Source organism: Erpetoichthys calabaricus, chromosome 2 (assembly GCF_900747795.2).
Source record: "Erpetoichthys calabaricus chromosome 2, fErpCal1.3, whole genome shotgun sequence".
NCBI lineage: Eukaryota > Metazoa > Chordata > Cladistia > Polypteriformes > Polypteridae > Erpetoichthys > Erpetoichthys calabaricus.
The window spans coordinates 131,125,011-131,197,099 of NC_041395.2; the positions used below are offsets into that span (position 1 = coordinate 131,125,011).

General features: G+C 35.0%; 4 protein-coding genes and 1 pseudogene across 4 annotated transcripts in view; all 5 read left to right on the plus strand.

The window, feature by feature from the left end:
• The first annotated feature begins 1,994 nt into the window (after positions 1-1,994).
• LOC114669604 (extracellular calcium-sensing receptor-like) lies at positions 1,995-10,265 on the plus strand. Its single transcript, XM_028825786.2, has 6 exons — positions 1,995-2,213; positions 2,568-2,859; positions 3,573-4,379; positions 4,463-4,687; positions 6,874-6,997; positions 9,055-10,265. Exons 1-6 carry the CDS (start codon positions 2,008-2,010, stop codon positions 9,966-9,968), a joined length of 2,568 nt encoding a protein of 855 aa, XP_028681619.2. The 5' UTR covers positions 1,995-2,007; the 3' UTR covers positions 9,969-10,265.
• Positions 10,266-14,511: 4,246 nt separating this feature from the next.
• Positions 14,512-18,862, plus strand: LOC114669573 (extracellular calcium-sensing receptor-like; annotated as a pseudogene).
• Positions 18,863-26,920: 8,058 nt separating this feature from the next.
• On the plus strand, positions 26,921-35,857 carry LOC114669574 (extracellular calcium-sensing receptor-like). Its single transcript, XM_028825760.2, has 6 exons — positions 26,921-27,114; positions 27,291-27,582; positions 28,464-29,279; positions 29,360-29,587; positions 31,483-31,606; positions 34,874-35,857. Exons 1-6 carry the CDS (start codon positions 26,921-26,923, stop codon positions 35,779-35,781), a joined length of 2,562 nt encoding a protein of 853 aa, XP_028681593.1. The 3' UTR covers positions 35,782-35,857.
• A 6,243-nt stretch (positions 35,858-42,100) lies between these two features.
• LOC114669575 (extracellular calcium-sensing receptor-like) lies at positions 42,101-50,818 on the plus strand. The gene is given in 7 exon segments (XM_028825761.2): positions 42,101-42,218; positions 44,059-44,350; positions 45,527-46,342; positions 46,415-46,642; positions 47,088-47,211; positions 49,870-50,336; positions 50,338-50,818. Coding segments are annotated over 7 exon segments (2,400 nt in total). The 5' UTR covers positions 42,101-42,192; the 3' UTR covers positions 50,785-50,818.
• A 15,301-nt stretch (positions 50,819-66,119) lies between these two features.
• The window catches only part of LOC114669576 (extracellular calcium-sensing receptor-like), a 7,289-nt gene continuing 1,319 nt past the window's right edge, over positions 66,120-72,089 (plus strand). The window contains exons 1-5 of the mRNA XM_028825762.2: positions 66,120-66,335; positions 66,868-67,156; positions 68,665-69,468; positions 69,552-69,779; positions 71,328-71,451. Of these exons, the coding sequence (XP_028681595.2) occupies positions 66,139-66,335; positions 66,868-67,156; positions 68,665-69,468; positions 69,552-69,779; positions 71,328-71,451 (1,642 nt within the window). The 5' untranslated portion in view covers positions 66,120-66,138. The remainder of the gene's footprint in view (positions 66,336-66,867; positions 67,157-68,664; positions 69,469-69,551; positions 69,780-71,327; positions 71,452-72,089) is intronic.

Consider the following 72,089-nt stretch of genomic DNA (forward strand, 5'->3'; position numbering starts at 1 on the left):
ACTCTTCTTCTTTATCCCAGAAGACATCATTGTCTCTGTCCCCTCGACTCGGAAGTACTTCCAGGTTATAAGGCAAATAGAAGTCCCTGGTCCTCCCTGCAGCGTCTTCTGACGGCCCCCATGGTATTCAACAGGGCTGTGCATTAAAACTCCAATGTCCATGAGGCCCTGCTGGAATTCGGGGTACCTCCAGGTTTCAGGGAGGGCTCCATCTGGCGGCCTTGAGGGTATTGGCCGGGACAAGCTGCCGGCCATATATCACAACACACATACTTGTAATAAATTGTAAGATTATTATGCAGGGTGAGTCAAAATTATGTTAACATTTGAATAGCGGAAATAATTTATTCACAAAACATATATCATATGTAAATGATGATTTACAGGAATATCTCAACCTGTTTGCCATCATGTTCAACTCACAAAAACCAACGAGCAACAGTACCATTTAAAGCCTGGACACACATTTTGTGTGGAATAGATAATACCACAGTCTGTATTCTGTCCTTTAGGTCATTGATATCATGAACTTTCCAGCTATACATGTGCTCCTTCACCATACAACATAACCAGAAATCACAGGGTGTTAAATCAGGGGAGTGTGGAGGCCATTGCAATGGTCCACCACTACCTATCCATCGACCTGGAAAGGTGTGGTCGATATAAAAATAATCCATTAGTGTTAAAATTATTTTGACTCACCCTGCATAATAACTAAAAATTCCATACCATCTGCAATCAGACTATTATGTTAACCATAAGGAAACAGTAGATTTTTCTATACTAGTAAGGCACCTTGATAAGCTGTTGGTTCTATATAAAATATCATATTAATACCTAACATTTTATTAAAAATACGATTCAATGTAATAAACATTTGTTACTAAGGACACCCTAGAAAGCCATGAATAAATAACAAATATGGAAGGCCATACCAAAAGTAGTACAACCAGTGCAGCAGTTATTTTGGTAAAATGAACCCTAGTAGTAATATGGTATTTTTCAGTCATTGTTTACCTGAAGTATGATTTGACATTTGTTGAAAGTGGGTAAATCTGATTCAAAAATTATCAATGACTGAGCATTGATGTATATGACAAAACAGAAACATGAAATGTTGAAAGACAATCTCTCTAATGAACATAAGTGAACAATGTACTCACTGTATTGTATAATGAAGATAAACATAAGCTATAGTAAAGGGGGTGCAAAGCATATCACGTATTTTGATGATAAGAAAGGAATCTAGTACCATGTTTCATTGAACAGGATAAATCATGTTCATGTTTTATTAAGAATTATCTTTTATATAGATCACCACTACAAGATGTTTTACAAAGAAAACATTACTTCAACACAGTACACATTTGATTACTTAAGCAATGTAAGCTCTCCATCACATTACTGTTTTTGCCTACCCTTTTTCTAAGTTAAAAGAAAATTTCTAACACGGCTAAGCAGAAAATGTTATATTTTAAAGCACTTTATATAAATCACATAATGTTTTTATTACATGCTGTGTCTGAATAGAAAACCCAACTATATGAGAAGCCATCCCACCTGAGGACTCACTTGTGCACATTCCCTAACACACTCCAATTGCTACAGGACTTATTCAGCTTTTTTTACTTGCTTTTAAGTTTTGGAAATTAAAGTAGACAGAGAAAATGTATGTGAATGTGAGAAGAACATTCAAACTCCATTTAAATAGACAAGGCTGTGAATAAAAAAAATATATTTATATCAAACTTCAGTAGACTTAATCTAATTGTTTATGTCAACTATAATTTACAACCTGGCTATCAACCTGTGTACTGGGGGTATTTTTAATTGTGTTTCTTTAACCTTCTCAGGATACGGCTGACTGGAGAAAATCCCTTTGAGAATAGTAGAGAAAATTCTAATATGATTTCACTGAGGAGTTCTTATAACTCTCTGCACTATTTATAGGCAATGTAATGCAATTAATGGAATCATATCAAAAAGAAATTGCATAAACACCTTAATATGCTTTCCATCTTCATATTACTAGTTCAGTCTGCATTTTTAAAAGGCACACTAGAGCCTGCTTGCAAGCTTTATGGGAGAACAGAATCTCCACACCTGTCAAAAGATGGAGATATCAATATTGGGGCACTGTTTTCAATCCACAGCAAGACTGTTGATAAAGTTGCTCTTTTTGAAACTAAACCACAACCTCCTGAATGCACAAGGTTCGTGATATTAAATAAAATCATAAACATTTTTTACATATTGTACTTAATTTAATCTGTCATGACAGTTTATCCTCACATTTGCATGCAATTCATACTAAGCACTAATAGCTAATGGAAATGTGCTAATTGTAATGTCTTTTTAAGTAGATTATAAATGATAAGTAAGACAAAGTTCATTGTATATTAACAACAATTTGTGCGCTAATGAACTTCTCTGAAATTATTGCATGTTAGGAATGTATAAATCTTAGTATTATAAATAGTCTTCTTCATTTATTTCTTTTTAGTATGAATAGATAATGTTTACAAAATAAAGCATTCTATTGTACTCTAATAATCATATTTGTATAGCTTAAATTTTAGAGAATTTAACTTTGCACAAACAATGATATTTGCTATTGAGGAAATTAACAATAGCACTAACATCTTGCCTGGTGTTACGTTGGGATATAAAATTTATGATGTCTGTGGCAGTATACCTTTGACTATAAGAGCAGCATTAGCTTTGGTGAACGGACAAGAAGAAACATTTTCTAACAAAACCTGTACAAAAAGTTCTACTGTTCATGCCATCATAGGAGAATCTGGATCATCACAAACTGTAGCAGTGTCAACAGTAATGGGACCTTTTCGCATCCCAGTGGTGAGGGCTACTTATGTGATTTTTTTACATAATAGTAATTAGTTTTTGTGTAAACATAAATACAATGTTGAGTGCATATGTCTAAAATTCTAAAGTCATATACTTACATATTTTGTTCTTAACACAATAGGAGTAAGTTCACCTAGCATCAAAGGACAATGCAGAGGCCTAATTTAGAGCACACAGTCTCACTGAGGGTCAATCCACATAAAATGTACGCAATATTGAAGAAAATTTAGAGGTTTAAATGAAGCAGCAGTAGCAGTGTCAGCACTGTTAACAATTGCAGCACTTTGGCACCCTTGTTTAACTGATTATTAATTTCTACAATAATACTGACTGAGCAAATATTCACAGCTATACTGTTTGTTACCTACAAGAGGGCAGAGGGTAAAGTTTGAATTTGAATTGCTCCATTTTATTATAAAATGATGAAGTATCTATTTTAAAATGTTGCCAAAGTTATTCTACATCATTACAAATATTATATATTTACAATTAATGCAATGAAGTGTTTACTCAATTCTTCAAAGCTCTTGACAGCACAGACTACCTCCTCCCAATTTTAATTCCTGAATACTAAGAAGGAAATGGCTCTATCTATCTATCTATCTATCTATCTATCTATCTATCTATCTATCTATCTATCTATCTATCTATCTATCTATCTATCTATCTATTTATCTGTCTGTCTGTCGTTATTATTTCCCCAGATAAGTCATTTTGCAACATGTGCTTGTCTGAGCAATAAGAAAGAGTTTCCCTCTTTTCTGAGAACCATTCCAAGTGATTACTATCAAAGCAGGGCACTGGCACAGCTTGTAAAGCAATTTGGCTGGACTTGGGTGGGGGCAATAAGAAGCGACAATGATTATGGAAACTTCGGAATGGCTACCTTTGTGCATACAGCTCAACAGGAAGGCATTTGTATTGAATACTCTGTGGCCATTTACAGAACTGATTCACGAGAAAAAATTTTGAAAGCCATTGATGTTATAAAATCAGGCACAGCAAAAGTTATTGTGGCTTTTCTGGCTCAAGGTGAAATGGCAGTATTATTAAAGGAAATGTTAGTTCAAAATGTTACAGGCCTGCAGTGGATTGGTAGTGAATCATGGATCACTGCTAGTAGTCTTGCAACAGAAGATAGTTACAAGATTTTAGGTGGTGCTGTTGGATTTGCAGTAAGTAAGTCTGTCATAGCAGGCTTGAAGCAATTTTTAGAAGATGTTCTGCCTTCTCAGCATCCTGGTAATAAACTATTGACAGAATTTTGGGAATCGACTTTTCATTGCACCTTTGCCACTGAAGCCAACCCGAATAATACGAAAGTTTGCACTGGATTTGAAAATCTGAAAGGAGTACAAAATCAGTATACTGATGTGTCAGAGTTGAGAATTTCTAATAATGTGTACAAAGCAACATATGCAATAGCCAATTCACTGCACAACTTTATAGGCAACATCAATGTGGAAGATCCTTTCATTAACAAGACATTTTCAAGTATTGAGCCATGGCAGGTACATACTTATCTATGAAGTTTGAAGAATATCACAGTTTTATGCTTAACAAAATTTATTTTAGTTATATCTCTTTTCTTAAGGTGCTTCATTATCTTAAAAAGGTGAATTTCACAATGAAAAATGGAGAGCGAGTTTATTTTGATGAGAATGGTGATCCTTCCGCAAGATATGAATTAGTAAACTGGCAACGTAATGCAGGCAGCATTGCATTTTTAACAGTTGGGTACTATGATGCCTCTTTACCTACAGCAGAGCAGTTTTCTATTAACAAACTTGAAATTATGTGGGTTAATGGTAAGAATAAGGTATGGCAAAATAAACAATGACATTTTTAAAAAATGAGCACTTAAATGTACAGTATATACACAATGATCATTTCAAATTGAAGTTGCAACATTTTGTTTTGTGCAATGAGTTTTAGGCCTATTTAATTATAAAGCAGGATATTATTGAAAAGACTTACCATGTTTTAAGGAACTAAGGTGATTTGTGCTTTTCCTCCACTAATCAATTGAAACTGTTAATGCTAAGACTTCTAATATTTTAAGAACTTAAAATTAATTAGCATTTCTTCAATAGTACCTATTCCAAGGTCCTTATTAGTTAAATATGTTCCATTGTAGTGTGCAGATTTACAAATGTTTTAACTTAACTGACTAACCTGATCATAGTCTTATCTGTTCAGTAAGTTAGGGTTTCTTCAGAAGTGGTTCGGGTTTGGGGTGGATTATCATTGATGTCATCCACTCATGTGGCAGCAGTGTGATTAACAAGCATTCCCCATTCTTCCTACTGTTACTTGATTGAGCATGACATCTTTGGCATACTTGAAGAAATTATGTGCATATTATGTACTGTAAGTGTGAAGCTCTGTCATATTCCCATTCATGCATGGCCTTTCAGAGCACAAGGAAGAAGGACCCTCCTTTTAAATAAAGGCTTTACAAGTCTGACATTTGAATCTGTAAAAATTTTGAAAGGAGAAGAAATAGAACATCCCATTCAAGTGTGAGCTATGATGAAGTGATTGAGGGAGGCTATAAGAAATGCTTTTAGAAAATTTGGTTAATTTTAAAAACTATCCAACAGGTTTATGGATGTTATTGGCTATTGAAGCATATTATTTTGAAGTGCCATTTTCATGCTAATTATACAATTCATGTTATTGAGGTAACCACACCTGGGAAGGGTTAGGTAAACATGCCTTATTTGAGAAAAGTAACAGTAAAAGCAGTGAATTAAACTGTCACATATTATTTAATATATCATTGTCACACAATATTTACTCCCATAATGGTATTCATATCTAAGTACATATTAAGTAATATACCATGGTTTCATTGTCATCAGGTTATTAAGGCAAGGCAGGTGATGTTGCTGTTTATGTAGCTTGATTTGCAAGTTACAGATTTGCAGTATTTCCCATTAGGTAATATATATATATATATATATATATATATATATATATATATATATATACAGTAGGCGTCAAAGTCAGTTCATGGAGGATCATAGTGGTTGAAGACTTTTAATGAAACCACTTTCTTAATTGCTATTGGAATTTGAAGTTTAAAAGAACTCTGTCGCATCAGGCTTTTACAGATCAGCGTATGTTACTTTCTCAGACAATTAACAAAATGTTTTGTAAATCAAAAAATCTTAATACTCCTCAGTATGTCAACTTGTTTCTCTCACTTTATAAATTTTGATTTCAAAGGGATAGCTCATAATAATGTGGAAGGGCTGGAGATATAACCAAGATAGCTAATAAAGTTGTCTACTTTGTTATTAATATCTTTTTTAAGTAATGAAAAATGTAATTTATAATACTGTACTTGTAAAATTATTTTTATGTTTTTAATCTTTACAGGTTTTTAAATCAAAAATTTGAAATACAGCTATGATAAATTAAAAAATTCTATTGGTGAATATTTGATATTTTAATGTGTTGAGAATATTAATATGTAACATTTAGTTTTTCTATATACACATTACTTAAGAGTGGGTGGGAAAGTGGTTAGAGAAACTGCCTTATGCGTCCAGCATCCTTGGTTTGTTAATTGCACATTACTGCTGTCTGGTGGAGATTACATGCTCTGCCTGTGTCCAGATACTTTAATACAAGACAAAGATATGCAGGTTGAGTTAGCTAACAAATCTAAGGTGGCCCAATGACAGTATAGCTGTCGTTATGAGTGGGCTCTAAGATGGAATGGCACTTTATTCAGCATTAGTTCACTCCATGTGCCAGGTGCTTTCAAATTAGGATCTTCTATTCCTCAACCCAGGACTAGTTTAAGTGGGTTTGAAAATGTTATATTATTTTATGGTATTTTACCTAAAAAGAATCTCAAGGACTCCACAAACTTTAGCTTTGCCAGTTAAGAATAAATCAAAAATTTTAGTAGGTTCAAATATCTTTATTAAAGATGCCTTGCACTTAATAAAATAATAAATTGATCCCATTTAATTTTAATTTACTTATTTACAGATGCCCATTTCAGTATGTAGCCAAAGTTGCTTTCCAGGCACCCGTAAAGCTGTTAAAAAAGGCAAGCCAATCTGTTGCTTTGATTGTGTTCTCTGTGCTGATGGAGAAATTAGTAATGTTACAGGTAATCCTTTGTTGTTTGCTTTTATTTTTTAACTGTTCCATATTTGCTATAAATTTTACATAGGGTAGTTATATTATCTTTAGAAGTTTTTAAGGCTATTAATGTACTTGAAAAAATTAAAATACTTGTAGATTTTTTAATGAACTTTTATAATTAAAAATTTAGTAAAAGGTTGTACATAGATAGGGAATAGTTCATTAGTAAGAGGCTCAAGGCAGAATTTACAATGTATATACTGTGAGACAGCACTGCTGTGTTTCTCTGTTGCTAACACCTTCAAACTGTTTGCTTGTGATATTATTCTCAAGTTATTGTATAATAAAAAGAAGGAATGTAAAACCCAATGTCTTAGTATACACATTCAGTACATATTGTATATGTGAATCATAGTATATCTTTTTTTTTAAATTTGACTGATTTTATTGAAATCACACAACATTCCATACAAATAGATCAATTTTACAAGAATAGGATTGAAACAAATCAACCCCCACCCCTGAGAAAGAGAGCATGGGCAGCAGAATAAAACTTAAACCTAGTAAAAATAAGTGAATAGATAAATTAATTAGTGAATATAGATAAATGGAGAAGAAAAAGAAATGGAGAGAGAATCTGCTTCCTCAGTGCTTTAAAAGCTTATTCTAAAATGTTATTGATTAGATCCTGCCAAGTTTTGAAAAGTTTCTGCACAGATACTCTAAGTGAAAATGTGTTTTTTTCCAATTTCAAATAATATATAACATCAGTTACCCACTGACTTAAAAGGGGAGAGTTAGGATTCTTCCAGTTCAGCAATTTAAGTCTCCATGCCAATAGTGTAGTAAAGGCAATCACAGTTTGTTTGTCCTTCTCCACTTTAAGCCCATCTGGAAGTACACCAAAGATAGTTGTTAGTGGATTAGGAGGGATTGTGACTCCAAGGCTGTCTGAAAGGCCTTTAAAAATTTTGGTCCAGAATGATGTTAATTTGGTGCAGGCCGAACACATGTGACCCGGTGAGGCTGGAACTTGATTGCAGTGTTCGCCGGTTGGATCTTGACCTGGAAACAATTTGGACAATTTTAAACAAGACAAATGTGCTCGATATATAATTTTGAGTTGAATAATTGTATGCTTTGCGCAATATGGAGCTCGAATGAATTCTCTGCATTGCTACCATCTATTCCTTTTCTGAGATGTTGAGTGAGAGATCCTTTTCCCATTGTCCTCTTGGATCTTTGAAAGGGAGGGATGGTAAAATTGTTTTATATATTGCAGAGATGCTGTCTGAGTCCTTGAAACTGATCAATATTTTTTCCAGCATAGAGAGAGGTGTGAGGTTAGGAAAATTGGGCAGGTTCTGTTTAACAAAGTTTCTAATTTGAAGATAATGAAAGAAATATGTTGCTGAAAAGTTAAATTTAGAATGTAATTGTGTATATGATATGTACAGATCTCTAAGTGATTTAATCCCAAAGCATAGTATATCTGTACAAAGTATATGAACAATGGAGGGAGAAAATACTTCAAATTTTCATATAAGCCACGTTTAAAAATTTTGTTTTGAAATTAACCTTTAAAATGCAGGAGTTATCTAATGCTATCTTATATTCACATCATCCTTAAAAATCATTTGATACGGTAAACTGTAATATATACTTCATCTATGCAATATGTGTCTCCACTATCTTCAGCTAAGAGCCAGTATAGTTTCTTGTATTTCTCTGACATAAATTACTTTCACTGGGCTTCAATCATGCCTATACTTTTCTGTAAATCAAAGAAGGTTCTTTCTACAGCAGATGGTATCTGACCTACTTCCCTTTTGCCTTAAGCATCCTATCTACATGATATATACATTATACTAATATTTTGGATTTTGATCTGTACAGTTCACAACAGATGTTTTTAAAGATATAATTGTCAGAAATATCAGAATCATTCAAATATATTAATTCCCTAAATTCCTTTATGCTGTTTTTGAGCTAAGCACATTAAAAGTAAATGAAAGCAATGGTCATTTTTAAAAGCTGGCATCAGTAATTGAAAAGCTGAAACAGCACTTCTATTTCTTTCAGATTCTCCAGACTGTACAAGATGCCCAAAAGAATACTGGTCAAATGAGAAGAGAGACACATGTGTTGCAAAACATATTGAATTCCTGTCTTTTGAAGAAACTATGGGAATATTGTTAGCAGCATTTTCATTGTTTGGTGCATGTATCACTGCAGCTATTGCTCTTGTCTTCTTCATGAACAGAGACACACCCATTGTAAAAGCAAATAATTCCGAACTAAGCTTTCTTCTTCTATTCTCTTTGACTTTCTGTTTCCTTTGTTCACTGACTTTCATTGGTGAGCCCACTGATTGGTCATGCATGCTACGCCACACAGTTTTTGGGATCACTTTTGTTCTATGCATTTCTTGCATTTTAGGAAAGACAATAGTGGTCCTTATGGCATTCAGGGCTACACTTCCTGGCAGAAATGTGATGAAATGGTTTGGAACCACTCAACAGAGATTAAGTGTTTACACACTAACACTCATGCAAGTGTTGATATGTGTGCTCTGGTTAATAGTATCTCCTCCTTTTCCTTCTCGAAACACAAAATATTACAAAGAAAGAATTATTGTAGAATGTGACTTAGGATCTTCTGTTGCATTTTATTCTGTGTTAGCATATATAGGTTTCCTTTCTTCAATATGTTTTGTCCTTGCTTTTCTGGCACGAAAGCTACCTGATAACTTTAATGAAGCAAAAATGATTACATTCAGCATGCTAATATTCTGTGCAGTATGGATTACCTTTATTCCAGCTTACATCAGTTCCCCAGGAAAATATACAGTAGCTGTGGAAATATTTGCTATTTTGGCTTCAAGTTTTGGTCTGCTCTTTTGTATATTCTTTCCCAAGTGTTATATTATATTATTTAAACCAGAAGAAAACACAAAGAAACATATCATGGGTAAAATGCCATCCAAAGCATTGTAAAATATATGCAGCTTAAATCATAGGTTGTTATGTTTCCTTATTTTGCATTTCCCTACGGGTATCCATTTATATTTTAAGCATTGCTTCAAGGTTGATCTATTTTCTCTCATTTTCCTATCTGTAATAAACTAAAGTGAGAATCCCCAAAACAATGAATCTTAACAGATTTGCAAGAGACATTATGATTCATGTATGTAATGTGCAAGCTACTTTTTCACGAGTTTCCCAAAAACACACTTAAGCTGCTACTTTACGATTGAAAATAACATACTATTTTGTTAACCCTGCCCCTGAAGTTTCCTGCAAAAAACTCTACAATACTATGATATAAATATGTGTAAAGTAAAATGAATGAAGTAGACATGACATCATTTTTTAATAAGCAGTTTTGCCAAAATATGTAAGCATAAAATCTGCAACCAATTTTTTCAAGATGAATGCAAAAGAAAAGACAGACACATGATGTAAAGGAAAAGCACGCCTTTGGTCATCTTTTAGATGACACAAGTGTTGTTTAGTAAATTATGGCAGCCTTCCCAACAGCAAGAAAAAACACAATAAGTACCCATACATCACAACCTAACTTTACCCTCATTTCTCTCTACTCTCTTTACTTTCTTTTCAGACACACAAGCACCATTTCATTACAGCATAATCCAGGATAAAAGTTCTGAAATGATATATCCTTGATATATAAAGTAATGAGAATATGAAATAAATCAATTGCTCATGTAGTTAAAAGGGAGGTCCAGACATTTTTTATTAAACATCTAAATGACATATTGGGGCAACACACTTTAGCCTGACAGATGAATTCAACTGTTCTTGCTTTTAAAATATGTTTTTGTTTCATTACACAAGACAAGAACAACTTCTTCACTAGGGGCCATAGAATCTGAATTTGGCAGGAAAAATTTGTCACCTTGTTCTTGGGTAAAGGTAATCATCTCATTCATTTTTGATAGACTTGGAAACACTTTTTTTTTACTAGAATTTCCAATAAATCATTGGTTATGCTGAGATAGGGAGACTGAGAAGATCATGTTTTAATTAAATCTTATTCTTGTTTCTTTATGCTTTAAAAAAACTTTACATTGTTGCAATACAATATGCAAATATATTTTTGTTTTAATTAAATCTTACTTATATTATTATTATTATTATTATTATTGAGTATTTCCGAGGGCATCCATCTTGAATTTTTTATGGACACTATAATTTTGGAGTCAGCTGGAAGTGTACAGCATGTGACATCACCAGGTCAAAGGTAGAAAAGTCAGCATTGTACACTTCCTGGTTGTATAGGTTTACATTAAACTAAAGACTTGGTGTTCTATTTGTTTGTTCATTAAAGGCTCCTTGGATTCAAGTATTTTTGTGTCTCTGACAACTCTTATTTTGTCCATTTATGTATATTATTCTGGCTTTCAATACTCTTGTTTCAGCCTTTCAGTACCTGTGTTTTTCCTGGGCTTGGTTTCTGAGATTTCTGCATTCCTAGTTACAACTTTACTTTATTTTCCTTGATTTCTCACTATTTCCTGATTCCATTACTAAAACAATTTCTGCAGCCCTATGAGTCAGTACAGTTCACATGATTATTGATCACTGGGCAACCACTTGTAGTTTGGAAAGGAGTATTATTATACTGGAGGACATCTCATTGGCTGGAATTAAATGCCGAAGTATAGGTATAGTATTAAATGCTTTAGTATAGCTTCATTGGAACATTACCCTATGCCAAGAGTTGGGAGACCTTTTTGCTTCATTGTTAGGTGGTAAGCAATTCCCATACCTTGCCCTGAGACGTGCACACCAGCAGATAGCAGTGAATAATGAGAGTCAAAAGTATTTGACAGTAAACACACATAGAGGCATGTTTACATATTCATGGCTCCCTTTTGGGGTGGCCTCTGCACCTGCCATATTTTAGCGGGTAATGGAATGTCTGTTGCAGGGAATTCCAAAGATTGTTGTATTTTTAGATGACATACTTGTAATGGGAATTGACCTGGAAGAGGATCTTAAAGAAATTGTCTGATGCAGGCTTACGTTTTAAAAAACACAAGTGTGCCTTCTTGCAGGATGAAATAGAATACTTAGGGTACAAAGTAAATACCCTTGGATTTTACCCCTTGATAGGGCAGAGTGGTGGCTCTGAGGCTAGGGATCTGCACTAGCAATTGGAAGGTTGGCGGTTCGAATCCCGTAAGTGACTCTGATCTGTTGGGCCCTTCAGCAAGGCCCTTAACCTACAATTGCTTCTGCGATTGGTGGCAGAACTGGCACTCCAACCACCATAAAAAACCTCACACTGTTCCATTCCATCTGAACTAGTGTAGTGCTGAGGTGTCACCCATTGCATGGCTCCACTCGGGTCATAATCTGGGATCCTAGGTGGATCTGTCATGTGGTGGGTGTGGCAATGTGCTGTATCAGTGCATGCTCCTAACCTCCTCCTCCTCCATTAGCCCTTAGAAAGGAAAGTCAAATCTATCATGGGGGCCCCCTCACCTAAAAATGTGACAGAAACAAAAGGATTGTTTAGTACTGTTAAATTACTACAGGAAGTTTTGCCAAATTTGTCAACCTTGCTGACACCATTACATAACCTGTTAAGAAAGGAGGTGGGGAGTGGAAAAAGCAACAAGAAGAGGCATTCACAAAGCCAAATGAGTTACTACAGCCTGCTAGTGCACCATTCAGCAGACAAAGAACTCATACTTACTTCCATGTGATGCCTCACCTTATGGAGTGGGTGCAGTATCGTCGCATCATATGGAAGATGGAAGTGAAAACCCTTTGAGTTTGTGTCATGCACTCTCACACCTACAAAAAATGTTAAATAATATTAATCAATAGAAATAAACAAAGAAAATTTATGTTAAATAATGAATTTCTCAGGCAGTTAAAAATCACAGAATCATTCAATAAAGAGCAACATTTACCTTTTCTACTTGATAGGTGAACCAAAACTATGAGAATAATGCAGCCAAATGTTGAAAAATCACCAAAAGCCATTCTTTGTTGAGATCAAACTTTCATGCCCAAAGGATTCTTTTGCTTTGCACATTTCTCCATAGCTTGTCTATTTCCTAAGCTTTTTGTACCACTTTTCTGGAAAAAATACAATGTCAGGGACATATTCCATTTTTAAAGTTTTACATAAATGAAAGGTCAGCAAGTTGACATATTCATTTCACAAAGGCTCCTGTTAAACTTGTCTGGCAACCACTTCTTTTTCAAAGTTATTTATACCTTTTGTATTAGGCACCAAGACACTGACTAGTATTTTTATCGAATTCTGTTAAAACTATTAAGAAATTGCTGCATTATCTTTGAAGCCACAACTACAGAAGAACTTGGTTTAGTATACTGTGCAATATTTTGTGCCCCTCATTTTCTATGTATTGCTTATTTCATCAGTTTTGTTCACTGTATGTACACAATAGTATACTATACATATGGAAGAATGTTATTTGTGGGATCTCTACTAGATTGATGCTTCTATTCCTGACTCTGCCTCACTATGTGACCCTGAACAAGACCTACTTCAGCTGTATAAAGTATGTGTAATGTAAACAGTATCTCTAGTACCTTAGTCTGGTAAAACACTTTGAATCAAGGTGTCAGCCAGACATATATACTAAATAATTAATAAACATCACGAAATTATGCATGAATAAAAATATTTTTTTGTATTACTACTCCTGGGAGAACAGCTGAAAATGAATTAACCTTTGCGGAATTGATGAGTCCAAAGAATCAGTGTGTTAACATATGTGACTATTAGATTCTCCCTTCTATATAAGGCAGAAAATAGTAGAAAACATCTCAGACAGGTTACCAAGAACTTCATCCGCTGACAATGATAGTTTTAGCTGTTCTCTTATGTGCATTCTCAGCAAATACAGAGGAGCCTGTTTGCAGTCCTCAAGGACGAACTGAATTGTCACTATTTTCTAAAGATGCAGATGTTATAATTGGAAGAATCTTTTCACTTCATGACAAACTTGTGCATACAAAACCTACACTAAAAAATGAACCTGCACCATTTCAGTGTACAGGGTAAGCCATATATTTTTAAAAGCATACTAATATATTATTTTGTATTCATTCATTGTCAGTATTTTTGGCTCTGTTGTGAGTAAATCTTGACAAATAATAATCAAACTTGGACAACATAGTTTCCTGTCTTGTAATTTGTATTTGGCAGCAATTCCGAAAACTGATGGATAGATAATTTATACAGTTTCGCAGAGGCTTATTTCACTAATCTTTAATATGCCATAAAATATAATCTTTTACTATATTTGGCCATTTGGTGAATTATTCATTTCTTTTGATCATGCTTTCTGATCTCTTTATATATATTTCATGTCACTTAATTACCTTGAAATTAAATATTATACTCAATATCAATTGCACTTTGTAATAGTACTCACCTTCAGAGTTCCGCTTTTAGGTATACTGTGCAGGTTGTTAAACTTGAAAGCTATTTACAAAAAAAAAATACTAAAGTAAATGTATATTTTACAGTTTAAATTTTGAGGAATACCAGACAGCAATAGCTATGATATTTGCAATAGAAGAAATAAATAACAGCACAGATTTGCTGCCAGGTGTTTCTTTGGGTTATAAGATATATGATGCTTGTGGATCAGTGCAGCTGGCAATAAGAGCAGCATTGGCTCTCATAAACACATATGATGAAGATAAACAATGCAGCAAGCCATCCACGGTTCTCGCAATTATTGGACAATCTGGCTCTTCCCCAACCATTGGGATTGCAACAACTATTGGACCATTTCAGATACCTGTGGTAAAACATCATTTATTTTTTCAATATATTTCAAAGGCTTTTCAAAGACCCTAAAGGTTAAAGTCACAAAATATCATATTTAGCTATTAATGTGTAAAATGTTGCCACAAAAAAGCAGACATATCATCATACATGCACTGTAATAGTGTTTTCAAAAAGGCACAAAATAAATGGTACAGAACAATGTCTGCTTTACTCTTGTTATAGATGGAAAAGAGGTCAACTTTATTTTAATTTTCAAATTTGCCCATTTTGCAATTTGCCCATATGCTTCTGCAAAAAGCTTTTTTGCACTCAAAGTTAGCATCATGTTGGTAATGATAAAATAGATGCATACATTCTGTTAGCATAAATAACCGGCGATAAACATGAATGTCCCATGTATCTATCCATCCCTTGAACTTGGAGGCCATCTCAGCAGCTGCATTTTAAATACATATATAAATAAATGCCGTTGAGATTTATTAAAACAAATGCTCTCTGTAATAGTTAGCATGATACTTATGTTATACATTTTGTGGTAGTTTTAGAATGTATTTGGACTCCCCCTTCTTTCACATTTTGCTGTATTTTAGCCTTGTGCTAAATCGTTTAAATTAATTTTTCCCCATAATGAGCAACACTCAATACCCAAGAATGATAAAGTGAAAATAGGATTTTATATATATATATATATATATATATATATACAGTATATATATATATATATATATATATATATATATATATATATATAATAATAATAATAATAATAATCCATTGCATTATTATTACATTATTATCAATACTTCATTATTAATAATTCATTACTCGTATATATATATATATATATATATATATATATATATATATATATATATATATATATATCTTTATATCTCAGTGAGACAAGTATTCTGAAACTTTGCTATGACATCATTGTTGAGATGTTTCTATGCCTTGTTTGGGGTGAAGGGGTTCAAATGCTTTTTGAATCCACTGTCCCTTCAACTGAAGAAGATGCATAAAGCTTTAAATAAGTGCCACTTTTTACTATAATTCTTTATTCTTACCTGTTATTTACAGATTAGTCATTTTGCTACTTGTACATGTCTTAGCAACAAGAAGGAGTTTCCCACATTTTTCAGGACAATACCCAGTGATTATTATCAAAGCAGAGCTCTAGCACAGCTTGTAAAACATTTTGGTTGGACTTGGGTGGGGACAATTAGAAGTGACAATGACTATGGCAATTTCGGAATGGCTACATTTGTACAGCTAGCTCAGCAGGAAGGTGTCTGTATTGAATACTCTGAGGTGATATACAGAACTTATCCAAAAGAAAAATTTCAGAAAACTGTGAACGTGCTAAAGGCTTCTTCTTCCAAAGTCATAGTAGCTTTCACATCTCCAACAGATTTAGAATTTTTGATAAAGGAGCTGTTACTTCAGAACGTAACAGGGTTCCAGTGGGTAGGCAGTGAATCATGGATTACAGACAAATACCTTTCCTCCTTAGAAAGTGCTATGGTTCTCAGTGGGGCAATTGGATTTGCAATCAGTGATGCAGAAATACCGGGACTGAAGGACTTTTTGTTAAATGTACATCCATATGACACACCTGGTAATGCTGGCTTGAAGGAGTTTTGGGAGACTATTTTCAGATGTAATCTGAATGAAAAAAGCACCAGTGGATCAGCTGTGCCATGTACTGGGTTTGAGACTTTAAATTCAATCAACAATGTATACACTGATGTGTCAGAATTAAGGATTGTCAATAATGTGTATAAAGCCATATACGCTGTAGCTCATTCTCTCCATAATCTGTTTTCATGCAAAAGCAGCCAAGGACCATTTGAGAAGAGCACATGTGCCAATAAAAGTAACGTGAAACCTTGGCAGGTAGGATTTTTCAGTACTGGAAAAATGTGATACTTATATAATATAGACAATAAATAATCATATGTCTTTTGTAGATTCTACATTACTTGAAAAATGTCAACTTTACAAGTAAAAATGGTGAGACTATTTACTTTGATGAAAACGGGGATCCAGCTGCCAGGTACTCCTTAGTGAACTGACAAACCACAGGAGGAATCACAAAATTTGTTTCAGTTGGATTCTATGATGCATCTATATCGAATGGAAAAAAGTTTTCAATGAAAAATATAAGTATTATATGGTCAAATAGTAATAATAAGGTAAGACTTAATCTTACCAGTTCATTTTATTTGTTACAAAAAGAGTTTAACTGTCACTGAAATAGTAGCTCTCCATTTTTTCCATTGTTATATATCCGATGTTAATATTCATGTTTTCTAGGTGCCTGCATCTCTGTGCAGTGACAGCTGTCTACCAGGGACTCGCAAAGCTATAAAGAAAGGAAAGCCTGTCTGCTGCTTTGATTGCATTCCATGTGCTGAAGGAGAATTTAGCAACACCACAGGTAGAGAAAATACAAAAAAACTGTCAAACAAATAATCATCAATAATTTCTAGAATAAATGTGACTGTCTTTTCTTAGAGAAGAAAATATTTACAATGTTAACATTTGAAACAAATACATAGCACTAACTCTATTGATTAATGCACACATGATATATTTTAGATGATTAATATTGTCGTTAGAAAGATGTTTAATAATCTCAGTGCTGACAGATCAGTTGGTTCTTTGATAAGAAATTTAGAGGTATCTGTTTGGCTGATCAGCATCCAGTTGTTGTGGATTTTCAAACTAGAGAATCCCTCTGCTGTCTGGAATCACGTAATATTTGGGTCCTACCTTTCATTTAATGCTACCTAGGTAGGCTCTGCATCTCTTTAACTCTGTAATAGAAAAAGGAGGTTCAGAAAATCAACAGAATTGTAAGGAGCTAATCAAGCAATTATTCACATAGTATAACAAGCATAGAATAAATGATAATAATAAAGTCTAAATTGTGACCTTTATATATTCACAAATAAACACACCTACTGAACATTATACCTGTATATCTTTCTTGTTTTTTTTTTTAGATTCTACAGATTGTGTGAAATGTCCATTGGAATACTTCTCTAATGAAAAAAGAGATCAATGTGAATTAAAGACCATTGAATTTCTATCATTTGGGGAAACCATGGGGATTTTACTGGTTTTGCTTTCAGTACTTGGAGTGTGTGCATGCTTTGCCATAGCTGTTGTATTTTTCTGGAAAAGAAACACCCCACTTATCAGAGCTAATAATTCTGAGATCAGTTTTCTTCTCCTGTTTTCGCTCTCTTTGTGTTTTCTGTGTTCACTCACATTTATTGGTGAGCCTTCAGACTGGTCCTGCATGCTGCGTCACACAGCTTTTGGAATTACATTTGTTTTGTGTATATCTTGTTTACTGGCAAAAACAATAGTGGTCTTGATGGCCTTTAGGTCCACTCTTCCAGGTGGAAATGTTATGAAATGGTTCGGACCCACCCAGCAAAGGATACATATTTACACTCTTACACTCATACAGAGTTTTATATGTGTTCTGTGGCTAACAATATCACCTCCATTCCCATATAGAAATATAACATATTACAAAGACAAAATTATTTTGGAATGTAATTTAGGTTCACCATTAGCTTTTTATGCAGTTTTAGGATATATTGGGTTTTTATCTGCTATGTGCTTCATTCTTGCTTTCTTAGCTAGGAAATTACCAGATAATTTTAATGAAGCTAAATTTATCACCTTCAGCATGCTGATATTCTGTGCTGTCTGGATCACTTTCATCCCAGCTTATATCAGTTCACCTGGGAAATATACAGTGGCTGTGGAAATATTTGCAATATTAGCCTCCAGTTATGGTTTACTTTTTTGTATTTTTGCTCCTAAATATTACATTGTTATATTAAGACCTGAGAAGAATACCAAAAAATACTTAATGAATAAAGTTCCTTGAATATCTTTATGGAAAATATTTCTAATTCATAATTGAATTAATCTTGTCAGTTGGTGGTATAAAATGTGTTAGGTGAATTAAAAGAACACCATACTATATATGACTGATACTTGATAATACCACATTCAATTGTTCATTTTCCAACCCATTTGTCATTTACATCAGTAACGGTTTGCAAAAAACATCACCAGTAGTGTTATGTATTCATTAACAGTGTGCTACCAAAAACAGTAAAAAAAATCCAATTATGTATTTAACTTTAAACTCAAAAATGTGATCACAAAAGCTCACTATGAACTTTAAAAAACTGATAAAATGAATACTGTAATTCTTGTGTCGTGTTTATTTTGTAATTAAATGAATGGACAATGTTCAATTAATTCAGCCTTTCTTCCATCTTCCATCAAAAAGTTATGCATTGGAGCAAGAACACTGTCTATTTAGTTAAACCCAAGTATATATTATCATTAAGTTGCCTTAATGTAACTACTTTTTAATATGGAAACTTCACCCTCTGCCTTACTGCTGTACAGTAGACCAGGTTTTGTTATGGTTTAGGTTTAGGTTTCTTTATTTAGGTTTAGGTTTCTTTATTTAGTCATGTTTACACAAGAAAACATGAAATGTTTTTACCTGAGGGAGATACAATGTCTTCATTCTGCATTTGCTATGTGAATTTAGCTTCTATAATGTAGTGGTATATTTCTCTTCTCTGTAAAAAAGAGTCGAATATTGGGCATCATCCACCTGCCACCACTCCCATACTTAATTCCTTCCTAATTGTAACAAACCAATGTGTAACAATGCAATTCCAATTTTATACATAAATGTTTTTGAAACATTATGGCTAAAATATTTATCACTTTTTTGTATATATTTCTTTGTTGTTAAGATATACTGTACCCCCTCCACATCCATTGTTGATGGCTCTTTGATGCATTATTATTATTTACAACATATGATGCAAGCCATATTTAAAATTTTAGAGCATAAAATAATTTAACAGCTCTTTTACATAATTACATATATGAATTTTTCTCTTTAATTTTGTTTTCATCTATCTATTTTATTGTTTGTTGAAATTAATAAATAAAAATTGTGAGGGGTCATTGAAAAAAAATTTAAAAACATGTTATACCATTATAAATTTAAATTACCCAGTGACCATTACTGAGTTTAGGAGAATATATTGTAGCAGATTGCACAGAGATCTTCACATACAGAACCATCCGCATCACATGCTGAATGGGGCAAGATTAGTGTGTGCAAACATGCTGGTTGGAGCTGGATGTTTGACTGATAGATGTCTGGCAGCAAGGAAAAGAGTGCATTCTTTAAATCGTTAGCAGTATTGAACAGCGAAATTTGGCAAAGGTTGACCTTGTTTGCTGAATATTTTTCCATTCACCCCATCATGTTTTCATCATGTGAAGCCAGCATGACATCCCTATAGTAGCCATGCAAAAAACTTTCATGCATGGTTACCATAAGGTTGTTTCCCAATCTCTTTCATGCATGCCTCATGTCAGGACCCTATCCAGCCAGATTTGCAGCCCCATTCATAAAAAAAAAAAAAAAAAAAAAATGTGCAGTATTTTCATTTGAGGAGGTACATTAGCTGACTGTAATGAAAATATTATGAGTACTGTCATTGGATATATAACACTGATTCCTGTGCGTGGGCAGAGTAGCACCACATGGATAATTTGCATGTATAACTAGTCATGTGCTGCCCAAATGATCAAAATCAAGCTTTTAAGGAGCCATCCTCCTCCCCCTGCTCAAGGCAGAATGAAACCCTGTGTGTTACGGTCCATATTAGCTCTACGGTCCCTTCTAGCTTGAACCTAGGAGCGTTGATAAGGTACTTGAGGATGACCTGGGTAAATGAGGACACTCCCACTCAAGAAGAAATAGGTGCTTAGTGCTTTTATTTAAAACAGCTTCCAAAATGCAGTGCTTCAATGAATTAATAAGGAAATCATGAGAACAATGTGCAATGTGGAAGTTAAAATCCCATAAACAATCATTTAAAATGAGGTTAAAACACAGGCAGGTCTTCTTTATAAATCAGCAGGACTGACCCTCTTCAGCCCCATTGAGCACTGGTGACATGCTCTCCTCGCTGGGACTCACACCAAACCACCTGCCCCCATCTCAAACAGTATGGTTGTCGATCCTACTCTCACTCTTGTTCTTTCCTTTAACCTCCATTCCTTTTCTCTCTTCTTTTGTCTCTCCATTGTTTTTGCTTTCATAAGGCTGTCTTTTATGCACTGATTGATTACAGATGTTGCAGTCAATTGCTCTAAGGTGTGAATGAAGCACTTGACCAATCTGCCCGTATTTACACATGAATGTATGATCAGCCAAGCACCCCAATGAGCTTCAGAAAAGTGCATGCATGTTTCCACATGCACCTGCACATACTGTACCTCAAGCCTGCATGCTCTAGGACTCCAAATATTTATTTAAACCACGGACTCCACTTATCACACTGTGAAATATGTAATAATTACAAAAGATTTCTTGCTATTTGATGGAAGAAAAAAGTATCTACACAAAAAAATTAGAAACAGAGAAGAACTGCACCTAGATCCTTGTCTTTAAACAACGGAATAAGCCAGTCTCATGCTCTGCTCCATGGCACGGTCAATGTGTGTTGTAAGACTGGAACTCTGTGCTTGTGACCATTTGTTGTACTTTGTTGTTATCTTTCCATCAGCATCGTGGATTCTTAAGGCATGGAGACACAGTTTTTAGCACTGCTGCCTCACAACATACATCACATTTGTGGCCACATATTCGGTCCACCATGGTTGGCAGATGCTTCCCTAGCTCTCTGTGACACTCTAAAGACCACTGCACCATTATACTCCACTCAAAAGTAGTTCAGTTCATCCTTCTCTGTGGACATCAGTGAATTTTATTGAGTTCTCAAACATTTCCGAGATTTTGCTGAACTCACAGCAAAGTGGATGCTGGGTTGTTTGCTCATCACTAATCATTAGAGACATTTTTAGGAAATTAATAAATCAGAACACCATTCAGGAGTAAGTAATATAGTAACAGTATATATGTATATCTAATTTATTGTATATTCTATAGTATCCCTGTAAATTTTCAGTGTTCAGTGGGACCCCCAGTTACTACGGTGTATTTCGCACTCTGCTTAATATGCATCAAAGCATTCCCCAAAAAATTACAAAACCACCGCAAGTCTACACCATTGAAACAAGGCAAGGAACAGTATTCTGACTTTACCATCTGCATGTTACAGCAGAAACTGAGATTTGTCAGGCCATATAGCCTTTTTATAATGACGTTTTGACGATCATGTACCCCATTGCACCCTGATGTTCCTATACTTAGTTCATAGGATTGGAACCTGGCCTGATCTTTTTCTGCTTTTGCCAATCTGCTTCTATAGACACTCTTGTGTTCACCTCTCTTAGAAAAAAACTGTTAATTGAGAATTTGGTATCGGTCTGTTAGCTTGAACAAATCTGGTTACTCTCCAGTGACCTCTTTCACAGAGATGATACTTATTGTATGTATTCATTTATTTTTGCACAGCGTTCTGTATACTCTAGAGTCTATAGTTTATGAAAATCATAAGAGGGCAGCTGCTTCCAAGACACTGGAACAATAACATGTCTGGTACCAACACTAATTGTCAAGGTCATTTAAATCACAAATCCTTTTCATTGTTATGCTTGACTGAACAATAGCTGAACCACTTGGATATCTCTGCATACTACGATATATTGAGTATATTGGGTGTTTTGAAGACTGGGCTATTTGCATTAATGATAATTTGTGATAAATTGTTCTTAAGATGAGAAATAATAATGTAGATTTATGCATTGTTAACAGAAAAAGATACAGTACATATAATGCTGAAATATGGAGTATGTTTAACTCAAGATACTTTTTGCCCTTTGACAAGTGCACATACAGTGAACCCTCGTTTATCACGGTTAATCCGTTCCAGACTCTACCGTGATAAATGAATTTTCGCGAAGTTGGATTCTTTATTTATAAATCGAATATTTTCGCAGTTAAGAGTATAGAAAACCTGTTTACGACCTTCTAAATATGTTTTGTAACATTATTAGAGCCCTCTAGACATGAAATAACACCCTTTAGTCACCATTACACTCGTATTACCCAATATATTAGACAAAATAAGAGAAAATAAGACAGACGTTACAAATATCATATTATTACTAGGCTCACCCGCCTTTTAAGGCGACCGACTTTTATCCTCAATTTGTGTGCACTCCATGTGTACATCAGACATGCAAGTGTAGGGAATGAGAACATCAAAGTGCCCATTCATAACATCTCCCGAAAACCTAAGTTTTTTTATCCCCTCGAGTGCCTGTCCAAAGTCGTACAATGTCAGCCCGAATCCGCTAAAGACGGAGTTTTATGCACTAAATAAACTATAGATGAGAATAAGCAAGCACCATCTCCCCTGATATTTACTACGCGGTGAGGCATTTGTACTCCATCAACATTAATTATTTCCAGAGACATAATTTTGTCTATTTTTCCAGCTCATCGCGCACAAAAGCAAGGGAAAGATTTGAGCACCAGAACTCTGCTCACATCGCGACGCTTCGTACCGCAAGCCGCAAGTAGTAAGTCTGTGATAAGCGGAATACCGCTACGCTTTGCACTCACGGGACGGAAGGACAATCCCGACCGCTTTTATATAGTAGATTATTGTACTGTACATTTAATTACACACACACACAGTTCTTACACACAACCACTAACCTATGAAGGCACAACCTCAGTAGGAGAGTCTTCAGGTGGTGCAGTATCTTCAGCAGGTGCGTCGTTGTCTTCTTCCGCTGAAGGAATACTAGGAGTAGGCAGTGGGTGTCTGGGTGTGCGGCTGAAGAACATCTTGATAGGCAGTTGCTGGCGCTGTCTTTTCATATGCGTGAGGAGGCTTTTGTAGGGTATTGCCATCTTTGATCATATCCAAGAGTTTCACCTTCTCCTGGATAGAAAGCATCTTCCTCCAGCGCTTAGTTTTATTGTCAGAAGGCTTAGAAAAAGCAGCACATTTAGGAGCCATCATGGGGCTTAGATAAAAGTTCTCAGAAAGCGCATGTGTAGTGACGTAAGCGTGTATGAGAGAAATCGCGATAGAGTGAAGCCGCGAAAGTCGAACCGTGATATAGCGAGGGATCACTGTATTTCAATCAAGTTATTTTACATTATGTAGAAGGAGACTTAAACAAGGCAAACAGACATGTTAGTAGCTGCATATATATTGAATGAATACATTTAGAAGTACTGACACATTTGTCTTTAGATTTGAAAAGTAAAATCTGCATAGACAGTTTGTTTGAGTAAAGATGATGCATAAATTTGGCTATTAAAATTCTTGTATAAAGACATTTTGACAGAATGGTGTCTCATGAATCAAAATAACAGTAACAGTAATAAAAGTTATACTACATCATTTTATCCAAAACATCCACTGGAAATTATTTTCTACATTAACAATCATATTACATGTATGTATTACACATTACATGTATGTTAAAAATTGGAATCATTAGCAGTTTTCAGTCTCACTCCAACAATTCAGCCTAATTGAATTCATTAAACAGTATTCTTTATAAAGTGTGGCTAATAATTTTCTTGATCTGAATCAAAATAAAACGGAGGTGCTTACAGTGGGTCCATCAGCTAAAGCCCAAATTGGTCTTGGACTTCTCAGCTCTTTCTCTGTCTTTTGCAAACCTCAAGTCCGCAATCTTGGTGTAATCTTTGACAGTAACCTCTCTTTTGAGAAACAGATTAATGCTGTAGTCAAGAGTTGCTGTTTTCCAGCTTCGTCTATTAGGTAAGATCAAGCCTTTTTTATCTTCTAGGGATGTTAAGAAAGCTACTCATACTTTTGTCTTTTCTCGCCTTGATTACTGCAACTTGCTGTATTCTGGCATTATCTAATCCCTGATACGCAGGTTACAGTTGGTCCAGAATGCTGCCGCTTGCTTTCTGGTTGGGGCAACAAAGTCTGATTCTGTTTCTCCAATATTAGCTTCTTTACACTGGCTGCCTGTCCGTTTTCAAATTGATTTTAAAATCTTGTTGCTAGTTTTTAAATTTTTATATGGGCTTGCTCCTACCTATTTATCTGAATTGTGTGCTTTGCACCAGCCACCTAGAGTGCTTAGATCTTCTGGTCAGTTGTCTCTTGTTGTCCCTCGTTACCAAGTGTAAAACTAAGGGGGACAGGGCTTTTGCAGCTGCTGCTCCTCGCCTGTGGAACTCTTTACCTCATTACATAAAGGAGTCGTCTACAACTTAACTGCTCAAAATAAGATTAAAGACTCATTTCTATTCACTTGTATTCTGTGACCTTCAGTAATACTGATGGTTTCTTCATTGTGATTATGTAACATTACTTCTATTTATTATTTATTTTATTTATGTTCATTTATTTTATTTCTATTTATGTTATTTATGTTAATTGTATGTTTTTTTTTTCTATTGTAAAGCACTTTGGCCACAGCATTCCTATGTTGTTTTAAATGTGCTATATAAATAAATTGACATTTACATTAACATTGACATTATACACAGACAATGCCTTATTTCATATTTTAGTATTTTGAAGTTATTTTTCCTTGCCTTAAGATTAGAATTAATAAATGTTATACATCATTTAAACCACATTTGAAATGCTGAAAGAATTATATTAGTTCAGATGTGTTCAGTGCAAAATAGGAACTAGATCATTGCAGGGCACACTTATACACATAGCCGTGCTTATTTGTGCTAGTTTAGTTTCATACATTATAAATCAATTTAAGAACATGGGAAGAAACTGGACTACCTGAAGAAAACCAATACAAAAATGAGGTATTGTGCAAATGGTTTCTTGGGTTGTAAGGCAGCAGCATTAACCACTGAGTCCTGGAACCCAGTCAGAGTTTCAGTAATGGTTAAACACATTGTGAGATCTTATTTTAAAAAATACACAAGCACATATATATTACCGATAATACCCTATAATACTCTAATTTTGCCCAGATCTAATAGCACTATTTTGATTACTGGTCACTCACAGTTTGATGATAAGCATCACATCAATATTGGGAAGGTGTCTTTCTATCCTACCTCCTCCCATTCTCATCATATTTTTCTACAAGGGCTCCATCGAAAAGTGTTCTGAGCAGCTGCAACACTTTCTGGTTTGGAAACTGCAGTATCTCTAACAGTAAGGTCCCACAGCATATATTACACACAGCAGAAAAAAACCATTGGGACCTCCTTGCCCCACATTAATGACATCTTTATAAAGCAATGCATCTGCAAATCCTGTAGCATTGTAAAGGACAGCTCCAAGCCCTCCTACAATCCGTTTGTCACACTTCCATCTGGCAGAAGGTACTGTAGCATCAGAACCAGTTCTCTTCCACCCCTTGATTGTCCGGACGCTGACCTCTGTGCTACCCTCTGCCCTCAGATCTGTTCTTAGTAGCTTATTTATATGAAGTACATCTTTTACTCTTGTTACAACTGTTGTTTTTTAACACTAGTTGTTTTTATTTATTTATTTAAAACTATTGTATTATTACTATCTACTCACTTACCTATTATCTATCTATCTATCTATCTATCTATCTATCTATCTATCTATCTATCTATCTATCTATCTATCTATCTATCTATCTATCTATCTATCTATCTATCTATCTATCTATCTATCTATCTATCTATTGTATAGTATAGTTCTTTACCTGTTTTGCACTTTTGTCCTGGGGAACAATATTTTATGCCATTATATGATGCAATACTGTACATGAATATCATGACAATAAAGCCAGTTGCCTTTACTTGACTTGACATATTACTAATAACACATCTCTCAACAGATTAATGAGTCATTTAATATCAAACTACACATCTATAGTTAATCTTGCTTACTAGTTTCTAATTTTATTTTCTGATTAGATTAATGTTACTCAGTATGGTCTTACTATAGTGGTAAAATACTGTACATATTATTATTATTATTGTTTTTATAATTTGCAGTACACCTTGGGAAAACTCATGTGTAACTCCATTGAGGCTTAACACATGACTGACTTTTTCAAGTTATTTAATGAGAAAATAGGCTCTTAATATGCTGAATACTACAGTATATAAACACAACACATTGATAATCTTCAAGAAGGTTAAATTGTATTTACTGAAAAACAAATGCTTGCAGTAATATTATTAGCTCTACTTGTTAGGGCAGAAAATCCTCTTTGCAGTTTGTGGGGAACACCACAATTGCCTCTGCTTTCCAAGGATGGAGATATAATCATTGGAGGAATCTTTTCATTCCATGACAATGTTTTAAATTCTAAGCCATCATACTCAGCAATACCCGGAGCTCTTAAGTGTAAAGAGTAAGTAATCAAAAGTTGAAATCTATTATAAAAAATTATTTACTTTCAAATTATGAAAGGTAAACTAAATTCCTTAATCTCAAATGATTAAGATATACTCTTCTAAGTAATATGTGGCATGATATTCTAAATAAATTTGTTCAGTTGTAACTTCATAATTTTTATCTTTTCTTAAGTATAAATTTTAGAGAATATCAGGCTGCTGTAGCTGCAATATATGCCTTGGAAGAAATTAACAACAGCACAGAAATATTACCTGGTATCATTTTGGGTTACAAAATATATGATGACTGCAGTTCAATTCCTTTAGCAGCAAATGCAGCAATGGCTCTGATCAGTAATCAGGAAAAAGAAGACCACTCTGAAGCCATATGCACAAAAGCTCCTATTATTGCAATTATAGGACCATCTGGCTCATCACCAAGTATAGCAGTTGCAAGAACTGTAAGACCATTTCAAATACCTATAGTAAGAAATTTTATATTTTTTATACATTTTTATCGTGCAAAAAATGACAAACTTAATGGTTCTGTTATTGTTAGGTAATGATTACTAGCATATGTACTCCATGTAGGCAGTGGGGGAATAGCAGCTAGCTAAGGTACTGAAGTTTTAATCACAGAATCATTGTGCATGCATAGAGAATAATAATAATGCCAATATATATGATTTAAAGCACAGAAGCAGTATCTATCTATCTATCTATCTATCTATCTATCTATCTATCTATCTATCTATCTATCTATCTATCTATCTATCTATCTATCTATCTATCTATCTATCTATCTATCTATCTATCTATCTATCTATCTATCCATTAACCAACCCGCTGAATCTGAACACAGGGTCACGGGGATCTGCTGGAGCCAATCCAAGCCAACACAGGGCACAAGGCAGGAACCAATCCCGGGCAGGGTGCCAACCCACCGCAGGACACACACAAACACACCCACACACCAAGCACACACTAGGGCCAATTTAGAATCGCCAGTCCACCTAACCTGCATGTCTTTGGACTGTGGGAGGAAACCGGAGCACCCGGAAGAAACCCACGCAGACACGGGGAGATCTATCTATCTATCTATCTATCTATCTATCTATCTATCTATCTATCTATCTATCTATCTATCTATCTATCTATCTATCTATCTATCTATCTATCTATCTATCTATCTATCTATCTATCTATCTATCTATCTATCTATCTTTTTCTTGCTTGGTTTATACTATAGGAAGGTGCCATATAAACAGTAAAGAAAATATGAACAATAATAATGATGAATATATATGTAATATGCAGGTGAGACCGAGCTGTGGATGTTGACTGTCAATGTTTTTGTTTTACTCAGATAAGCTATTTTGCCACATGTGCCTGTCTGAGCAACAGAAACCAGTTTCCAACATTTTTCAGGACCATACCCAGTGATTATTATCAAAGTTCAGCCTTGGCACAGCTTGTCAAATATTTTGGATGGACTTGGGTAGGAACAATAAGAAGTGACAATGATTATGGCAACACAGGAATGGCTACTTTCTTGCAAGCAGCCCAACAGACAGGTATCTGTGTTGAATATTCAGAAGCTATTTACAGAACCTATCCAAGAGAGAAATTTCTGAAAACTGTTGAGGTAATAAAATCATCCTCTTCTAAAGTTATTGTAGCTTTCACATCATTTATAGATATTGAGTTTCTCTTAAAAGAGTTGTTACTTAATAATGTCACAGGATTTCAGTGGGTTGGCAGTGAGGCTTGGATTTCCACTGAAAATCTTGCCACACTTCAAAGTTTTAGCATTTTTGGTGGAGCAATTGGATTTGCAATCAATAATGCAGAGATAAAAGGTTTAAAGGATTATTTGCTGAAAATCAAAACATCAGACACTCCAGGAAATATGGGCTTTAATGAATTCTGGGAACATACATTTTCCTGTACACTAAAAACACAGAATGGAACCTCAATCAGTAATTTATGCAATGGATCTGAAAGTTTAAGCAATGTGAATAATCAATACACTGATGTGACTGAATTAAGAATTACCAACAATGCATATAAGGCAATGTACGCTATTGCATACGCTCTTAACAGTCTGTTTTCATGTAGCGAAAGTGCTGGGCAATTCACCAATAAAACATGCACAAATAAGATAAAGGCTGAACCATATCAGGTACTGTAAATATTTATTACTTTAAATATTACTATTAAAAGTAAATTGAATATGTTTTTGATCTAACTTTATTCCCTTAGGTACTAGATTATATTAAATCTGTAAATTTCACATCTAAGAATGGAGAAAATGTCTACTTTGATAAATATGGTGATCCAGTTGCTAGATATGAGTTAATAAACTGGCAAATCAATAAAGATGGTGTCATAAAATTTGTCACTGTTGGCCACTATGATGTATCCTTACCTGAGGGAGAGCAGTTCATTATGAACAAGATTGGGATTGTTTGGGCGGAGAAGCAGGAAAAAGTAAGCATAAAATAAATTCATTATCAAACTGTAAAAGCATGTATTGTATATATACAGAGCATTTTGCAGAAACTTTCAGGACATGTGCACAGATGCATAAATCCACTTTGTGTCCAAATGTCCTTTTCCATTACAGAGCCACAGGATCCAGGTGGTTATCATGACCGCATAAGACACAAGGAAACAGAATAGGGTGCAGCTCAACCTCGGATCACAAAAATACACTGTACAGCAAGAAATACAAAAACAAATCATAAAATTAATAGGAATAGATAGTTCAAATTGGGGCGGCACCGTGGCGCAGTGGATAGCGCTGCTGCCTCGCAGTTGGGAGACCTGGGGACCTGGGTTCGCTTCCTGGGTCCTCCCTGCGTGGAGTTTGCATGTTCTCCTCGTGTCTGCGTGGGTTTCCTCCGGGCGCTCCGGTTTCCTCCCACAGTCCAAAGACATGCAGGTTAGGTGGATTGGCGATTCTAAATTGGCCCTAGTGTGTGCTTGGTGTGTGGGTGTGTTTGTGTGTGTACTGCGGTGGGTTGGCACCCTGCCCGGGATTGGTTCCTGCCTTGTGCCCTGTGTTGGCTTGGATTGGCTCCCGTGACCCTGTGTTTGGATTCAGCAGGTTGGAAAATGGATGGATGGATGGATGGATAGTTCAAATTGGGAATATGGTAATTCACTATATATTAACAATAAATAAACAATAAAAAATAGTAATCTGAAGCATAAAGAAAACAGAACATTCAATGTATGTGTTTCAGAGACAGTATATGTTGGATTAACCAGAAAAGATCTAGATTAGAAATGTTAAAAATTGAAGAGGTGGGTCTCCAGAGGTGATCCAGTGAAAAATAACAAAAATGCATTTCCAGACACAAACCGTCCTTTTTTCATGGAAATATGCTAGGGGCATAATGAATATAGTATAATTGTAATACTAGGGTGCTGTACCGTGTTAGTCATTATGAATGTAGAGAAAAGCCAAGCAAAATGACACCTTTTATTGGCTAACTAGAAAGATTACAATATGCAAGCTTTCGAGGCAACTCAGGCCCCTTCTTCAGGCATCTTGATTACATCTTGCCTGAAGAAGGGGCCTGAGTTGCCTCGAAAGCTTGCATATTGTAATCTTTCTAGTTAGCCAATAAAAGGTGTCATTTTGCTTGGCTTTTCTGTATAATTGTAATTAAATAATGTAAGAAAAAAAGATAAAAGTAATATATAAATAATTACATATATATATATATATATATATATATATATATATATATATATATATATATATATATATATATATATATATATACATACATACACATACACAGAGTAGCATTGCTACCTGACTAAGACGGGCTCAGCGTTAAAATTTGCATGCAACCATTCAATGAGTATGTCTCTATTATATGCCATTTGGTGTGGATTTCATAAAAGAAGTGTTAATGTTTGTGATGTGCCATCTGCTAGAATGTAAAATGCAATGCAGTTTAAAAAATGCTTATCATGCACCATCTTTTGGAATGATAGAGACATAGCAACCACATTGACACATAGACACACAGATATATATACATCCAATCCTACTTCAGTCCAAGTTTTAATGTATTACATGAAACTTCCTTCTGGAATAATGCAGAGTATCAGCTTTATTTAACTAAAAACTGTAATGACTGAGTTGATCAACTGTGCATAAACAATGTACAGTATACATCAATACACAAATGTGCAGTATAGGCAAGGAAAATGAGCAATTATCATTTTGCAGCTGACAGCAATAGACATAACAACAATTCAAGGCAGCCAGGAACAGAAACAGAATCAGTTATAGATCTGAATGGAGTGTATAATTCTCTGCCCATTCCGCTTTATTACCTTAATGGATCTCATTTTTTTCATTTCAGGTTCCAATATCAGTGTGCAGTGCAAGCTGCCAGCCAGGAAATCGAAAGGCAATTAGAAAAGGAAAACCCATTTGTTGCTTTGACTGCATCCCGTGTACCGAGGGAGAAATCAGCAACATGACAGGTGTGTTATTTATTATCATGAATCAAAGAAGTTAATCATATTAATGATAAACTATAATTCAGATTGCTATTAGCCCACAACTGCAATGTAAGTATTTTCTTTAAGCTATACATCAAGTTTTATTTGACGTTAATCTTTCTTAACACATTCATTTGTACAACAAAATTGCAACTACTTACTATTCCTTTGGGTACACACACAACTCTAGTCAAATTATTCTAAGGTGCTTCCTAAACATAAATGGTTATCAGACAGTAAGGTCAAAACATATCTTAGAAAAGCTAAACTGGCTTTTTACCTCTTTTAAGCTTTTATTCACTACACTCTCTGGCATATGCACATTAGTTTTGAGGTAAATTCACTTCAGGTCTGTCCCTGAAGTCTATCCATTGAGATTCTTCAAGCATAGTATTCAAATACAGGCAATTACCTCTTCATTCGTATACAGTAGGTCATCTATAACATTAGACTTTTAGTTTCTGTAGTACCTTAGGTTTTTGAAGATTTTACCCTGTAGAATATTGTATACTTTATAATGTACAATGTTAAAGCAGAAATGTCAGTGTAGACAGACAGAGGTCATTAGATGTCACCATATCAATACAGAGGGCTGTTAGAAAATAAACCCTCTGGGATCATTGAGACTGGGACAGAGATAGTAAGCATGACTCCTTGAAAAAACCCTGTAATACTTTCTCTGAACTCTAGAGGGCAGGCAAAACATAAGCAGTAGGCTTTTGTTCTCTCTGTCCCTTTATACAGTGTGTTACCTGCTCTTTACTCATCATTTATACACCTAATGAAGGCTATACAGCTGAAACTTTGTGTCTTTTACCATCTTTTCTTTTCAATGTGGAAATACTCTTTAATTTCTTTATTACAAGCTATATGTGTCACACTCTACTTCTGTCTGTCCTCACTGTGGACAGTGTGACTTCCTAAATCCTTCAAGTTGATAAGGAACAATACTAATATCCCATCTGTGACAACTGCAAAAGAAGCAAAAGAAAGATATAACAATTTAAAACCTTCTTTGGAGGTCTAGCTGTTTATGGAAAACTCAGTGCTCAAGGGTGCAGAAGTTCAAGATGCTGTCAGATCTTGTAGTTCTAAGAAGTAGAGTAAAGCAATGGCAGAAAGGATGGAACCTCTGGTGAGTGCCAGACACTAATGACGTCTGGAGGCTGGAGGCAGCGGCTATAATGACATAAACACAGTACAGACTGAGATCAAGAGAGAGTAGGTAGTGAGCTGCAGAGTGAAGTTCTTATATTTCAGTACTTTGGAGTTAAGAAAGAGGAAGAAAACCCTGAGACCACCAGACTAACATAGGCAATAACCTGTGTAGAAAGACCTAGTGAGGCACCAAGCTTTGTTTTGTTGTTTGATATACTAATTATGTTCTCTCTATAGAAATGTTCTCCCCAGCAGAAAGTACACACACACACATACACAGACCCAAACCACAGACACACTATACAAATCAAACGAAGGATTTGTATTCTACCATAGCACGTTCGACAATCACCTCTGCAATAATATGCCGCAATAATACAATAAGGCACAATAAACCAACAATTCTTCCTTCTTCTCCTCCTCCACTGAATTTTGCATCCTGACTCTGACTCATCCATGTGTAGCATCAGAATGCTTCCGATGCCGTTATGTCTCATCTAGGAAGCACTTCTGGGCCATAGACAAAATAGGGTGGTCCTCCCCCCTACCGATCCCAAGGGACCCCTACCGGGTGCACTTTAGGACTCCATTTCCCTAGTAACTCTGCAGGTGTCCTGACTGGTTTCTCATGTGTGAAGCACTGCAACCTAGTGCATGGAGGATGGAACCACTCACAAATTATGGCTTCCACTGGTCTATCCATTAATTTAGTTATCTTTCCACTCAGCCAGCCAATCCATCCATTGTTTCTCTCAGGCCTCCTGTCCAGGTAATAACCTATGCTCCTCACAGGCTGGTGTGGACGAAAAAGGCACACTGAAAGCAGGCAGATAATATTTCTCTTCAGTTATTCATTCAGAGTCACAGTAAGTAGAGATTCAAAGAGTATAACTTATTGCAGCAAAACTCAATTTGAACCCTGATCAAAAGCCAGGAGGGTTTTTTTATACTTCAGCATCTCATGATTAATAAGACAGAAAAACATCCTTATCATCTAAGTAGAGTTAAACAATATGTCTGTTGAGCTAAGCATTATCTGTGTTCTCAAAGCTAAGCACAGGAGAGACGCCTTTGCATAAACTACATGTACTTTTCTGCAGCCTTGTGACCTTGTCCCTGAAACATTCACTCTGAGAAAGCGAAAACAAGAAACAGCTTAGATTTTATTCATGTGGACACTATTTCTCCTGAACCCTGGAATAACATATTTTTGTTAGTTCATAAGCCAAAGCGTCTCTCACTGGCAAGTTATAAATTAGTTGTTATAAAATTCTAATTAACTATACATGGTGCTGAGGAGAACATTCTTCTTCTACACTGGGATGCACATTCTCTTCCTACAATATACATACATATAAATAGTGTACTTTTCAAATAACTTATAATATGGTGTAGCTGCATTACAATGAGTTAAGGCCTGAAAATTTTAATTTCCTTTCCAGGTTGCCTGACTTATTACAAAATGCCTGAGCTAATTATAATGAGATTAAGTACTGCATATTAGCAGCTGCAAAAAATAAACATGTGAAAATTAATTCCTACTGTAAAATCATAATACTATTAAAACATTTCAGTACAGTCTGAATATTCTGAAATGATTTGTAACAATGCTCCTAGAAAATGAACATTGCCTCAATGGTATTTTATTTTTCATATTTATTATTGTGCATTTCTGGAAATATTTCCTTGTTTTACATGTCGACAATTAGTATATAAAATTTTATAGTGTACTGTCGACTTTAAAAAAGAATTGCAACAAAATAGTTTTTGATTTGGATAACACATTAAAAATGTAAAAATACAAAGTAAAATATAAGTTAAATATAAGTTAAATTACATTTTTTTTAAAGTAAATGTATTTATAATTAGTGAAACAGTTTCAGTGAATCAGTAAAGGTAGCTAAGGCATTATAAAACTGTGTAGAAAGACTATCTACAGTATCTATCTATCTATCTATCTATCTATCTATCTATCTATCTATCTATCTATCTATCTATCTATCTATCTATCTATCTATCTATCTATCTATCTATCTATCTATCTATCTATCTATCTATCTAAAATGCTGTAAATCATATTTTGCTTTTCAGATTCCCTTGATTGTTTAAGGTGCCCAGTGGAATATCACTCAAATGAAAGAAGAGATGCATGTATCCTAAAAGAAACTGAGTATTTATCATATGGTGAAATCATGGGTTTGCTGTTATTGACATTGGCGCTGGTAGGAACTGGCATCTCCATTATTGTAGCGGGAGTCTTCTACCATTACAAAGACACCCCCATTGTCAGAGCCAATAATTCTGAACTGAGTTTCCTGCTGTTGTTCTCTTTAACTCTTTGCTTCCTTTGTTCTCTTACTTTTATTGGAGAGCCATCCATTTGGTCGTGCATGTTGCGCCACACTGCATTTGGAATTTCATTTGTCTTGTGCATCTCATGCGTTTTGGGGAAAACTGTAGTAGTGTTAATGGCATTTAAGGCAAGGCTACCAGGTAGTAACGTCATGAAATGGTTTGGGCCAACTCAGCAGAGGTTAAGTGTTTGGATGTTCACACTTGTGCAAGTGTTGATATGTGCAATTTGGTTAATTATATCCCCTCCATTTCCAAACAGAAACATGAAATATTACAAAGACAAAATTATTTTGGAATGTAATGTAGGCTCACAAATAGCATTTTATTTGGTTTTAGGATACATTGGCTTTCTTTCAGTCATATGTTTTGTTTTGGCTTTTCTGGCTCGTAAGTTGCCAGATAATTTCAATGAAGCTAAATTCATCACTTTTAGTATGCTCATATTCTGTGCTGTGTGGATCACCTTCATTCCTGCTTATATCAGCTCACCTGGAAAGTATACTGTAGCAGTAGAGTTATTTGCAATTTTAGCCTCAAGCTTTGCCTTACTCTTCTGTATTTTTGCTCCCAAATGTGTAGTAATTATATTAAAACCAGAAAAAAATACAAAGAAAGGTTTAATGACTAAAACCTCTCCAAAATAGTGTTTTTGAATGATTAACACAACGTTGTGTGTAATGTGACAGTAAAATAAAGGAATTTTATTTCATATTCATTGGACACTCTCTTTACATCACAAATGTATTGTATGTTTCTGCTTCACGTCTTCCTATACAGAAATTCAGCAAATTTATTTATCATTAATGTATATTATGTGTATTTGTTGTTGTTTTTTTATTAAAAACTTTCTCTGTAAAAAAAAAAAATATATATAAATAAAATAAAAATGTACATACAAGCCCATATCTGTCTCCTTATAAGTTTATAAATTCATTACTATTTAAACATGCACAAGAATATATAGCTGTGGTGGTAACTTGGCAGTGCTGTGAAGGCAGCAAATTGACAAACGCTCCAGTCGTCATGACTGGTGTACTCTTTATGGAGCTTAATGAGCTGCTCAAGCCCTCACCCCTGGTTACGTCTTTTTGCAGAGTCGCTATGTAAAGGCATTCTGGCTTGGGGACAACATCATTTACCCACACTGATTTCTAGGAATGGATATGAGTACCAAATAATTAATTAACTGTTAGGTAACCATTAACTGACTTTCTTACAACCCCATGTTCTATTCATCCTCTATCCAATCTGGAACTACTCAGCCCAATCTGCTTTAGGTGCAGATTATGAATTAACCTCATGTCTAGAAGTTAGTCTAGAATGCCTGTTTTTTTGGAATGTGGATGGAAGCCAGAAGGCCCAGAGAAAATACACAGACATTTAGCTAGAAATTTAGTGTCTCTTGGAGTTCCTGGTGCACTGTTAGTAAGTAACCACATATGCTAAATACCAAATACCACACCACCCTTTAGGTAAGAATGATTAAGTATTCTGACCACAAACAAAATAAGAACCATTAGAAGCCAATGAATCTTGAGACCAGTGAAGGAGAAGTCCTCTTTAAAGTGTGTATAGTTCAGGGTAATACCTGTTGCAAAGTAGTAGTAATGAGAGGACATAATAGCTACTGGTAAATAACCCATAACTGAACATGGAGTGGAGTGACCCATAGAACAGGGTCTAGCAAAGCATGCTTATGAACTCACATTATGAGGTAATGAAAGAAAAAAGTGAGGTAGATTATAACATGTCGGTTTCCATTGTGTAACATTGTGAGTTGAAACTTGAGGTGCTCTGGGATGTACTGTAATGCTCTGACATCTCGGAAACAGTCAAGTAAAAGTAGTGAGGAGAATTGGAAGAAACATTAGTTAATGCCATGTATTCCACATTTAAGCTCATAATATTTTAAATCTTTAATATGTAAATACTTGGATCTAAACCATTGTCTCTGGAAGAGTAATAAAACTTTAATAATAGGCATAACAACATAAGATAAGTTTTTGTGCTCTTTGTTTTTGCATTGGTAACTGCTCTGCATTGTGTTAGAAAAATATTATATTAAATCATTAGTAATTGATGTGAATGTATATAAAAATATAAAAAACGAATAAATGGGTGGCATGGTGGTGCAGTGGGTAGCGCTGCTACCTTGCAGTTAGGAGACCCGGGTTCGCTCCCTGCGTGGAGTTTGCATGTTCCCGAGTCTGTGTGGGTTTCCTTCGGGTACTCCGGTTTCCTCCCAATAATTATTTATTGTCTTTGGTTCTACACCTGTAAATACCTGTATGTTTCTTTTGTATATATTTCAGCTTACAATGAGATACGTCCAGTAAAAGCCTTCAAGAAATCTCACCCTTGTCATTGTTATGTGGATATGCTGAGTTGCTTAAACTCTCTGCCGCGTTGCACAGACAGCACAGACTGAGGCAGAAAACCTGTAGTTGACATTAAGATTGACACGAAGGCCAAAGGAAGAATTAACAGTCTATTCAAACCACTTTCCACATATATTTTAGCCAACTTAGACTTTATAGTGAGATTCATTCTGTCTACCTGTCCAGAAATCTAAGGATGGTAGGCATAGTCAACAAAATGGCTGTATTGATCTGAGTAAATCAATAATGGAATCCCAAAAGTCTGAATGATTTCCTTCAAAAGAAATTTAGCAATTGTGGTGACATCTGCTTTGGCAGTAGGAGTGGCTTTCACCCATTTTGTGATCATGGCCACAGTGACAGGCAGATATTCCAAACAGTGGAATTTTGGCCATTGAGAAAAGTCCATTTGAATGTGAAGAAGGGGTCTCCAAGGTTTTGGATCATATAAGGTTAAGCATTTTGAAGGAACAGCCAAATTGCAACACTGGAAAACTATACTTGATTCATAATACTGTCATGCAACAGAAGTAAATTTTGGAGCAACTCAATTCCTTTTAACAATGTCAATCATATTTCCCTTCAATTGCCCCAATTTATCTGACCAGCCATGCAGTGAGGAAGGAGCCACTAGCTTTCTGAAGGGTGACATCCAAGAACAACTTATTGACAGTGAACATCATGCCCTGGCACATGAGGCCTTTTTTGTGGGTGGGGCAGATTCTTGAATAGCCAATAAAACAACTCCAAAGGTATAGCAACTGACAATGTAAACATTAACAGATTTTTCTTTTGCAATCATGCAAGCTCTGGTTAGAAAGAGTGTTGCTTGTGATGAATAAGATGATGGGAGAGCACCAGATTCAATCGTTTCAAATTCTGAATAGACAGCATAGTCTGTGTCACATCGTGCATTTTCCAAATGAAAGGAAGATACATAACCATATGCGTGTGTGTGTGTATTAAGGGGTGTTTAATTGGTCTGATAACATTCAAACAACTGGCAAATACCTTTACTGCTACAAAAATTAACCCCAGGATGATCTAATCTTCATTTAATACTTCGCAGTTTCTCTCCTTCAGTTTGACACCTGTGTCAGCTTTTCTATGAGTTACAGATAGTGTAAAATGTATTTTGTAAAAGGTATACAGTATGCTAGATTCACTCACACCAAGGCAGGAGGGAACAAAAAGGTCCAGCAGGAGAAGCAAAATGAATAGAAAGAAAAGGCAGAACGGCATGAAGGTTGTAAATGAACCTAAGTGATAACAGGAGCTGTTCTGTTAAGACTAAGCAGACTTGCTATAGAGAGCCTTGCTACTCACATAGTGAACATCCACCTGTTGGTGTAAATAAAGGTATCCTTGGATTTCATTCATACTGATGTCTCAAGGATTTTTTTATTTACTAAGTATTTTCTGCAACAGTAGCCAAAATATTGACTCTTAAATTAAGACAACATTACCTGGAATGGAAAAACCAAAATTGTTCCACAAAGCCATGTCTAGGTCAATAGATAAGTGGCAGATGTCTGGCAGTCCATTCAATCTGAAAAATCTACATGGAGCTATGGTGTGGACTCAACACTGCATGACAAAGACTACTTTTGTAACCTGTTAATATATTCTAATAATAATATGATATGTACAACAGATTCATTTCTTTTCTCCACAAAAAATAGATTAAATTGATTCCATATTGCAAGATAAATCCCATGTGTATGTTCAAATACTGTATACTAGTATTCAAACGTAAGTAATAAAAAGTAGAGACCACGGCCAACAAGCAGCATCGCCCCAAATGGCCATTCCACAGTTAAAACAGCATTGGGCACACCAATTTGATGAAAAACTTTCTACTCATTGATTACAGTGGCCCTATATCAGAGGTGACTTTTTCATAGGCAGGCAAACAACTTGGCAGTAGAGCAGGGCACCAAGTGCCACATGTGAGTATCGTGAAGAGAAACAATATAGGCAAGCGATAGTGACAGTGTATAAATATAATATTACTTATATTTTAGTACTAATGATTAACCACAGAAATGCAGTATGCACAGCTAATCAGCAGCTCTTCTCAGGGTATGCTAAACTGAAGTAGTGGTCTTCAGCCTGGATTTAAAACCTGAGACTGAAGGGGCATCTCTTATATTTGTAGGCAAACCATTCCACTGCTTTGGGGCTCTGTAACTAAAAGTTCGGCCTCCCACTGTTATTTCATTAATCCTGGGAATCATAAGCAGACCGACATCTTGAGATCTTAATGTGCACTCTGGTTTATAAATAATTATACATTCAGATAAGTAAGCAGAATTTTGGCCATGTAGGGCTTTATATGTTAAAAAAGAGGATTTTGAAATCTGCCCTAAACTTAACCAGGAGCCAATGTAAGAATTTAAGAACTGGAGTCATGTATTTATATTTACTTTTTCTTCTAATAATTCTTGCAGACATATTTTGAATTAACTGAAAGCTGTGTAAAGAACAATTTGAACAGCCAGTGAATACTGCATTACAGTTGTCAATCCTACTAGAAATAGATCCATGAATTAATTTCTTAGTATCCTGCATATTTAGAAAACACCTTAATTTTCCAACATTTTTAAGATGGAAAAAAACATGCTTTGGACAATTTTGTAATGTGTGCTTTAAATGACATGCTAGTGTCAAAGATAACTCCTAGACTGCGGGCTGATTCAGCAAAACTAATGGTGATTCCAACTGAGTTAAATAATGACAAAATTTTGTTGAGATCAGCATCCTTCCCTCCAATAATTGTGTTCAAAGACAAGTAGTTCTCATCCATCCACTCCTTTAACTCACTAACAATCCTAATTAAGGACAACATTTAGAGAAACGTCATTTGCTCTAAAAGAAAGGTATAACTGGATTTCATCTATGCACAAATTAAAATTAACCTCAGGTTTTCTAATGATAGATCCCAGTGGAAGCATGTAAAGTGAAAACAGTAAAGGTCTCAGTACTGATCACTGCGGGATAGCATACCTCACTTCTCTGAATAATGATGGAATATTGTCAGCTCATTTCTGTGCATACTGGTAAAAATATAATAAATAAGAACTAAACCAGGCATTGACATTGCCTGTAAGCCCAATGTAATTTTCCAGCCTGTAGAGCAAAATAGAATGATCAGTGGTATCAACTGCTTCACTTAAATCTAGCAACATAGTTACAGTGGAATTTCCTTCATCAGAAGATATCAGAATGTAATTTACAACACGTGTTAGTACTGTTTCTGTACTATGACCAGTGCAGAAGGCAGATTGGAATTTCTCAAATAAATTCTGATGCGTAAGGTGAGACTGAAACTGACTGACGACTACTTTTTAAAGTATCTTAGACAGAAAGGGTTAATTTGAAATGGGTCTATAATTATTCAGTATATGTGGGTCTAGGTCTGACCATTTTAAAGTAATGGTTTGATGACTGAACCGTTTAGTGCATCAGGTACTGTACCATACAATAATGAGCTATTTACAGTATAATGCTATGAATGGTGCTGCAAGAACATCCATTGCACTTTTTACTAGTTTTGTTGGCGCTGGATCTAGGGAATAAGTATTAGGTTTCTTTTTAGAAATTAAAGTTAAGACTTCCTGTTCGGTTACAGAGTTAAATTTTTTTAAGTGTTGAATGCAAGGTGAGAGAGGGTTTGCCAAGCTAGTATGAAGTTTGCACTGGGATGCTGAGATATGGGGATCTTATATTTTTGATTTTCTCATTAAAAAAGTCCATAATGCTAATGTCTGTTGGTATTTTACACTATAGTTCTGAACTTCCATTTCTTAAATTAGCCACTGTTTTAAACAGTACATGAGGATTATTGTTATTATCTACATTTTAGAATAACACTCTCTGTCCATGCAATTCGAAAGAAACTGAACTTTGTTGTTCTCCATCTATGCTCCAGTTTTCTACTTTAATTTAAGAGCTTGAGTACACAACCAGTAAACCAGGCTGAGTTTCTATGTGTTTTGATCACATTTGCATCCAGAGCATCTCTCAAGGTCATATTATAATTTGATGTCAGCGGATCTAAACTGTTTTCCACAACTACACTTGATTTACTCAAAGTATCTATAAATGTTGAAGCAGAGTTACAATCTTGATATGATACCTTATTAATGTCTGCATAGTATAAAAAGTAAGCAGCTTAAAGTTTCTAAAAGAAGGACACTTTACAAGTGGCTCAGACTACATGAATTAAATAAAATATTTAAAAAAAAATCATCCTCAGTAATTACTTCAAGAGTGCTAAAAAAGTCCAGTAAAAAAAAAAAAAATATTAAAAGAACCTGTCAAGATTTCACGCTTATTAAATGTGTTTATCATTTTCTGACATTTCTCCTTAGGCATATTCAAACACACTTCTCCTTTGAGAATCACTGGTTTGATGAATTCATCATTGCATAAACTGATTTGACAAACAGCATTTTCTATAAATCAAAGGATGAAATTCGCCAGTTGCAGAATCATTTTGAAATGCAGGCGCTAGCAGTAATTTTACTTGGCTTATTAACAAGTGCAGGAGAGCCGGTCTGTAAGTTGTGGGGAAGTCCAGAATTGCCCCTGCTTTCTAAAGATGGAGACATTATAATAGGAGGAATTTTTTCATTCCATGATAATCTTGTAAATTATAAACCAAGTTTTACAAGTATGCCTGAACCATTAAAATGCAAAAAGTAAGTTTATCTTTTCAATTATAATTGTTATAGGCCCATTGACTGAAAGTGATATATAGGTATATAATAATTATATGTCAGTTTAAGTAACCTAGGATATATTGCTGTTGAAGGTTATGTTTATTTCATTTTCAGTAGAAGAAACCTATTGTAAGATTTAAGTATATATCTTATAGGCCAAGCCTGATTTTAGGTCAAATTAGATTAGACTAGGCCAAACCAGTTTGCCAAAGCAGATAATATGAATCTAGTCCGAACTACTTTAGATTACCCTGAAATCAATGTAGAGCTCCCAGGACAAACTGATTTGTCCTAGTCTAAACTAGTTTGGCCTGCACACACACTTTCCTAGGCCAAACCAATTTATCGCATTGCGTGTTGGACAAACTGACTTGGCCTAGTCTAAACTAGTTTGTGCTAAAATAGGGTTTGGACGGTAACATATGCTAATAAACAATGCACTGTATGTACAATTTCCTTCACCTTGGAGTATGTGGCTGTCATACAGATTTGACTTCTGTGAATATTACTCCTTTTTAATATTGTCTTTGATCAGAATCTTATTATGTAGTTTTGGCAATTTTATGTTATTTTGATACTGTATACATTACAATGATATATTACTATTTCTTAATAATGAAAATAAGGTAGAGAAGATGTTATAAAATATAATTATGCAGACTATCATTGGCAGAGTTTTTCAGTATGTAAGGATTCATTTGTTAAGAGTGACTTATTGAGATGATTTATGTGGACAATCCTTTCCTTTCACCACAGCTTAGTGGTTGAATTTTCTCTTTCTTGAGCAGTGGGTATAACTATAAGGTACTAAGTAATGAACAACTTCAAGATTTTTTTTGTACATTATTTCAGTGTTGATCATTCCCAAACTTGATACTTCTGTAATTATGGCACTTTCAACTTTTTAAAAGAGGTTTATATCATTTATTCCTTAACTATGTCTTCTTATAGAAATGTAGTCATGTTACTTTTAAGCCACAGCACATGTCAAACTAATCCGAGTTATAGAATAACAGTGTAAATTGACACTTGCTGTATATCAAATACATTGTTGTGTTGTTTGACATTCACTCCAAATAGCGAGGCTTCTCCTTATTTCCTTATGTTTTTTTAACCTATTGAACGATTGTAGTAAAGTTATATATAGAATACACTCATTGGAGACACTAAACTGAGATAACTTTTAAAATTTTCTTACTTTCTTAAAATACTTAATTAAAAAAAAAACTAGGAGTAATGTAAAAATTCAGACTTATTGAGTGTAAAAAATATTTGTTGCAGTAGTTAATGAAATTAAATGATATAATTAGTAACTTAAAACAATTAACTATTTGGCTAAAAATGTGACATTGTGGGTCATACACACTACTTACATATGAACACAATATAAAGCAAATATAAATCAGCAACATTAATTACAGTATGTAGAATAACTCATACTTAAAATGCATGGTTAAGTGGTTCTTACATTTTTATTAATATATTTCTGGAAAAAAAACAGTTAAATTGTTTTCTTCAGCTACATTTTGAACTTACATGATGCTTGATAAAACTATTTTCTTTGGGGGATAGATTGACCAAGTTGAGTCAACACAGTTTATACTCCTCTTCAGAGTATAAGTAATAGCCCAGCTAAATGATTTCCTAGAGTTGGGCCAGAAGCAAGATTTTACAAAAAGGTAAGTGTACAATTTAAAAACATTTTTACATTTCTTATTACCCTTGTTTAAGTGTAAGCTCTTGAAGATTATGGTGTAATTTTTTAACATCTAACAGCAGACATCACATTTTATTTTTCTATCTTTTATTTTTCTTATAGTATAAATTTCAGAGAGTTCCAGTTTGCTGTAGCTGCAATCTTTGCTATTGAAGAAATTAACAACAGCTCGGAAATATTGCCTGGTGTCACAGTGGGATACAAAATTTATGATGGATGCAGCTCCATTCCTCTGGCAATTAAAGCAGCAATGGCTTTTATTAATGATCCAAGTGACAGATACTCATCAGAAGGAGTATGCCAAAAATCTTCATTAATTTCGATTATAGGACCATCTGGCTCATCACCAAGTATAGGTGTTGAAACTACAATTCGACCATTTAATATACCCATGGTAAGATATTTTGTTAATGAATCCAAAAGAAATTCAAATTATGATGTTTAAAAAGTTGTACACAACTTATAAACAAATTTAAAATAAATGAAGTAATAAAAAATAAATGAACATATAGAAATTCTGCATTTTTAACATGAAGGACAAAATGAGTGGCTAAGAGGTTGATTATATTACTACATGGTCACAGATTTAACTTCTAACCCATGCTCCTAATAACAGTAAGCAAGTCGTTTGACTTACTTCAAGCACCCATTCATTCATTTCTTGACATGCTTTTTCCATTACAGGATGCAGTGTGCCAGAGCCTAGTGCTTTTCATCAACATTGAGCTTAAAGAAGGACCTATACTTTGATTAGACTGGATTGCATTTTCCATTGCAAGGCACACCCATATACATTACACACTCAGACACTGACACCAAGCAGTTACCCTAAGCTGCATATATTTGAGATGTGGGAGATGGAGAGAAAATCCATACATATCTTTAACCATATACTGTAAATTACATAATTTATGTTGTATTCTTCACATAACAATGAAATATAAGGTATGTTATTCATTACAAAATGTTATATAAAGAAAAAAGACATTGTGAAAGATACCCAGGGATCTTTTCTGACTATACAGAGTCAGGACCTCAATTTTATATCTTATCTGAAGGGTGACACCAATATACAGCTTATATTCGCGTTACTGTACTGGGGCATTGTGATTCAAAACACACCACAGGGTAAGTGCCTCCTGATGACCTTACCACTTTCACATTAAGTATTTAAAGTAGCCATATGTAACTTGATTAAAGTAGCCATGCATTTTTGACTCAATTTTATAGTAAAATACTAGAAGAACAGAAAAGCTATCAGTTTTGTGGATCCAGATGGTCAAGAGAATAGTGAATAAAAACAGAGAAATGACTTCCACTTCATAGTGCTCAAATTCTTTTTCTGTTTTTAGTTGTGTTGTAAAATTTGTACATTTGGATTTCCTCCTTATCCCATTGTTCAAAGGTATTGTTTCACATTGTTTGGAGGCCTAAACTGCCTCAATATGTGTACAAGTAAATCCTATTAAGGACTAGGGAATCTAGAGAAATGCAGGCATTGAAAATGGATGGAAATGCTGTTATAACATTTTACATACTCATTATAATGGTCCTCTTTTCTTTTACACAGTTGAGCTACTTTGCTACTTGTGCATGTCTAAGTAATAGAAGAGAGTATCCCACATTTTTTAGGACAATACCCAGTGATTATTATCAAAGTAGAGCTCTGGTGCAGCTTGTTAAATATTTTGGTTGGACATGGGTGGGAACAATCAGAAGTGATAATGATTATGGCAACACGGGCATGGCAACTTTTTTACAATCAGCCCAACAGGAGGGTATTTGCATTGAATATTCTGAGGCCATTTACAGGACTTATCCTCGAGAGAAATTTCTCAGAATTGTTGATATAATAAAATCATCCTCGTCTAAGGTAATTGTTGCTTTTACATCATTCATTGATATTGAATTTCTTTTGAAAGAGCTCTTGCTTCAAAATATAACTGGATTTCAGTGGGTTGGAAGTGAAGCCTGGATTTCTACGGAAAATTTAGCCAAACAGGAAAGCTTTCAGATATTTGGTGGAGCAATTGGATTTGCAATCAGTAATGCTATGATAACTGGTCTGAAGGATTACTTATTAAAAGTGAAAACCTCAGTCATCCCAGGAAACACAGGTTTCAATGAGTTTTGGGAAACCACTTTCAGCTGTTCATTAAATACGCAGAACACATCATCGAATAAAGACCAGTGTACTGGGTATGAGAATTTAAGTGACATAAAAAACCAGTACACTGATGTGAATGAACTGAGGATTACTAATAATGTATATAAAGCTGTATACGCTATTGCTCATTCAATTCAAAACCTGTTAACATGTAATCATGACAAAGGGGGAATGACTAATAGTATATGTGCCAACAAAACACAGATCGAACCTTCACAGGTAAGCTATTTAAACATATTACAAAATAGAAAAATATTATGGTGTTTGAGTTAATAGCAACCATTTCCTTAGGTGCTGCAGTATATAAAATCTGTTAATTTCACAACAAAGAATGGAGAACATATTTACTTTGATAACTATGGAGATCCCAAGGCAAAATATGAATTAATTAACTGGCAGCTCAATACTGAAGGGAAAGTTAAGTTTGTTACAATTGGTTTATATGACTCATCTTTCCCTGATGGACAGCAATTTATTATGAATAAAACCAGCATCATTTGGGCCAGAAACCAAAATAAAGTAAGCATAATGATATTTTCCTATAAGCATGTTTGCTTATTTGAGTACACTTAAGAAAATGCATATTTTAATGTGCCGGCATGGTGGCGCAGTGGTAGCGCTGCTGCCTCGCAGTTAGGAGACCCGGGTTCACTTCCTGGTTCCTCCTTGCGTGGAGTTTGCATGTTCTCCCCGTGTCTGTGTGGGTTTCCTCCCACAGTCCAAAGACATGCAGGTTAGGTGGATTGGCAATTCTAAATTGGCCTTGGTATGTTTGTGTGTGTCCTGTGGTGGGACGGCACCCTGCCCGGGATTGGTTCCTGCTTTGTTGGCTGGGATTGGCTCCAGCAGACCCCTGCGACCCTGTGTTCGGATTCAGCAGGTTGGAAAATGGATGGATATTTTAATGTGTATTCCAATCATCTGTGCAATGACCTTATTTCTGTTTTGCTCATTTTATCTTGAGGTGCCTAAATCAGTATGCAGTGAGAGTTGTCTCCCAGGAACTCGGAAGGCAATTCAAAAAGGCAAGCCCCTCTGCTGTTTTGACTGTGTACCATGTGCTGAGGGGGAGATAAGTAATGCAACAGGTAATTCTAGAATTGGTGAAATCTTTTCGTTGAATGTCATATTTTGCAGGTAGCACACTCCACATGAAAGATACCAAGATTGTTCCATTTTGCTGGCCTAAAATGATCACCCAAACACACGAATACATAAAGCAGTGGACAAAGCACTGAAATACTAGGGAAAAAATGTACTTTACTTAATTTATAAAGCTAATTTAAATTCTTTAATTAAATTTAGTCAACACATCAGTATTGGCAAGTAAGAGTTGCTTATACAAAATAATGTATGTGACATGTTTCACATCTGTTGCAGCGTGTCCAGGAAGCCACATCTGGAGAAAATGTACAAAAGCTGGATAACTTGATGACTTTCAAAAACCCAGCACTCAGATGTTAAACCACTGTGATAGACAGACAGTCTCTGAACAGACAGCATGAGGTGTCTTCCACAACTATTATTTGCAAAATTAATTCAATAAATAATGTGATTCTCTGTCTGCCCCATTCTGCTCTTCCCATCTCTCTTTGTATCCAAAATATTCCAACACACTCTTGACAATTTGTGTCTAACTTTCAGCTCTAATCTAGTTTTATAGCTTGTCTTTGCATATTCACATCTCATAAGACCTTTTTTTTACAGTTCATATAGTGCATAATATTCCCTCTGTAAGGTAAAATACTTTTTATGTGTAACTAAATATTACATATCTACAGTATGCACTATTATGTAACTATAGTAAAAAATCAAATACATTCCTGCATAATAAATTAAAGTATAAATCACAATGACATACTCTTTATTCATTACATTTGATGCATGCTACAGCCACAAACACTGCTGAAAACAGTAACTAAGAAAATTTCTGCAATGGTAGTTCTAGGAGAGTTTGCAAAGCAAAATTTGTGAATGTGTTTGTTTATTAACAACTGAAGCAACGCCAACCTCAGGGCTCATTTCTGTATCCTGATACCAAAAGTATAATTAAAATAAGTATTTAATCATCCACCCATTCATTTACTGAAGTCATTAAGTCCAGTTTTTAGATTGAGGTGAGTTAACACTAGAATCCCTGAAGCCTATGAAAAAACTCCTGGGATACCTTAAATTCCTTTGCATCTCTCCATTGGCATTTTTTGTTTTGCAAATGCTACTTCAGTGTAAATGACTGTAGCTGCAGGTGGAAGCTCCCATCGCATTTTACGCAACTGTTGTTACATTTCTGCTTTTGTCCAGAAACAGCTCCATAAGCTTTGTGACCTTAGTCTCAGAAAGTCTTTCTCCCATGGGACGACTGGGATCTTTCCCGAATAAGGAGTGGCATTGCACATGAACTTTGTCAGCATGCCCCTGTCGTCAAAACACAGGAATCTCTGCAGTCTACTTGTGACTTTACACTGTAGGAAGATAAGTAAATAAATATAGGTAAACAACATTCGATGTGGTGTTTATATAAGTAATATATAAATGTTTTTCATATAAAGACCATCAAGAAACATAATCGCAAACAGAACTTTGCACGATTCCTTGGCGAGCTTGGTATGCCCTGCTGTTTCATACGTGTGGACATGTGTGTGTCAGATTCACTGGCAGGATAACACCTGACCTCTTGCTGCATCCAAATGATGCTATCTTTCACCTTTACACCCGGTGCAGCTGTGTTCTTCTTATGTGTGATTGGACGTGTCTTGTGGGGAGGGCTTCTGTTCACACTAACCTCTACAAGTACCATAAATTTACAATGTTTTTTAATCTATAATAGTAACAATAAGAGCAGCTCACTACTCAAAATGGGAAATCTAGGAAGCACCAGGAATCAAACCCGTGACCTCTTAATTATGATTTAAGCAGTTCTTACCACTGCACCACCCAAGCGGTTGTGTCAGCGTCGTACCTTAACCCGATTTCTTTTTCTCTGTTATATTCTTCAGTAAAAACGCACTTGTTTTGTTATACATGTACCGTTTGTGAAAGTGTTTATTTGATATTTGGACTTCAGTCTTCACACGTTATACACTTCATGTCAAAATTTTGCCATATAGTACTATAACATGAAACAAGGTTCTGTTTTAGTTATGTGTTCAGCATTTTCTGTCATCCTATATTTACACAGATCCTTGTAGACACAGAACACACATGAAATGTATGGGTTCCAAATAACAACATATTATTTACCCTACACAACTCCAGGCACCTCACACCCAGAAACAGACTTGAGCTTGGAGAACTTTTTGCCCAACTTGAGCTGCAGCTGTGGGGGATTGCATTACAGGATGGGATAGCAGGCTGCTTGCTGCTTGTGCTGATCGACACATTTGCAAAACAAAAGATACTAATGGAGAGGTGCAAAGAAATTTAAGATGGCCCAGGATTACAAGTTTTTTCATAGGCTTCAGGGTTTCTAGTGCTAGATGCCTTCCAGCAACATCACTTCAATGTAGAATAGGACCCTAGAGTAAGCAACAGTCTATAGAAGGACATACTCAAGCATACATTCACTCATACCAACACGCACATCTTTGCATGTAGGAAAAGAATCTATTGAAAACAAGAATATGGAAACTCAACCCAGATGACTAGCCCATTTACATTCATTACATTTACAAATGTATCATAATGTTGCCTAAAATAAAACTACATGTAGAAAACACACTAAATTGTTGTATGATTTTCATTTTCAGATTCGCTTGATTGTCTGAAGTGCCCTTTAGAATTCAGAACTAATGAACAGAGGGATCAATGTATTCCAAAAGATATTGAATACCTGTCATATGGAGAAATCATGGGAATACTGTTATTATCACTATCCCTGATTGGAAGTGGTATATCCATATTTGTAGCTGTTGTTTTCTACTATTTCAAAGATACTCCAATTGTCAGAGCAAACAACTCAGAGCTAAGTTTTCTTCTGTTGTTTTCATTAACACTTTGTTTCCTATGCTCTTTAACTTTCATAGGTCAGCCCTCCGAATGGTCATGCATGTTACGACACACTGCATTTGGGATTTCATTTGTATTATGCATTTCTTGCGTTCTGGGGAAAACAATTGTGGTATTAATGGCATTTAAGGCAACTTTACCTGGCAGTAATGTCATGAAATGGTTTGGGCCAAGCCAACAACGGCTGAGCGTTTTTTTTTTTTACACTGGTGCAAGTCTTAATATGCACCATTTGGTTAATTATTTCTCCACCTTTTCCATTCAAAAACATGAAGTATTACAAGGAAAAAATTATTCTAGAATGTCATGTGGGCTCTTCTATCGCATTTTATTCTGTATTAGGATATATTGGGTTTTTGTCTGTCATTTGCTTTGTTCTGGCTTTTCTGGCTCGAAAGCTACCAGATAACTTTAATGAAGCTAAATTTATCACTTTCAGCATGATAATATTCTGTGCAGTATGGATCACTTTCATCCCAGCTTATGTTAGTACACCTGGAAAATACACAGTAGCTGTGGAGCTTTTTGCAATTTTAGCTTCAAGTTTTGCCTTACTTTTGTGTATTTTTGCTCCAAAATGTGTTGTTATTATATTAAAACCTGAGCAAAATACAAAAAAGAATTTGATTGGCAAAATGCCTTCAAAATCCCTTTGATTACTAATTGTTTTTTATGATTTGTGCTGGATACTGTGGTTTACATTAATATTTGTTTTTCAAAGGTTTGAATGTCATAAGTGTAAGTTTGAATCAATAAATAATTAACATAGAACTATCCAACTTAAATAGTCTCTCATAGGTGGCATGTTTTCATATTGATAAGTGGAAAATTTCCTTCTCCTTGAAGGAAAGCAATTATTTCCTGGCTCAATGGTGTTTAATGGGATTTTGATGTTAAAGGGCTTGACTATGCTGTTCTCTGACTCTTGCCTGTCTGGTGAGGTGGCTTGCCTACTTACATTGCTGTCTTCTTCCTCTCTCAACCTTGAGCTCTCTTCTTATCACCATTTTTTCACCCCAGACTCACTTTCAGACTTTATTCAACTTGGCTATAAGGCAGAATTAAACCATTGTATGCATTACTTAAAGTCAGTCTAGATGTTAGTTAAAGTCAGGCTAGGTGTACTCAAAGCATCGGGTCTATTGGATATGATTTCAACTGCCCATTTTTAATGAGGAACAACATAGCAAGAAAAAACAAAGCAAATTCAATGTCTCTATTTTACGACATGTTGAATATAAATCAGATGGGATGTTCTTCAGATGTAAAGCTATCAAAGTTGAAGAACAGCCAAAAGTAAAATTGTCTTGCACAGTTTTTGTGTATTTAGTGTAACAAGTAACAAAGAACATTAATCAAAAAATAAAAAGTAGGTGGGATCTTAGGCCACACACAGATTAAATGACAAATGTTCCTAACTGGACTAGAGACCGTCTTTGGCTGTTGTGGACGTCTTTACATGGGTTTGTAGGCAGAGCTGTTGTAACAAGGATTTTGAATAAACATCCTGTGGACCAGGAAATGAAGAGCTACCGATGGCAAAAGAAAGAATAGTCAAAAAACAAGCTGGAGTTGATATGCATAAAAGTATCACAAGAAAACCAATTCTCAGTAGTTGAAATTTAAGTCAAAAATCATGGTTAAAAATAAAGAGATAAAACCATAAATGTGCCTGGTTAACCCTTTAAACAAACACTACTGATTTTTAAGTTTTAATCAAACGTTTTGACTTACACAATGCTTACATAATGACATCACATGTATTGTCATTGACAAAAGCAGGGTCAGCAACAGGTCCTTTACTATAAATAGTTTGTCTGGGGTCTGTGAAGTGCTTGGGAAAGGTGCTATATAAATAAAATGTATTATTATTATGAAAATCAAGTCCCAAAATGGTCACAACCAAAATAGAAGCACATACGTACAATAAAACAATGCTAGAAAAATATAAGAACAAATACAATGGCAATTAATAACTAAATATATGTTCACGTATAAGTTGGATCTTGAAACCTGAAAAATCGATCATAAAATCAAAACCTGACTTATACGCCCATTCAAAAATGCAACACTTAATATATAGATAGATAGATAGATAGATAGATAGATAGATAGATAGATAGATAGATAGATAGATAGATAGATAGATAGATAGATAGATAGATAGATAGATAGATAGATAGATACTTTATTAATCCCAATGGGAAATTCACAATATATGTATATATATATTTTTTACATCTTTTTACTTCCTCCAATTATGCATCAGTTACCAATTTCTTTAGCTACTTCAACGATGTTTAATTTAAAACCAGCTTCATGTTTTCTTCTGATCGAAGATAAGGGATGCTCTTACAATAAAGGTGTATGAGGGTGTGAGATACAAAAAACACAAATCAGTGCAAACGTTGCTTCGGAATAGTTTGGGTATTTGGGCACAATAAGAGACAGATAGAGAGAGAGAGAGAGAGAGAGAGAGAGAGAGAGAGAGAGAGAGAGAGAGAGAGAGAGGTAGGAGCATGTGCTGATACAGAAAAAAAGGCAGTGTGCTCCATGGATACTCTGTCAGGTGGGCATTAGTATATCATAATACCTTGTACCAATAATGTGAGTTTTCCGCATTTGACTTATACGTTATAAAATACCAGAAATTATACTTTAAAATCAAGTCCCAACTTGTCCGCAGGAGAACTTATCTGCGAGTATATATGGTAAATTATTCCCAAAATGTGATTACAAGAGGATCCAGTTTGGGATTACTGCTGTTCTTCTGTGTGGAGAACATGGGCAAACAGGTTACTTTTTCTGCATTAACCGCTGCACTCCACTGGGTCTCCTTTAGTTTGACCCTGGCAGTCTTGGCGAAATGATCACCATTTTGTCCACTTGGAGAAGAAGATCACTGCGCTGTGTTGCAATCAGAAAATCAAATAAACAAGTTCATATATTTTAGTATAGTAAATAAATGTTGAGTCCAGTCAAAGAAAACAAAGTTGTACAGATCACTGTGATGAGAACACAAAATTAGCTAAGCATATTATAGAAGAATGAATGATGAATATAGAAGTTTTAATCTATTTCCCCATTCTGATTAAAGAGACCCAGTAGGTCTCTTCTAACACCAAGCCTAAAAAGAAGGAAGTCATATAATTATTAGGGAGTGGCACAATGGACCCTCCTCTCCCTTCATATAATGAACTAGTAAAATTTTACTCAAATCTCTGCAGGGGTAAAGATGTAATGCATAAGTGCCTGTGTAGTGAAATCTCCAAGGGAGACCACAAGCCACCCAGCTCATTTTACTTTTATATGTTCATAGAGTGTAAATATATGTGTGTGACACCCTGGGGCCTGTCTGGGTCTTATTCTGGTCTTACTGTAACTCATTTCAGAATTACATAGATAATACAGAAGAGCTGATAATTGTCATTCAGTATGCACCCAGCTTTTAGTAATAACCAAATTAATTCAACAGTCACCAAAGCAATCAAAATACCTTATCAGAGGTTGGACAATCTTCGTAAAGAATAACCCATCACAGTGCAGACTTCACAGCAGTGCACAAGCTCTATAAAATACATACTGAGAGAGATCTTATATCATATCTGGAGGACACTTGCAAAGATACCTCCATGACACTCTGAAAAAATTCAGTATGGAAGAAACTCTCACAACAGAGTGTATCTGCTTAGGCCTGTCTCAAGAAACCGGCAGCATTTTTCACTGCATACATTCCAAACCAGCAGCCAAGCGGTTTCTTAATTAGGGAAACCAAGGCTGCCTCCTTTTTCTGAAGCTGGATGGTTAAATGTGTGTTGTTCTGTATTTTTCTATTTCTTATATTATGCAACATAAATATTTCCATTACTTCTCTTTAGCATTGAGTTAAATGTATTTGTTTCAGTATCATGTTATTCTTACGTCCAAATATAAATATAAAATATGGTTTCTGAATTTTTCTTTTGTCATATTTGTGCCTTTTCATGTTCATAACAGTATGTCTGATGTATGGTGAATTCATTTTGTAATATTAACTACCATAACAAGGTATGTTAAACCTGCTCACAAGAAGGTCTAAGTTAGCATGCAACTTTGTTCCCCTTCTCTGACTCCAAGAAGCACACTGAAACAGCGCTTAGTCTTAATCTTGGTCTGCTGCTGGTCAGCAACTCTGAGGCACACTACAACAGTGCTAAACATGAAAGTTAAGTCTTGTTACAATAAATACGTACTAAGACCATATCAGCAAGCTCATAGCACACTTCAACTGACCCTTTAGGCTTGTCTTTGTGTACTTTTCAAACCACTTTGGGTCTGAATCTAGTTCAGGGTTGTGGGAGATGGAGCCTATCCCAGCTGCACAGTGCGCAAGTTAAGAACCAACCCTGGGAAGAGCGCCTGTCCACTGCTGTAAAATGGAAATATTACAAATTACTACACAATCCCACAGGCATTTAGCACAGCTCAGAAACCAACCCGCATGTACATTAACACATTCTGGAATACAGTGGGGTCCCTATTTAATCTAACATAAACACCTTTATCATCAAGGAAGAAACCAGAGAACCTGGACAAAACCAGAGTGAACATATGTATATTGTGCAGCCTCCATACAGAGAGTGACCAGGTTGAAAATTATGAAGTAAATATCTAAGGCCCATGATGGTTATAACTTCTTGAATCTTCTTATGTTGAAATTTTTGAAAAAATAATCTGTGGCATTTAATATTTATTAGATAGTTTGTCTACATGTACATTTGAAAAATATGCATAAAGATAACACTGGCTGAACTGCAAAGTCATTGGTTCTGTTCCAGCTTATGATTCATTGTGTGACACTAAATAAATCTGCCAAATTTCCATGTTCCAGCTGTTATTAAAAATGTATACAGCACATATATATATATTTATATATATATATATATATATATATATATATATATATATATATATATATATATATATATATATATATATATATATATATATAATAAAGGAACTTGCAGATGTTTGGGCAACTCAGCTGGGATGGTTGATGGTACCATTCCTGGCTGAGGCCAAGACAACAATATAATCAATGGGCATCAGATGACTTCCTGCTGGGGTAATATGTTCTCTCAGTAGGGTGGGTGGCAGTATTCCACTGGTGCTGCTCCAGTCTAGATTCCTGCAGGACTACATGGGAATTGGAGTTGGAGTAGGCAGCCCTGTCAGGGACCTTTGAAGTGATAGGTGTAAGTCCAGGATAAACTTTCTTCCTCTAATTAGCTTGTGCATCCTCCAGTCACTAAAACCATTGGCAACAGGACATCTACGCATGACTTTTTGAAGTCTGTCACTTATCCCACTCACAATTCTATCTATAGCAAGTTTCTCTATAATACATTCAATGGGATCATCCCAGGACCAGTTCTGAATGAGATTCATCAAGTAATGAACTTTAGCTCTTATCAGATGACGAGGATCAATTTACCAAACTTTAAATTTTGTCTCTTGGTAAAAGAACTCAAAGAGGTAGTACATAGAAGAATTTGGTGCTTCATAAAATCATCCTGTCGAGGGGAATATTCCGTATAGCCTGCAGAGTGTTGCCAGTTAACAAAGTGGTAAAAAGGGGTTGTTTTGTTTTCAGTCCTATTTATGTAAAATTGATCTATTTGTATGGAATGTTGTGTGAAAAAAAAAAAAACAAAGTGGTAAAAATGGTGGCCCAAACGTCCCAGCACATCACCTGGCAATGCATTCAAAGGTTAATAGAAAGCACTGCAGGTCATTGGTAGAAGGCATTTTTTTGGGGGGAGAGGGACATATTGGGCATAAGAGTGCTGCTGTTCAATCAATAGTTGCACAGGTAACACTCAGAAAAATCCTTTCGAACACACTTTCATCTTGATCTTGAAGGAACAATATTGAAGTCTTTTATATGCACACAGCAAATGTGATACACTTCTTCACTCGTTTGGCTCTAGTTGTGAGTTCATGGGAATTAAAAGAATTCAAAGTTTGGTCGCTGAAAGTCAGGAACGACAGGAGATGGACACCAATGTAGAGTAAAAAGCAATTTCTTTATTCTTGGCGAGCAGGAGGCTGCAGCAGCTGTCATCTCAGTTTCCTTCTTTTATACCCAGCTTGTTTACTTTAATAAAAAGAGGAAGCGCGGCAGTTCATTTGGTGGTCATACATAGATTGCTATAGCTTGTGGTCACACCCTAGATTGGTATGTGCAGGAGCGCACAGTGTTTCTTATAGATAAAGTACTTGTCAGTACACCCATGACCTCAAACAATACGCCCCTGTCAGTACCGCACACATACAAGACCCCTAACTGTCACAGGGTGTGTACAACTTCAGCAGACCAGACAATACTTATTTCCTTATTCTTCGCACATAGCTTATACAACATCAAAGGTTACATAAACGTTAGATCAGTATATTACATTAATTACACAGAAATTACATTCTTATAGTATCTGCATTAGATTATATTTGTTCGGTTAGCTTAACACATCCTTATTTAATGCATAAGTGACATAATCTTATAATTCTATTAGCACCACACTTGATTATTCAGGAACTCTGAAACTCCTTAATTCTAAATATTCTTTCTCAAAAGTCATCTCCCAGTGCTGCTGAGCTGCAGTCTGAGCTGAAGTCAGTCAGGGAGTTTTTGCTACTATGAGATATGAAACTTGTATAAAGCTGCAGCTGATCCAGCATCTATTAAACCTGTACCTGCCTGAAACTGTGTATTTGAATCACCTCTAAAATGAGACAGCTCTGCCCAATGTGTCACAATATACATAGCATAAATACATATATATATATATATATATATATATATATATATATATATATATATATATATATATATATATATATATATTAGTAAAATATTGTAACATATTACTTATGCTTACTTAATTAATAATAAATGTATAATAAATACTATACTGTATTTTAATAACTTTTTAACACATACAGTACATGGCATTATGGTACTTGTTAAGAGTTAAGTAAACTCATATGTCACTTAGTAAAAAGTGAGTTGTTCTTGAAAACTACATAGGTCCTCTGGCAGCTGTTTAAGCACCTTTCTAAAGATGTCCTCTTCAATGTCAGCAAAGAGATGCTAAAATGTATGTTACAGCAGCTGTTTTTTCCATAACTAAAGCTTGGAATTATATAAATTACAGTGTGCTCATTGCATCTCCCTTACATGGAAGATTTTCAGAAGGCACAGTAATAGGTGGGATCTGTACCCCAAACAATAACAATTAAAATCCAATTTAGGGTCACGGGGTGACAGAGTTTATCTCAGCAGCACTGGACACAAGACAGTATAATAGATCTTACTATTATTAAAACAGATTGAAAAGTAAAATTTGATGTCACAGAAGTTTAAGTAATGTAATAGGAGAATCTGCCCTTGTTTAGTACCTGCGTCTTTGGAAGAACATCAATGGAGCTGCAAAAATCAAAATGGTGCTTTTAGTATAAAAACAAATAGGAGGGTGGTCAAGGTGCAAAAATACAAATTATCACAAAAACATAAAATAAAAATCATTGCTGCCACTCTAGGCCTCCCTTCTCTGATATTGGTAATCTTGTACATCTAAGTGGGGTAGTTTTCTGGTTTTGCCACCTCTTCAGTTCCAGTGTCTACCTTCTCAATTCCTTCAATTCTTTCTCCTACCTGTGCAGTTTTATTTCAGACTCTCCTACTGACTTCAGATTCAGCTGAGACTCTAGTTTGTGATAGCTTTTGTGGTTATCCCGAACCAAACAACAGAATCACCTCCTAAATCGGGGCAACACTTTTTGCCCATAAAGTCACTAAGCTTGAGCTCCATCTAACATTCTCGTCCTTGGATCCATTTGCAGAACTTCAGGTTTTGGTTGTAAATTATCACTGAAGCTGTCTGTTATTAAAGGCTAGTCAACATATTTGGGGCACATGTACTGCTCCTGTAGGCATGGGTGGGATAGTAGTACTCTCCTCCTAATACTTTTTGTAATCAAAGTGGCTGTGTCTATGAAGATTACAATTTGTCTTTAATTAGTTATGGGCATTTCAATTCACCATTTTGATTCTTTTAAACTACCTTTTTAGGTGAATCGGTTCATTTGATTCTTTTGATTAAGTCAGTAAAAAAATACAACCTGCGGGCGTTGCTGTCTAGCTCCAGTATCACTAGGCCATATGTTTGGGGATTTCAGTAAATTAACTAAATCTATTTTATCAAAATCTTTATGTACTACCCAGACAGCCTAGATGTCAAAATTACTCTAGTTCTATTAATGTTGATATTTTATGTACTTTAATAAAGTCCTATACCACACTACTGGGATGCAGATTTATCATGCTTAACTGGAAAAATCACAACACACACTACTTATAACTCAATAAGCAAGTAGCAACATGTATTATCTCAAATTAGAAATAATTCAAATTTTCTATTAGAAGATATATTGAAAACTTTTTAAAACAAGGCAATAAGTCCTTATTTTTTAAAATAAGTATGGTTTGCCTGTGATTGCCCCCTTATGCTATTAATGTTTTTATTATATAAAAAAACTTTTTTTTTGCTTGAATCTTTCTTTTTTGTCCTTCTGTTAGGTGGAGATGGAATCTTGTTTTGCTTTTTATTTTCCACAAACTGATTACCCAGTGGCTTTGCTCACTGAGTGCAAGGGAAAAAAATAAAATGTAGTCTATAAGTTAATAAACAGTAAAACATTAACATTTTAAGAAGTAAAGATACATTGAGCACTACTGAAGTGGTTTCGGGTAAACTAAATTTTAAAGGCGGTATAACACAACAGGTAAGTAGTACTAACAGCAGCTAAAATGTATTTGGATCATCTCTCGGTAGTAGATCCCTTTTGAAAGGCGCTACGCGATGGCTGTGGTATAGAAATTACATTTTCTATGTGAACGTCCAGATTTCTGCCTGACATCCTTGTACTATGTGCCTGTGATTTAAGAGAAAAAAAATTCTGATAAATGTGGACGCTGCCCTTCAATGCTTAACTGGCAGAAGGTTCAAACAATTCCCTAGTCCAACACTTTACATGAAGAAGTCTGTACATCTTCTTAGATGTAAACTCTCTATCTTCTTAAAATAATTGATCACAAAAGTAACCTTGAATGTTGTGGGGTTTTAGTGACCCTGAACTCACCTTAAGGGACAGTAAGTAGTCGTGCAGGGCAATTTACAAACAGAGTCCTGCTTCGATGGCACCGATTACACTCATTCGCAAAGATTTCCACTCTCCCAGGAGCCGACGGGGCACTTGAAGTGTCACAAACAGTGGGAGATGAAAGGACGTAGCCCGACATTCCGTGCCTCCCAGTGTCCACTTTGTTCTCACGACCCCTCGCCAGTGAAGGTGGTCTCGTCTTCACATTGTTTACAGCTCAGCGCAGTTAAAAAGTAGAAAGACGCAAAGCTGTTTTCCTCATCTCATGTACTATCAAGTACTGCCCACTAAAAAAAAAGTTACAATGTGGCAGTTTCCGTGACAGTCACGTGGACGAATAAATAAAACTTCTCTGTCAGAACACACCTGGTGGCAGACAGCTCAGCGCTGTCATCCAGAGAGGAGGGCTGGGAGAGGGCGATGCAGGGCACACTTCTATGGGATAGATCGGCGTGTTTATGTATACTTTTTTTAATATTAGTAAAATAACTCTCACACAAATAATAACAATTCGTAAAGACAATATAAAAATAGCATCCACAAATGAAGTGATTGGTTCCTGTATTATAATCTGTTCTGTGGTCATACGTAATTTCCATTTCATACGTAATTTCCATATCGCGTGGTCATACGTAATTTCTGTTTCAAACGTGAAAAGAATTTTAAATATATAGATTTTATTTCAATTTTCCCTTGTTTTCTCTGTTTTTGAAATAATTGTATCTATTATGTTAATATTATATGTTTGATTGAGTATTTTGCTATTGTAATGCTCTGCTTTTCAAAAATAAAATATAAATAAAAAAAAAAAATTTAAATCCTTTGGGGGGGTCAATATGAATGAATCACATGACAGATATATTAGAAGGTGTTATTACTGTGTTGTACTTGTATGATGAATGAGGGAATCATCAGTGATAGATTCCTATTTTTCCAGAAATTATTAATTTAAACTCAAAATATTTAGAAGAGACGTCAGAGTCATTAATCAGATACGTGGTACTTACACATGCCCTTTAAATACCTCCGAACGAAACAAATATGTTGAGGACATCTGTCATGTGTGTGGACAGGGGAACCACCTTTGAGGCTCTGAAGACGTAAAGAATACCACCTTGGGACTAGAGGGGGCACTGACATTAACGGTTTCTTCTCTGTTTACCTCAGGTCTAGGCCGACGTCTAGCACCTCCAATAGTACCAAGAGAAGGTTCCACCCCTTCTGCTCTTTACACTATAAAAATGGGCTGTGCCTGTAAAGAGGCATTCATTTGGGACCTGGACCTCAACAGAGACAGAGCTCCCACTGAAGCGCCATACCCTTGTGCTGTTGAAGCTTTGAAACCTGAGTACTGAGGGAATTTGTTTCTTTTGTATTCTATTTCTGATTAAACGTGGTTGCCTTGTTGGACCCCAACATTTTGCTGGTATTCTTAGTTTCTTTTCATCCGGTCAAACATCACACATGTGCCACAGCACTCCTATTGAAATCCACTCAACCAATTTGTTTGTACTTGTGAAGTAATTCATATGACTCACGAAAAAGAGTTATTCAAAAAGAACAAATTGTTTAGAAATGATTCAACACAACTTTTGATGAGAGCTTTAGTCTGTTTGTTTACATCAAACATTAGATTTCTAAATATGAAAGAGAATGAAATCATGGGCCTGGCGTTATTCAGTAAGAAGATTTTCCTAATAGAAAGTACTTTTCTGTAGCTAAACGTTAATGTAAAACACAAATGTTGATCACATAAAATATTTATTTGTCTGATATGGTGTATGGTGTATGATGTGATCAAAAGACTGTATTTGATTAAAATTTGATTAAAAAAGACACTAAATGCAAAATATAATCATGAAGGTATATCTGGGCTTTCTACAGAAAAGGAACCAATTACAATCATTTTAGAACAGCATACTTGCATTATATCTACTTGATTGCAATTTACATTGTACTTCACCTCAGGCATATTAATGAAATGAAGCAGACAGTGTGGCGTAGTTGTTAAGGTTTTAAACTTTCAACTTCAAACCCTGAGGAAGTCACTACCCCTGCCTGTGCTCTGATTGGAAAAACAAAAGGAATGTAACCAGTTGTATCTGAAATGCAGTAAGTCACCTTAGATAAAGGTGTCAACCAAATAATTAGTAATAAAAAAAATAACTTACTCTTGAGAATAAACACGTAACAGGGAAAATGTTGTTATTCGGCTTGTTGAAGACTCACAAAGTAGTATATAAACATGAGTAATCTTTTTATTTTTTATCTAAAGAAAAAGTATTGAGATGCTGTGCAGGTTACAGGCAAGTTCTCATTTATGTTACTTCTCAAGCGATGGTGATATTATAAATGGGGCTATCTATTTATTCCAAAGTCTACAGAATACATGAAATATGTTTCAAAGCAAGCCCGAATCTCCTGTATGTAAAGTAAAAAGCAAAACATGGAAATATGAATTTTTGTTTGCAAAAATTTAGAAACAATGTCTAGTATAAGAACACTATAATGGCAAATATGGTACTGTTGCTTCCACTTTCAAAAATAGCTCCATACAGCTATGATCTAATAAGTAATACAAATGTACAGGATTTTGCACTATTCATTTGAAAAGAGGATACATTGTACTATTATTGATGTATTTGTAACTTTTTTTTTTAACAATGTATTTTTATTTATTCTGTTGTTTGACATGACCAGTTGGATTACATGTTGATTGTAACTGTGGCAAAATAATTAAAAAGTTCATATGACTAGAAGAAGCGGGCCAGAGGCTAAGCAAACAAGTTTCATTAGGTCATTGTGTAAATTGTTGTTTTGTTTTACAGGTTTAATTAAAAAAAAATTTACATTGCTGAAACAATGGTCTTTGTTATTGATGAAATAAACAACAGATTTAATTTACTCCCTGGTATTATTTTCGACTATAAGATTTATGGTGTGTCTAATGAATACATTTGGCAATAATTGCAGAAATGACTTCAATGAATGGGTCTGAAGTTGAAAGATCATCCAAAAAGTCTTGTTCTAAAACATCTTCTGTTTATGCAATTTTTGGATTGTCTGGCTCAATGCTCTCTGATCTTTCTCCATACTCTTTGTAAAATGTGTTTACCTTTTTATTAGATAAAAGAGATGCACTACATAATGAATACCACTTCTGTTTTACTCATGTCACAATCTCTGATCTACTTACTTTTGTTATAGTAAGGAATAACTTGTAGGCTAGCTTTAGAGAAGAAGAATACTTTTGGTGAAGTGCTTGTCATATTACTTTATTAAATAAATTATACAACTATTGTTATTTGCCATGTTGACAACATCCTGTATTTCACACAGTTGCTCTAAAACTTTCACCATGTAAACAGTAAACCATTGAATACTTTTAGTTGAGTTTTTAAAAGAATGGTGGTTAATATTACAAATTTAATTAAACATAAGTTTAAGTAATAGTTTCCCAAAGTAGTTGTTCATTAAATTTTAATTCAAAGATATTTTCCAATTATTACTGGATATAAAAAAATGAATTCCAGATCCTTGGGAATGTGTCTGAAGCAGTACATGCAATAGCTTATTATTTTCAAAATATGTTTAAAGGCAATCAAGACCAAAGACCGTTCACCAATCTTACTTGTCCAAACAAGATGCAAATTGAACCTAGGTAGGTGAGCATTTTAATACACTCTGATATTTGTTTGTTCCTTTACATCTTTAAGGTACAGTAAATAAATATTATGTTTCTCTTAGGTACCTCAAATGTGTACATTTTACAACCAGCTATGGAGAAAACATAAACTGTGATGCAAATGTAGATCCAGCTGCTAGATATGAATTGTTAAACTGGCAATCAAGTGAAGAGGGAATCAAAGTTGTTAAGGTTGGTGTATACCAGAAGGACAGTAGTTCATAATGAACAATGTCAACAGTTTCTATGCAGGAAGCCACAATAAGCGAATAAATGATTCTACACTAATTGTATTTTTGAAATGTGAGAAAGAAATATCGTAAAGCTTCTGGTCCAGATGACATCTTTCCATCAACACTAAAGGATTGTTCAGATTAGATAGCTCCTGTATTTACAAGTCCTTTGCTTAATGCAGTTTTCCTACCTATTTCAAAGAATCCACAACCATCTGTGTGCCTTAGAATGAATAGTCTGAATGATAACAGCATTGGTGGCCAACTCCGATCCTGGAGAGCTGTTTGTTCCAACCCAGTTGAACTTGAACTTGAACCCATCCAATATAGTTTTGGTATAGTTGGTATAGTTTTAGAGATCTATCATCCTCACTTCCTGCAAAAATTTCTGATATGGCAATGCCAGGTCAAAGCATTAAAAAAAGATTGTAGGCCTGAAACTGGATCCCATTGAGGTCTTGCACACATCACAGGCCAGGAAATGTGGTGGACATATAAGCGAAGGCTACAATCACCCAGACAGTCCTCTCTTTCAGTTATTACCATTGAGGAACTGTTACCAGTCACTAAAGTCGAGAACTGCTAGATGTAGAAACAGTTTGTAATCACCATTGTTAAACAAAGTATTCATTCTTCTGTGTCTTTTCCTGATTTCTACCCTCCATCATTTAACATAAAATATATTTATTTTATATAGGAATAACCTATTATATATCTGTGTGGGAATGCAATTCTACTTTACTAAATGATTATGTATATTTGTGTTTACTGTATATAATGTTGTGATGGTATTATGTATTATATATTGCTTTGTATTATTTTCTGTATTTTGATAGGGCAGCATGGAGACAAAGTGATAGTGCTGCCAAATCACATTAAGAAGACCAGGTTCATGTCTCAGTTGTAGTTTGAATGTTCTCTGAAGATGTTTTTCCCAGCAAGATACATACTGAAAAAGAAACTGTCATTTACTTAATAAACCATAATACACTGGCACAACTAATCTTGGAATGTGCTGTGAACTGTTTCTCTGCATCTGAAATGTATCTTTTATAGTGAAAAAATGACATTTTATTGAATTATTTCAGTGCATGTGGAGAAAAGTATTTCATTGTAGCACTAAATGAGTGTAAATGTGCAAGAATATAAAATTTAGCTAATATTTTGACTCATGGAAGTAATGTTGCTTTACAAGAGGACATGAGATACAAATATGCATAATTAATATCTGTAAATGTTTGTATCTTATAATAGCTTTGGTATTGAGATCATTTAGCTACTCTTTCGCATTTATTGACATGATCAGCTCAAACCTTTAAAAAATAATTGTATCACAGAGGTCTGATTTTTAAATAAAAGCTTATCTTTATTGCTTAATTAACATTTTCCCTTTTACAGCATACAGTGCAGCACAAAACTGTAAATCAAATTAATGGTTTGCCAAATAATGACTAAACCTTTAGTACTGCTAGGAGAATAAAATATTGAAATAAAATATATAAAAAAACAAATGTGAACCTTCACCAGGTTGCAAAGCATCTTATTTTGTGAAATAACAAGAACCCAAGAAATAGAAATGAAGTAAACATATGCACGTCCATGAATGCCATGTCAAAATTCTTTTCAGTAAAATGTTTTGTGGAAGAACTCAAAATATCTCTTTCTGACCTTAAAAATATCATTTACCTGAACAGCAGAAAACATTTTTGTGAGAAGTCATTAAAGTGGATTCAACCTGGACGCAACAATTACTTAACTCTGAACTGTTTGAACTTGTTATATTTTCTGCAATGCTCATATTTTGTACAAAATAGATTTACATATTCTTTGTAACAAAAATCAAGTGCAAGCACTTACTAATGTAATAACCATATCAATACATGGCCCCGGGAGGCAGCTCCCTCCATCTTATCACTATAAAGGATGGTTCCTTACCAAGCTGGGATGTCTACAAACTTCTCAATAAGGGTCATACATGTTGCCTGGTACATGAATCAGCTATGAAAATAATGTAACATTATATAATATTCTGAAGCCTGTTTGATCAAATTAAAACCCACAGAGTAATAAGAATATATCCTAGTAATACTAAAATCAAGGAAGGAACCAACCTTGGATATTGCACTATTCAAATGGATTTAATATAGAATTAACAATTACCAAAGCCCTCTCATTTTTCAGAGATGGAAGTGAAATAAGACTACCTGGAGGAAAAAAGGGCAAAATGTGCAACAAATGTGTATAACAATAACTGCCATTGAATTTTGATTCATCATCATGAATTTTGCAAGAAGAAAGATTAAGCACCACTGTATCATCCTGCTTGAAAACATTAATGATGTTTAAAACCATTTTTAAAAATTTTAATACAATTCTTATTTATACAAAATTTATGAATGTATGCTATATAATAGGTAAATTGTATGTGACATTGCCTTTTATGCAGCATTCAGACTGTTCTGGAAGATTCTTTCTACAAGATGAAAGAATTTACTTTGTAAGTTTCCAATCAGAATAAAGCTGGTAAAAAGCAAATTAGTCACTAGGCAATAATTTTCAATGAACTACACAATGAACATTTCACTTTTGTACTCAGTTTTTCCAACAGTAATTAACAGAAATTTGCGAGCTTGAGCAACATGAGACAGATGAATAATACTAGATATTTTTAAGTATATTTTCTGTTTCATAAACATCACTGTGTGAAAAACAGTCCTTTCATATTATGATGTCTTAGGTCTGATCCCTTAGAGGGTAAATAACACACTCGAGATAAATTTTACATAGCAGCCTGTTTATTTCATGTTTATTTAAGCTCAAATGATCAACAGGGCATTATATAATCATCAGAATTGATTATATTTTCATTCTTAGTTGACTGCTCTTTAGAAATGCTTCTTTCAGCATTGTTAGTATTTGTTCATTTTATACAGGCAGAAGAGCCAGCATGCAAACTGCAAGGGAGTACAGAGCTTCCATTCTTATCAAAAAATGGAGACATAATAATTGGTGGAATTTTTAACATCCATAACTATAGAAGCACATTGCATACCTTTAACTATAAGCCACTTCCAACTGAATGCATAGTGTAAGTATAAGTGAAGCGATCTGATTCAGCAAGGTATTTTATTTATTGATGGTTATAATTTATTCAAAACATTTCATTAACAAAATCAACATTATTTTATATAGTCAAAAATAAATTATTAGAACTGAAATTTCATAGTATTAGCTCTATATTGTGCAGAGTAAGTTAACCTGCATTGGTAATAAACAAGGACTACCTAATTTTTAGAATATGTTTATCCTGCATTTGTCCTAACCTTATAATCTATGAAGAGATGCATTGTGTGCTTCACATTATTCTACTGATGTAATGAGTACATGGAATATCAGTAGATAGATAGATAGATAGATAGATAGATAGATAGATAGATAGATAGATAGATAGATAGATAGATAGATAGATAGATAGATAGATAGATAGATAGATAGATAGATAGATAGATAGATAGATAGATAGATAGATAGATAGATAGAAATACACTACATGATAAATAGAGAGATAGACTGATTTGATTCCTTTGTTGCTGATTACAATATTCATTTTGTCTTTGCAGTTTTAATGAAAGAGAATTTCAGAATGCCAAAACTATGATTTTTGCTATAGAAGAAATTAACAACAAAAATAATTTACTGCCTGGTGTTACCTTGGGTTACAAAATGTATGACGCTTGCACATCCATACAGTTATCAGTTAAAAGAGCTCTGGCACCCCTGAACGAGCCAGGAGAGCAGCCTAATCAAACCTGTAGCAGGACAACGCCTCTTCATGCTGTCATTGGAATGTCTTCTACATCGTACACACAGGCAGTTGCTTCAATTCTGCAGCCTTTTCAAATACCACAGGTAAACAAATTTGAAAATTATTATGATATAATGGGCGGCACGGTGGCGCAGTGGGTAGCGCTGCTGCCTCGCAGTTGGAAGATCTGGGGGCCTGGGTTCGCTTCCCGGGTCCTCCCTGCGTGGAGTTTGCATGTTCTCCCCGTGTCTGCGTGGGTTTCCTCCGGGCGCTCCGGTTTCCTCCCACAGTCCAAAGACATGCAGGTTAGGTGGATTGGCGATTCTAACTTGGCCCTAGTGTGTGCTTGGTGTGTGGGTGTGTTTGTGTGTGTCCTGCGGTGGGTTGGCACCCTGCCCAGGATTGATTCCCTGCCTTGTGCCCTGTGTTGGCTGGGATTGGCTCCAGCAGACCCCCGTGACCCTGTGTTCGGATTCAGCGGGTTGGAAAATGGATGGATGGATTATGATATAATTCATGCAGTTTATTTCTTATTTTGTAATTTTGTTATTTTATGTCACTGACCAACTATTACTATTAAAACAGGAATTATAATCCTTGTATAAAGAAATCTCTAAAATAGCCTTAAAGAAGGTTGTTTAATATCTCTATAAAGAAATGGGCTAAATACGGTAACTTACTTTTTCATACAGCACAGATACTCTAATTTGTGTTTAAATAAAAAAAAGAAATATATCTTAATAATATTCTTAAATGTTGCTTCTTGAACCTTTTTATTAATTTTTAGCTCTGATTACCAATGACTCTTTTTGTTTTGTTTTTTTGATTGGCGCCCTCCCCCACCTCACCTGCATTGATAAAAATAAGGACTACCTAATTCATCAAAAATTGTGATCTTCGGTTTTCAACAGATCTTGACATTTTAGGGTCCCCCGATACCAAAAGCATTAATATCTCAATGATGGGTGTGTGTCTGGGTGTGTGTGTGTGTCTGTATGTCATAGTTTCTTGAGGACAGGCTAGAGCTAAAATGACTGGATGGAAAAATACGATGAGATGGCGATGTGCTGATTAGTTTTTGATCCAAATTGTGCAAAGGAAAAGAGGCACTTTAGAGGAACACTCAAATAATTCTGCAATTAATTATGAATTCTTCTTGTGAATTGCTATTGCAATGACCTATTTTATGATCAGAAAGATTGGCATCAGAGCAGTAAATGGTTACTGAAATGTTATAGAATAGTTTGGGTAACTTAGTTCCTAGGGCGCAAAGCCTACTGATGCTCATGTCCAATTTTTTTTTAATAACCTCTTATGGTCTAAAGACATTAAAAATGCAGCTGCGCAATTATTCTTTGGGCAAAGACATTTTTAAGCGTTCACTTCTGTATATATTTTATGTTAATATATGCTCACTTGCTTAATTAGCCTGGATCGAATCCCATTTGTATTTGTTCCTCCTTTAAACCTGATACTATATCACTATAAATACATAAGGAAAATGGATGTAACAAATAACCTAAAAATAATAAATGCTATTTAATGTATTTGTAATTAATTTATTTATATTTAAATTCTTTTTAAATTTTATTCTGGTTTGATGCTTTTTTAGATAAGTTACTTTTCTACCTGTGGATGTCTTAGTGACAAAACTAAGTATCCAACATTGCTCAGGACAGTCTCAAGTGATTATCATCAAAGCAGAGCCCTGGCACAGCTTGTAAAGTATTTTGGATGGAACTGGGTGGGGACAGTAAGAATAGATAATGATTATGGGAATGACGGCGTTGCAGCTTTTACTCAAGCAGCACAGGAAGAAGGCATTTGTATTGAATATTCAGTAGCTGTAACAACTAGCATGACCAGACAGAAGTATATTAAAGTAATCAACCTAATAAAACAAGCATCAGCAAAAGTGGTGTTGGCTTTCCTACCAGCAGTAGATATGAAAGCATTTCTTGATCAACTTCTACTTGAAAATGCAACTGGCTTACAATGGGTGGGTAACCTAAGCTGGATGACAAAGAGACTACCAGCAAATACTGAATATTATAAAGTTGTGGGCGGTGCAATAGGAATGGCTCTGCCCAATGCAGTGATACCTGGATTAAGAGAATATCTTCTGAATGTTAATCCATATCAAGATGCATATTCAAAAGAATTTTGGGAAACCACATTTGCTTGCAGTTTAAATGAAACAGACACTTTCAAAGTAAATAAATGCACAGGGTCTGAGAACCTAAGAAATGTCAACTCTGAATACACGGATGAAAAGGAATTCAGAGTTCCAAACTGCATTTATAAAGCAGTATATGCAGTAGTACATGCACTCCATAATCTTTATAGCTGCAAAACTGGCCAAGGCCCTTTTACTAACAGCACATGTGCTAATAAGTTGCAGATTGAAGCATGGCAGGTATGGTAAAATCTATAATATTTGTCAAACGAAGCAACCACATTTTGTCTTTCTTCATAATTTCCTGCCATATTTTTTTGCAGGTACTACATTACCTAAAGAAGGTGAACTTTACAACAATGTATGGAGATCATGTTTACTTTGATGTAAATGGGGATCCTGAACCAAGATATGAAATTATAAACTGGCAGCAAGGTGAAGGAGGGCTCATTAAGTATGTAACTGTTGGTACTTATGATCCAACTTCACCTCAAGGACAACAAATTAAAATGAATAATGTCACCATTGTTTGGGCAGGTGGTCAAACTGTGGTAGGTTATTAGCATTTTTTAAACTATTTTACCTTTTCATTATTAATATTGACAACCAACAATCAATTAATTCCTAGATGCTCCATCTCTACATCTGTTTGCATTTGCGACCTCATTGCTACCCCCAATTCTTGGCACACATAAAATTGCTGATAGGTCCAGTTCTTAAGCAAGCCACCTCTTGGCCATCAGGGATATCCATCCAGGAAACCAAATGTCTCATTACTCACTCTGCTCCTTATCATTAATATTAATGCCATAATGTTGATATACAAGTTGAAAAAGAAAGCATCAATAGTTCTCAAGATATGGATGTTAGGTTGAGTGGCAGCTCTAAAATATACATATGTCTACACTGGTAAGCTATGAAATCAACATCCACCAAGTAGAGGTTTCATTTCTACCTAATGCTGCTACAGTTCCTTTAAAATGGATTAAATGTGTTCATTACTCAGTTGGATGGAGTGAACATGAATGTAGCTTTAGTTATTAACTGTATACCCAGTACTCTGAGAATTTTACAAATTTGCCTGCGATATCAGAGTTTGACTGTATTGTATATGGCTACTGAGTTGGAAGCATTGCTTGTGTATGAGTAATTGGCTATGTGTCTTTTACTTCTTGATAATGCCGACCCATCTTTCTATCCATTCATTACATCCATCTATGCTTTTACATTTCAAAGTTGTAGAGCCAAATCCTTTCTGAGCAGCAGCAAGCTTGATGTAGGAAGCAGTTGTGGAAGGCACACATATGCATTGCAGGTCACACTAACATACAGACAATTCAGAGTCACCATTTAATACTAACACACATGGGGAGATAAAACAGCAGAATTGGGTGAGGGGAATCGCCAGGATACAGCAATGTTAAGGTACAATGTCAGCTTAGGCCAGGAACTGAACTCTTCTCTCTGTAAATGTGAGGCAGTTTTGCCACCTCAGTAAAAAATATATTTTTTGAAAATATGAAGTTAAATGTAAATGAGGAAAACATTTACTTAATTTAGTAGTGTAATGAATGGTCAGTCTTTAATAAGTCATGTGATACATTTCAGTGTAAACCTTACATTTGCCCTTAAAGGTACCTAGAGCCCATACAGATAACAAAGGCAAAGGGTGCAGCTCACAAATGTGAAAATCAGAAACAGAATGGAGAGTTAAATTAATAAGTGTACTTACTTTAGGATAACAACTGAATCAAAACGGATAAAGTGTGTACAAGTATGTGTGTCTACTCTGTGATGGACTGGGGAAAGAATGACAAGCTCCAGCCTACTGCCAGCCTATCCAGGACAACTTGTGTAGAGAAAATTGACTCCTGTACAGGAAGCAACAAGGGGGTATTGCATGGTATCAAGGAATTGAAATATGCAATGTATTCTCACTGTACATTCTGTTCATTTTTTGAGGAGTTACAACTACAAGCTGAGGTGTGATATCCAATAAACCTTTAACATTTGTCAAACAGTTTATCTTTCCTTCTAATTTTATATGTAACTGAGTGATGCACAATGTGTGAAGACATTTTATTTTTGTTGCTATACAGGTACCTAAATCTATATGCACTGAAAGTTGTGCTCCAGGTACACGTAAGGCAGCCAGAAAAGGACAACCAGTCTGCTGTTTTGACTGCATTCTTTGTGCTGAAGGTGAAATTAGTAATACAACAGGTACATATTTGTTGTAAATAAGACTTCCTATATTGACTTTGGGAATTATATGTATTTGTAATAAATCAGACGTCTTTGAATTTCAGTGTGTTTTCACTTGTAAAAGGATGACTTTTGTGTAAAGTCCACATGCTGTTAGCGCAGTCTTGTAAGTTTTCCTATCAACCACAACTGCTCTGCTTTCCCCATATAGCCTTCTTTTCATGGCTCCAATAATTGCAAATGCCAAATTGCCCTGTCTGTGCAAATAAATGTGGTTCTCCTTATTTGGTATTTTTTTTTACTTTATCTATATTCATGCACATGATTTAACATCTCTGGTGTAATGTCTGTCCATGTGTGTGTGACTGTGTGTCAAGATCTGGGTCTGTGGAGTCACTCAATGTGTGAATGTAATCTTGCAAAGTTGCTAGTATTATAAGAATCTATCTTATACGGACCATCTGTCATAAACTTTGATTGATAGACAGACAAACATACTTGCTGTGTAAGCAAGATAATGTACACCAGATTATTAAACCAGATTAATTAAATTCAGGAAGGTTGGATGAAGGTTGGTGCCAATCCTAGCAGCAACCGGTACAAGGCAGAAAACAGTCAAGCATGCAGCGGCAGTGCATCATAGAGCACACTGACAT

Excerpts from the sequence above, each read along its gene's own strand:
- LOC114669604 (XM_028825786.2), top strand. The coding sequence starts at position 2,008 with ATGCTTTCCATCTTCATATTACTAGTTCAGTCTGCATTTTTAAAAGGC. Across the intron at positions 2,860-3,572 it reads GACCTTTTCGCATCCCAGTG|ATAAGTCATTTTGCAACATG; the intron begins GTGAGGGCTACT and ends TTATTTCCCCAG. Across the intron at positions 4,688-6,873 it reads GGGTTAATGGTAAGAATAAG|ATGCCCATTTCAGTATGTAG; the intron begins GTATGGCAAAAT and ends ACTTATTTACAG.
- LOC114669574 (XM_028825760.2), top strand. The coding sequence starts at position 26,921 with ATGCTTGCAGTAATATTATTAGCTCTACTTGTTAGGGCAGAAAATCCT. Across the intron at positions 29,588-31,482 it reads GGGCGGAGAAGCAGGAAAAA|GTTCCAATATCAGTGTGCAG; the intron begins GTAAGCATAAAA and ends TTTTCATTTCAG. Across the intron at positions 31,607-34,873 it reads AGAAATCAGCAACATGACAG|ATTCCCTTGATTGTTTAAGG; the intron begins GTGTGTTATTTA and ends TTTGCTTTTCAG.